Raw genomic sequence first — 72089 nt, 5'->3', positions numbered from 1 at the left:
ATACCACTTTATGTTTCTTAATGATTCCCAAATAACACTAGTACTTCAGTTTTTGAATTTTTTCCTCAGGAAAAGATTATCTCTTGACTTGCCATTTCCTAGAACTTTTTACTACTGAAAACATCCACTTCCTTGACATAATTGGATCTTAAAACCGCTCAACTGATCTTTCTTGGCATGGTTTCAAACATACATGTTTCTTCCAAACCACAACTGATTTTCTCATTCAACAAAATAGTTGTGATGCTTTGCTTAGTTTCTTCTTTCTTCAAATATACTAAAAGGAAAAGACCACATGCTATTTCCAATTTTAAATCTTACTGCCTATGGGAAGCTTCATTTGTAGTAGCCCTTTCAAAATGATAGGTTTCGATAATGTTGTAGCATATCTTAAGTAACTATGATTGCCATTTTCAACCTATACTCGAACTAGTAAAGAAACACTAGCACTGATAACTTATGGTGTAGAGCTGCATTCCAACAAATGAGTGAAATCTAACACAGTGGGAAGGACCCAAAAACAACATTGCGTAAGCTTATCAACTGTTTCCATATACAATTGTAGACTTATGATGTTGCTTTACAGATCAAAACATGAATTTGGGGTCCAATGGCGAGAAGTTTTTGACAAGGGAAACTATGTTGCAATGTTTCTGATTAGTAAGATTCTTTCACACAGAAAAAATACAGCTATGAATTGCAGGAGGGAATAACTTCCTATTTGAGAAGTTGTGATGTCCCTTCACAGGTCAAGTTATGAACTTGGTGTACGAAGGCAAAATGTTTTTGATAAGGAAGGAAAACATGTTGCAATGCTTCTGACTTTTAAGATTCTTTAATAAACATAAAATACGCAACGTGTTGATTGTAACCAATCTATGACCTTCCATTTCTTTCTCTCTTACCTTAAGGGTGTGTTTGGTATGTAGGATAACATTTTCCAAAAAAATGTTTTCCAATTTTTCCATGTTTGGTTTGATCAAAAATTTTGGAAAACATTTTCTTTAGGAAAACAATTTCCTTAAAAATAAGGAAAATGGCTTCACCAGTGGAAGTAGAGCAAACAAGTCCCATAAGGAATGGACAAATGCTTTTGGGATAATATTTTTTGCTTACTTAACAAACACAAGAAAATAAGTAAGAAATCCACTTATTTTACAACAAAACATTTCCTTCGTACCAAAACACCCTAAGTATTTTATCCCCACAAAAAGCAATCATAGCATAAGCACATGGACATATTCATAGCATCGCAAAAGAAATCTCTCAGAACCTGAGAACCCACAAAAACAAGTTTGAGGATGGTTCCAATAAAACTAAGCTCTTCAGGAGTTAGCAATTTTAGAGCAACAGGAATCTAGCAGAGACCACATAGTAAATGATGGCTGCATTACATTACTACCATCAGAGACGTTATATTCGTCAATGAATTCTCAATCCCAATTCCAAGTTAGTTACTGTCAGTATGAACCTATATCAAAATTCAGAGACTTTAGGTTCTTGAATTCTGCAATTCCTCTCCACTAGAGGACATACTATGCAACCATACCGGCTTACCCTCCAGAAACTCAAAATTAATAAGGCCAATGTTTATCAACTAAAAATGCATCTATCTGTATGGAGAAATGATTTTAGAACTCCTTTTATCCTTTTATAGTTCAGATGTTATCCTTTTATAGTTCAGAGGCGCGTCCAATATATCAGCAGTTGACATCTAAGAGATATGGTATGTACACCTTAGTTTCAGAGGCCTCAATCCCATACTTTTTCTACACACGTACATATATATATAGAATATAGATACATGTATTCACAATGTGTGCATGCATTCACTGCCTATAAATCCTCAATTAGCGTCTGCTTTGTCAGGTAACCATCTTACAGCTTGTTTGGATGGTTGTTACCTATTGTATTGTGTTGTTAGTTTAAATACAATGTTTGTTTTGATTGTTACTTACATTTTATGTATATCGTATCGTTGAATCCATCGTTACGCAACGACAAAAACTCCTATTTTATGTAACAACTGATTTGGTGTGATCGTGTCTTTACCTATTTCGTTCCCTCATTTTTTCTTTACTTATTATTTGATAATCCCATTTTATCCTTTACCCTACCTTTTTGCAGTAGCTCTACCCATCCCCTACTTTACTTATAGGTTTATCCTTCAAATTGTTGATGTGTTGCATTATGTAATGACAGGAAACGATACAATCTATCCAAACATTGTAATCATCAAAACAATACAATACAATACAGACAACACAATACAATACTCCCTCTGGTTCAAAATAAGTGTCCAAAACGCCTTAACTCCTAGAAGAAAACGCTATTCCTAGAAAGAAACTACCCTTACTAAACTACCCTTAATTAATATAGTTTCTTGATTACATAAAAACTGAACTATCTAAATATGGGTAAATATGGAAGAAAATAAAAATAACGTCAATTCCTTGTTGATTACATAAGCGGACACTTATTTCGAACCAAAATAAAGCGGCTAAGTGAACACTTATTATGAACGGGAGGGAGTACAATACAATATAATAGGATACACATTATAAAATGATACGTAACAACCATCCAAACAAGGTGTGTCAGAAATAAGGGAGACTTAGGACTTGTTTGGTACGAGGGATAAGGATTAATAGTTCCAAAATTATATTTGAGATGATATGATCCCACATTTGGTTGGATAAAATCGCGTATAACTAATTCCGGGATTAGTTATTATGGGATTGTAGTGTTATTTTATCCCTATGGGAGGATGAAATAACTAATCCCGGGATAACTTGTTACAACCAAACGACCCCTTAGGGTTTAAGAGAAATGTTACCTGAGGTTACCCGAGCATTTAACTCCTTCTGCTGAAGTAACTTTTTGCGGTAATCACCATATGCTGCACGCCGCCCAACTACATCTTCTCCTTCGCTTGTCATTACAATTTTCTCCGTAAATCCAAATGACTTTGAAAAAATATAGTACTAATCATTAGTAGTGATCTTTCTCTTTCAAGTGGAGGTAGAAACTATGTGTGCTTAAGCTAAACTTGTCACTTTATTCAAGCCCAAATTATTTTTCTATTTGGATCCTTTTTCAAAATTTAGGGGAAGAAATTGGGGCAATTCGCACGAATGTCCCTTATTCGGGGTGGTTTTTAATTTTTATCCCTCAAATTATTGGTTTTTAATTATTAAAAAGAATTTTTTATCGTGAGGTTACTTCAATCAAACTCAGATCGGATATAAAAATTTTAAAAAAATGTGCAGAGCAAAGCTTTTGGAAAAGTATGCCTTATGCGGCATAGGTTGCGCTTAATATAAAAATTTATCGGATCAAAAAAATTGCCCTTCGTTTTGGGGTGGTCTTTAAATTTTCTTTTCAAATTTGTGGTCTTTAAATTTTGCCGCCCATATTTAGTCTTTAAATTTTGCGGCAGGAAAGATGAGCGAATACATGAAGTTACGGGTTCGAACCCCGCTTGCATAAAATAAAAAAATAATTTCGCAAGGCAGATCGGGGGAGTGTATGGGATCAAAGATACAATCTTTTAAGAAAAGTTAAAGTTATGCGGATCCTTAAATGTCTGCCCTCAAACAAAGTCTGCCGGAGGGGGCATACAAAATTTAAACTTTGCCTTATAAGGCAAACTTTTTTTTTTTTTTGGTTGAAAGTCTATTTTATTCCATCCAAAAAACTTTTTTACAAGACAAAGTTAAAGCGACCTTCAATCGTACATGGTAAAATTCCTACTCACTAACTTGTATAAGTCAAACTCAAGATTATTACATTAAAAAAAAAAAACGAGCGAGTAATCAACTACACTTTAGCAATTCAAAGCCATTTGAAGTTGTTCACATCAATGTGAATATGTTGTCAATCTTCCGCATCTATCGGGGAAGAAAGCCGAGTATTTTGAAATACGAGTAGGTTCCTTTCTCTCCAAACCAAAATATTTTTAGCACTCTCAATGAACGAGATCCATTTATTTCATTTTGCCGGCCCCCTTATTCTTCTAGTGTACCACCGGCCATACCAACAACGTACAACTGTTTGTTTTACGCATTCAAAATAAAGATGGGAAAATGTTTCTTGGGTTTCAGCACTTTAATATATGTCTATCAACAATTCGCTAAACTTTAAAGTGTGAATTTGTAACTGGATGGACATTTGGTTGCGAGATAATACTTTTCCATGTAACTTTGGTTTATATGCTTGAAAAAATACATATATATCTTCGAAGGCAAAGTTTGCGTATACAAGTAAGTATGCCCCATTCGGCATAAGTTTGGTAAATCAACAAGTTTATGCCGAGGTGGGGGCATACTTTTAAAGTGTGTGCGCGTGTGTTCAAAGTATCTTGAAAAAAGTCCGCCCTACAAGGGATATGTAATTCCTTCATATGTCGCGAAATTTAAACTCATAAAATTTTGATGGATTTAGGATCATATAAAAAAAAAACCACCCAAAAGAACTGTTAGATTAGTGAATGAATACATGATAAGGCAAATTTTTAAAATTCTTCTTAAAAGTATGACTCAAGGAAAATTATTTTTATTTTTATGAAACTTAAAACCGAGTATTTTCGGAGAGGAAAAAAAAAAGAAAAAAAGTGAGGGGTAAAATTTAAAAAAAAAAAAGAAGGGAAATCCGCATTTTTTTTGCGAAATTTCATTTTTTGACCTTGATTTTTTCCCTCAAACACCCCGTTAGAACCCCCGTCAAAAATAAAAAAATCGCAAAAAATAAATTCATGCAAAAATAAGTCTCGAAGAATGAATTTAAAGACCACCATTTTGAGGGGTAAAAATTAAAGACCACCCCCAGCGAAGAGCAAAAAAATGAAGAAATTGGGGTCACTCGCACAAATGACCCAATTTATGGGTGGTTTTACTTTTTTCCCTCAAATTTGTGGTCTTTAATTTTTGTCCTTTGATATTTCTATTGCAGCCATAATTTAGATTTCGCAAGATATAGTTTATGTTTAATCACATCAGTAACATCCCTCACAAATTAGGTCTCATTTTCTACGTTCGAAATACAACATAATTTTAGAAACGACAAATATTTTTACACACTAATAATAATAATAATAAACTGTTTGTTTTAAAAAATATATGCACACTAAATTTAAATGTCAAATATGTGTGTGTATGTGTTCTTTGGATATGTAACATAATCGAGCAGTCATATAGTTATCATATACTATATATTGATAAAATTTTATTTAAAAGTACGAGTCAAAAATATGGAGAGAGGAAAACAGAGAGAACGAAAGTGAACTTGTGGGGTTTATAAAAAATAAAAAAAATAAAAAAAGTGGAATGAAATAGTAGAAAAAAAAATTGCCCACACGTTAGATTCATATCAAACAAATAAATGTAGGGATCTAATGATAAATTTTAAATGGTGCATATTTTTTTTTTAACCTATCCCTCTAATAATAATAATAAAATAAAAAAAAACAAATCAAAACCATAATCAAAAGTTATAGTACTATATATTATCACTTTTATTTTACGTAAATTGAAGTTAAAAAATACTTAATACAAATCTTATATTGCAAATGATAAATTTTAAATGGTACATATATTTTTTTTTTTTAAAACTTTCTTTGAGCTATAAAATAAAAATCAAAACATACAAAAACGTAACAACTCGTAAATTGAAGTTAAAAAATCTTGCAAACTTGATGCTAGTTTACTGACCTATTTAGTACTTTAACTTGAACAGAAATATTTATATATGCATATAATAAAATTAATTATTATGCATGAAATGAAAACCAAACTGATACATATATATTCAATCCCATCATGATCAACCCATTACTGTTAGAAAGTTATATGAATCTTGCTTCGACTCTATCAGTTGTTATGCTTCATTAAGTATCTGAAAGTAAAGATGATAGAGAAGAAGAAGTGAGTTAACAGAAGAAGAGGTTGTGAAGATTATATTGAAAAAAAAATTATAACCAAAAGGGAATTTTACAATCGTATAATTATGGCAAAATATAATTTTACAAAAATCTTCAATATATTGAACAATAAAGATATATTGTTAAGTGCAAATGACGATCAGTCAAAATTAAAAAGAAACATGAGAGATAATTGTACAAACTAATAATTATACAAACTAATGTGTTTGTAGAGAGTAGAGACTCCTAATATTCTTTTTCCAGCATTATTAGAACTATGAAAGTTTTGAATGATTATGATAGTGACTTTTAGAATTCTCATTATAAGTTTGGAAACAGTTGAAAGATTGGAGTAATTTCTTGACAAATTAATGACTTTAATTAAATAGGGACTTAAACCGGAAGGAAGAGGGAAAGAACCTAATAATTAGAGATTTTACCCAAATGAGAGGAAAAAAAGTACTTAATAACTTCTGAAGAATTGATTTCTCTAAATTTTTATGTGAACATTGGCTACACGATATATGTGTATACAAATTTTATAAACACAAATAATATGAAAAGAATTCAAGTGAATGGATCTTTTTAATGGTTGAAACTAAACGGATAAGTTTTAAAGCTCAACAAATAGTTGAAGATGTAAGAACTCTTACCTTGTATTCAAATTAGTGTAAAATACTACTCCCTCCGGATCAAAAAAAGAGTTCACTTAGTCATTTGCACACCCTTTAAGAAAATACTAACTCCTAGACAAAAATAGATAATTTGACTAAACTACCCCTTATTAAATAGGCATTGGGATTTGATCATATAACACTTAATAGGGGCAAATATGAAAAAACAAGGTTAATTCTTTCTTGATTTGCTAAGTGGATTCTTTTTTTTGAACCAAGAAAAAAAAGCTAAGTGGACTCTTTTTTTTATCCGGGAGGGAGTCTCATTTTATGAATTTAGCTGATATAGAAGAGGTAAGAATACAATACCAACACCTTCAACACAAAATGCATATGAAAACTAAAATCAAAATAAGAGAATCGTGTACCTTTCTAAAGATCTAGAGACTGTCCTATCAATTGGAGAATATAACTTAACACTCATTTTAGAAAGAATAAAAGTATCAAAAGCTCTTCTGTTCCAACTTAACTGTTGCTTATAAATAAAATTAATACTTATAAATAATAGTCCAAACCTTTTAGTAAGTGTATTCAGAGGTAAACGTTATACATAATTTTAAAAAAATTAACTCTTATGTATGTCCTCTCACCTTACATTTTATGCAATTGTTTTTCATAAATAATGAATAAATATTTATTAGTAACAGTATATTTAGAAAATTTCAAGATTTTTAAAATAAGATAAACAAAATGATGAAATAATGACCACATTTATATAAATACAAATCATACCAGCAAGTAGCTTACATACTTGAAAAATATATCTACTCATGCTTCAAATCAGAACAGCTTTAACGTCTCCATCAATTTTTTGGTTTTTAAAAGGAAACAAATGAAGGCAAAAAAAGAAGAAAGATAATTCTAAATGAAAATACTCCTTTGCAATTACTAGGCGATTACAATTAAAAGGAAGAAATTGTTTGTCACTGTTTAATCAAAGATGCGAACAATAATGTACTCCTGACTTCTCCACACAATCAGCAAAAGTTTGAAAGTTTAGAAGTTGATGTTGTGCAAAATAAAAATTCTGTTTCGGAGAAATAAGAAATTACTACAGAAGACAAATACAACGAATCATGAAAGTTATCATCATACAATTGCAGCTGCATCCCGTCTTGTGATTTTGATGCCACCAAAACTGAGAGAAATAAAAGAATAAACACAAATATAATCTAGTGAGATGATACATAGGGAAAAAAAATGATACATAGATAGGATTAAAAAAGAAGGAATCATATAAAAGTAAAGAATCTGCAATTGAAAATTGTGCGCTTTACCTTTCGTTGTGTATGTCCGATCATATCATTCAGTGTCTTAATTTATAGTTGTGCAAGACCAACCTTTTTTCTTCATTCAATAAGAGAAAATGAAGAGATAGGAATTATAAAAGTTAGTAGTTTTTGATAAATAAGGGTCTTGAAAACTGAGGTCTTTTCATCTTTTATTTTCTTTAATGTCCTCCACATTTAATTTGGGTCATATAATCCGGTAATGTATTTAAACATCTTTTAAACTTTTTAAAACAATGTTAATGCTCCATGACTCTATGTTAAATGGTTTAGTGTGACTTCTCAAACTCTCAACTTCTTAAAATAATGATTTAATTTGTAATAGCTTAATTATAGAGTGCTAACGTAAATTCTTTTTTAATTTGGTGAAGGGCAAAACATTTTGTTAACGCTTGAGGGATGTTTTCATAATTCAACTTTTCACATTGAGGCTTCCCACTTTTAATATAATATAATATAATATAATATGATATGATATGATATGATGATGATACTTATTACCATAAAATTAATGAAGTTTGCGTGAATAATTTCTCTTGAAAGAGAACAACTTAAGCAAATGATATTCTTCAAACTGGTCAAAGAATGTGTAAAAAGAGGTCGTAACTTCTAAAAAAGGCAAGTAAAAATGAAGAGTAGGGAGAAAATAACGCTAGGTGACCATTTCAACCACTAAAATATGTAAAGCTAACAAAATAAGGTAGCAGCATCAACAAAAATTGGAAGAAAGCTTGGTAAAATCTTCCACGCAAAAACATGGCGGTAATATTGGCCAAAACCAGACTGAATTGAAAACTCTTACATTCATCCCCCTTCCATTTTTTTCTCTTTAATCCCTATACTTAGGTTTTGGGAAAAATCATTAAGGGGATGGAGATGGAAAAAAAAATCATAGTACCACCCCTATCTTGTCATTATTTTCATTAGTGTCAACATATTCAACCATGGGCATTTTCTTGGTATTTTTATTTTTCTTTATCACAAATCCATATGTTATTCTTCATGTCTATGCTCAAGATGGAACAGCCACTGCAAAATCTTTTCCAGCTTTTACACCACAAGATAATTACCTAATTGATTGTGGTGCTACTTCCCCAACCACACTTCCAGGGAACAAAGTTTTTCAACCTGATCAAAATGCAGCTAAATACCTCTCTTATAGTGGTAATGATATTCAAGCTTCTGCGTCGGAAAAAATTAATGTCCCTTCAAATATATACCTTAGTGCAAAAATCTTCACAACTGAAGCTACGTACACATTTCATGCTAGTAGTCCTGGATTGCATTGGATCAGGCTGCATTTTTTACCCTTTACTTACAACGAATATGATCTCAAAAAGTCTAAATTTTCGGTCCAAACGGATGCATTAGTCCTCCTCCGCGATTTTCAAACTGGTAAAGATGAGGCCATTGTCAAGGAGTTTATTGTTAATGTCACCACGGAGCGTTTTGCTATTAAATTTGAGCCAGCTAAAGGGTCTGTGGCATTCGTTAACGCTATTGAATTTGTTACTGCCCCGGGCAATATTCTTGATTATTCTGTACCTGTTCTTTTCCCTGTGTCACAAAAATTTGATCTTTCTAAAAGTAATTTTGAGACAATGTATAGGCTTAATGTTGGGGGTCCTCTTTTGGATTCAACCAACGATACTCTTGGACGAAATTGGATGTCTGATGCACAATTTCGAAACAATGCCACAGGTCAAGAGGTATCTACACAACCCTCTGCTGTTAATTATCTAAAATCAGGAGGTTCTCCATTGATTGCTCCACCAGCAATTTATAGCTCTGCTGTAAAGATGGCAGATTCAGAAACAACACTTCCTAATTTTAACATATCTTGGACTATGGACATTGACACTGTGTATCCTCACCTGATACGCTTGCATTTCTGCGATATTATTAGCAAAGCGCTTAATGAACTCTATTTCAACGTATACATTAATGAGAAGATGGCCATTTCTGGGCTAGATTTGTCATCATTGACAAATCATTTGTCTACAGCTTTTTACAAGGATTTTGAAGTAGATTCAACCATGGTTTCAAACCCTCTCGTCGTACGTGTTTCTCCGGTGAATGATGCCCAAGGTTTTAGAAATGCAATTCTAAATGGCCTTGAGGTGTTTCGGATGAACAACTCTGTGGGTAGCTTAGATGGAGAATATGGTGTTGATGGAAAAAAACAAAATGGCCCAAGCAAAACAGTGGCTTATGTTGGATTTGCAATGATGTTTGGAGCCTTTGTGGGGTTGGGTGCAATGGCTGTTAAATGGCAAAAGAGACCTCAAGATTGGCAAAAGAGGAATAGTTTCTCATCTTGGTTGCTTCCAGTTCATGCTGGTGATACAACTTTTATGTCATCAGCTTCGCGCAAGAGTCAATTCTTCTCATCAAATATGGGATTAGGTAGATACTTTACTTTTGCTGAATTGGCAGATGCCACAATGAATTGGGAACCTAGTGAAATAATCGGCGTTGGTGGCTTTGGAAATGTTTATTATGGAGAACTTGATGATGGGACAAAAGTTGCTGTCAAGAGGGGCAATCCACAATCTGAACAAGGTATAAATGAATTTCAGACTGAAATTCAAATGTTATCTAAGCTAAGGCATCGTCATTTGGTGTCGTTGATTGGGTATTGTGATGAAAGCGCTGAGATGATATTAGTTTATGAGTTTATGCAAAATGGTCCTTTGAGAGATCATCTCTATGGAAAGAACATGCCACATTTATCTTGGAAGCAAAGATTAGAAATCTGCATTGGTGCTGCTCGCGGGCTTCATTACCTCCACACGGGTGCATCTACTGGGATTATACATAGAGATGTCAAAACCACCAACATTTTGCTCGATGAAAATTTCGTCGCCAAGATGGCTGATTTCGGACTATCAAAAGATGGACCGACCACGGAGCAAACTCACGTGAGCACTGCTGTTAAGGGAAGTTTTGGATACTTGGATCCTGAGTACTTTAGGAAGCAGCAGTTAACTGACAAATCTGATGTCTACTCATTCGGGGTTGTACTTCTTGAAGCCTTATGCGCTCGTCCTGCTATTAATCCAGCACTTCCAAGAGAGCAAGTGAATTTGGCAGAATGGGCAATGCAATGGAAGAGAAAAGGCTTATTAGACAAGGTCATTGATCCCACACTTGTAGGACAAATTGATCCAGAGTCAATGAAAAAATTCGCAGAAGCAGCAGAGAAGTGTTTAGCTGAGTATGGTGTTGATAGACCTAGTATGGGTGATGTTTTGTGGAATTTGGAGTATGCTTTGCAGCTGCAAGAAGCCTCATTACAAGGAAAGGCCGACGACGAGAACAAACCAATTTCTCCTGCTACAGTTGCTCATGCTCATGTTGTTGATTCCACCTCTAATAACCAACATATTTCTTCACCAGAGCAACATAAAAATCCTACAGAAGTTCAAGCTATTGATAATGAGTATTCAGGGACTGCTATGTTCGCTCAATTCTCTCCTCTCAATGGACGATAAAAGGAACACTTGTTTGATAGACAAATAAAAAATTTACAACGGTTATGAATACGTGTGTGTATTTGTATATAGTAAAATTCAGCTTTTTATGGATGCCATCTTGTTGAAAAAAGTTAAGAGCTGAATTCTACTTCAGAACAATATAATGTTTCACATAATTTACTTTACTACCACATTATTTCTCTTCTTTTTTTCATTGGCATCTCGTGTCCTCTCTTTATTTTTGATGGATTAAAAAGCTAAATCAACAGATCTATCAACTAGTTCTTAAGTATTTGTATCATATTTTTTTATCAATCATCATTGTTAGTAATAGAGTAATGAATGTTGCAATGTGAGTTCCCATTTATGTAGTGTACTTTTCTGTCATGAGTCCAAGGGAGTTCTTTTGCTTGATGTCATGTCCTTGTAAGAAATTCATTTAAGGATGTGTTTGTTATAGTGGAAATATTTTCTCCAAAGTTTTTTTTTTGTTGGAATAATTACTTGGCATAGCTATTTCTAAGAGGTAATTATTGATAATAACTATCTTTTAATATAGGGAAAAAAACATAAGTAGACAATGATATAATAATATTTACATTTTCTTAGCAGGTAAATTAAATGAACATTACATGGCAGGTAAAGAGTTTTATAGTAAACCAAATTGCTATATATAAGGAAACCATTTCCACATGAATAAAGTCGATCTCTATTTTTTTGTTCATGCATATACTTGTAACTATTTTTTTACCGTTTTACACTTCCTCCATATTTTGAATAAAAAATTTCCCAGCTTTTTTCTTTTTGCCTTTTCTACTTCTTCTTATTCTAGTCTCCTTTCATTGTTCATGTATCCAGGAAAAATAAAATTACAGCTTTGATTGAACATCATGGGAATGGGATATTGAACACAAGTACAATAGTTTCAGTGTTCATGGCTTGTTTTTGGATATGACTTGCTATTTTTATTAAATGTAGTATAATAAAAATATTATACATTGAATAATATTAGTATATTTTATTACACCTATTAAAATAAATTAGATATAACTCGTATAATTTGATTATACACAATATATAAAATTTTATATACTCATATAATTTTATTATATACTGTATAATAAATTATATTCTGTATATTGTAGGTATTACTTTGTATGTGGATGCTCAATGTTATTCTATGTAAAGTAGTAGCAAAGAGTCGGAACAACAAAAAATTAGTAACATTGGGAATTGAGATTCAGGAGTGTGAAATTTCATAAGTAATTACGGTGTATTAGTTAATTGAATAAGAAAGAGAATTAAAAAAAATTGAGTGTATTAGTTAAAGAAGAAAGAGAAATGAGAAAATAAAGGATAAAGATAAGAATAAGAGAATAAATGTAAACGGATGATTAGTGGGATAAAATTTAGACATGAATCCCTCGTGTATTTAATTATGCCAAAAAAGTGATAAAATTGCTATTTTTGATGAACATTAGAAGTTGTGATAATTATGTTCATAAGTCTAATACCTTGACTAATGACGTAATTTTCTCTTTAATATATTTATATTTAGTAACTACGGTGATTTTGCAAATTACCATTCATAGCTATATCAAAATACATTAGGTTTATGGCTTGTATTTATCCCTCGTTCCTCTCTTCTCCCTCACCTCTCTCTCTGTGTTCCTCTCCGGCCAAATACCATTCCCTCTTTCTGGTGCCTCTCTCCTTTTTCCCTCTCTCTTTCCCTCGGCGGCCACCGTCTCCTCCGTCTCTGTGGCCAAATACCAGATCTCTGGCCAAGTTAGCTTTCTCGATCACGTATTGTTGCTTCAATGGTGGCCACATCTCTCTCTCCGCCTCTTCCTCCTCCACGACGACACCACTAGATCTAAGAAACACTACTGCCATTACGCTTCTTAGATCTGATGGATATCAAAATTCATGGCTTCTTCTCTTTGTTTGTATCTTAGATCTGAGTGTATTGGAAATTTTGCATCTCAAATTTTATGGAAATACTGTCAGATACAGTCATTGGTCGATTGTATTTTTGGGGGCAAACTAGATGTATTTGACTGTATGTGTTGGTTAAATGATCTATGTAAATACAGTGTATTTGCAATTTTGCATCTGACATTTTGTTGAAATACATTCAAATACAGTCGTTGCTGATTGTATTTTGGGCGCAAACTAGATGTATTTAACTGTATGTGTTGTTTGAATGATCTATATATATACAATTTTTCGAGTAAATACAGTGTATTTCAAATTTTGCATCTGAAAATTTGTTGAAATACATTCAAATATAGTCGAATACATTCAACTACACATAAAACAAAAGGATACATCAATATATAAGCTCACTAAAATACACCGCCCTCGTCGTGTATTTAAATGCACTTATATATATCATTTTGAATACACATGTATTCAGAAAAATTAAGGTTGGATGTATCCAAATACAGTCAAATACATGTGACATTAGATAAAGTTGAATACGACTGAACAAAGGCATTCAAATACACTGAAATACAGTCAAATACAATGAAAATGCCTAAATGTAGTTACGAATTGTAAATAGCAAAAAGGTAGCTACTGATTGAAAGCAAGCTTTACTTTATTTAAAGTAAAGCTCCGGTAGTTTAACACATGAGGTGAAGAAATCAAATTTCATCCTACGAAAAACTATTTAAAACATTTGATATTCTAAAAAAAATCAAGCAGATTTCAAATTAATTATGCTGCATTAGATTGTCATGTTTCGTCATCTAATTAGTGACTTCAAGCGTATAACCTATTGTTTCTGACTATAAATTAAAGCTACATTTCCTCATTCTCGTTGTTTGTTTTCTTCGACAGAACTTCTTTCTATTATTTTTCTTTATTTTCCAATTTCTGTCTCTCTTTTTTTTCTCGTCTAAAATATCAAATAGGATGAAATATGAATTCCTTAGGTAATCCCTTCTCTTTATTCTTCTTTCATGGCACTTCTCCCTTCATGCATTGGTCATATTTTAAAAGGATAATTAAAAAAGTCGTCGTGCTACTGAGGTGTTGTTGGATAAGTGAATTCAAATCATCTACTGAGGTGTTGTTGGATAAGTGAATTCAAATCATGATTTAAAGTTTTGATTTCAAATTTGTATTTGTTTATCGCATTTTAAATAAAACTTTAACTTCGACTTAAAATTCTGATTTCAAATCCCAAATTTCGCCTCAAAAGTTTGAATTTCACACTTTAAATTTCCTAAAATTTTAATTTTAGAGTTTGCAAAAAAGGCTCATATTTATTAAAATTAATTACCCAACTCCTAACTCAATTCCCCCTTCCATAAAATATACCCAAAATTCAGTTGGTGCTACAGTGAGGAATCCTTTGTTAATCGTTAATTTAGGTAGATTTGCCCGTTTAGTAAAATTCTCTAAGAGTTGACAAAAGTTTTAATAGTTTATTTTATTTTTTATAAATTGTGGATTTTCATGGTAATGCGGAAAAGTATAATTTGATTTCAAATATTTATTTGAAAAATTTAATTATCATCAAACCTAATTTCAACTTCAAATCAGTTTTCACTTAAATCAATAAGTTCAAGTTTATGCCCAAACACCTACTAAATAAGTGGAGTAGAACCTATGCTTATTTTGGGTAAAAGTCTACCCGCATCAGGTGTTTACACCAAATGTTTGAATATATATACAACTATAACCTGACCATTATTAATTAATGTAATATTCACTTCATTAAATCATTTGACCATAGTAAATTACATTGATTTGGTGTAAACATGTGGGTAAGTTTTTACTCTTATTTTGTCTACCTTTGTCGAAATGATGTATACATAGTAACATAGGCTAATTAAGGGGAAAAAGAGCTAGCACTAGCACGCGTCTTTTTCTGTACGCCATTCATTTCAAATGAAAACAAAAAAGAAGAAGACTAAAAAAAATGTATAAAGAAAAGGTGAACATTTCTCTCTTTGAGAGGTAAACTGCATTAGACAAGTCCCGTGCAAGTTCGACTGAGAAAGCATGCGGTTGGGTTTCAAACTTGAGACTCCCCATTTGGCAGATCCCTGCTCAACCAACTCGACTACTCTTGCGGGTTTTTTGGCGTTTATTTAACTTATATTCAATGATTTTATACAAATAACTTTTAAACTATAATATATTTTAACCTATTTAGTTTGGTGTCATAACTGTTTCTTTTCTTTTTTTACATTATGTTTTGTTATGCTTTCTATTGTATTTTGTGATGATTTCCTTATTTCTGTTAATTCTTATATGACCTTCTTTGAAATGCCTTTTCTTGAGTCGATGATCTATCGGAAACAACCTCTCTATCTCTCCAGGTAGGGTTAAGGTCTGGGGACACTCTACCCTCCGCAGACCCTATTTTGTGAGAATATACTGGGTATGTTGTTGTAATTCACTTAATTATTAAGGATGGTAATTACCTGTAATTATCTTTTAGTTAGTCTGAAAATTATTTTGCAATATTATTAAACTCTCTTAAAATAACATCGTCCTCACTGTACACAAGCTGTTGATCACTAGCGGTATTGTAATTAATTTTCCACGCAGAGCAGTCATAATTCAATTATCAGCAGTTACACTTTAGGCATTGCTGTTTGCAACTAATATGCCTTTGTCCCTTGTCTCTGTCTTCTCATTATATTTTCACTGCTGTCAACAGTCGAATTAATTATATCTTAGTTTAGCTAGGAAACTCATTAAATATGCATAAATATTTAATTGCGAAAGTAATGACTAAAACTAGCTATAAGATTGTTTTTAATTTCAAATTCAAAACTCATACACTTCAAATCTTAGTTGAGCTCAGAAAGAAGAGTGAAGGAACATCCACACGTCGTAGTACGGGTATGTTGTACACATAGCGAAAGGAGACCTTTCGAATTCTTTTCCTATTTTTTTTTTTTTTTTTGGCCCAAGAAAAAATGGGAATAGTTGAAAAGGCACAGCCTGAGAAAAGGTTGAAAGAAGAAAAGAATCATCAAACCTATAGTACTATCTTGAGCCATGAACTCTCTTGGAAGAAGAAAGTCATGACCAAACAAACTAATACCATAATTAAACCTGCCCTTATTGAAGAAAACACCCCTAGTAAAAGAGTGGTGCACAAAGTATCCCGTGTTAGCAGGTGGTGAAATTAATTAATCATCTGATATGAGAGTTATGTTAAAGAGATGATGACAGAAGAAGGATCATCAAGTTACAGGAGGTGCCAAGACTGTGGAAATCAAGCAAAGAAAGATTGTCCATATTTAAGATGCCGAACTTGCTGTAAAAGCCGAGGGTATCAGTGTCAAACTCATGTCAAAAGCACTTGGATCCCTCTCTCTGCAAGGCGTCCAAGGCACCATCAGATTTCCAGTACTATTCAACAACAGCAACCAAACCCCAAAAGATACAGAGAAAATCAAAATCCTCCTGCACTATTAGCAGGTACTTCATACATCTCTACTGTTGTCCTCACATATAATCTTTGATTACATGGTACAAAGAGATCTAGTCAGCATTGGAATTTGCTTACCTTTAAAGTGTACTAGTATTTCACCGTGAAGACACCATCAAACCCTAGCTACTATTTACTGCTATAGCTAATGATACCTATTCTCACTTACTGTTTTCAATTATTTAACTCATGTTATATGCTCAACTTAGATGGATGAACCACACTACTTACACCCTCAACCCAGCAAAAGGCCAGAAAATAAAGTATTACTTTAATTCTTAAGATTATAATTAACTTCTATACACTTACAGTAAAAGAATTTCGTACACATCAGATTATCTAAAAGTAGTTACATGTAACGATTCATAAAAAGTGGGATTAGTAACATGAAAAATATAGCAGGTAACCTGCTACAGCAATTAAAAATACCGACCATAGTGAAAAAATTCATTACTCTATCAATTGTCAATATATAAAAGTTATATTTCCTTTTACAGTCAAATCTCGTTATAACGGCATCGTTTGTCTGGATGTATTTTGGCTGCTATAACAAGATGCTATTATAAGGAAAATATAATATAACATAATACTCCTATGGAATTCGGTTTCATAGAAAACTAGGCCTTATAGTAAAAGTTGTTCTAAAGGATGACTGATATAAAAAAGTTTGACTGCACTTATTTTTGTTACGTTATAACTGTAGGTGGAGAAGAAGAAGAACTTCCAGCAGAAGTGAGTTTACCGGCAGTATTTCGGTGTGTCCGAGTAAGTTCAGTAGACAATGTGGGGGATCAATATGCCTATCAGACTTCAGTGAACATAGCTGGACATGCTTTTAAAGGGATACTATATGATCAAGGCCTTGATCAAAGTCATTACAACAACATGGCTAACGAAAGTTCCTCAAGTGGTTTACATCACCAGCAAGTTACAACAAATTTAATACCACCCTCAAATTCTTACCCTAGTCCTTTTAGTAATTTCATGCCTGGTACGCAATTTTTTCAATACCCAAAATCATCCTGAAACAAAGATTTCTGCTAGTCTATGCTGCTCGAATTCTTCAAAAATGTCGTCGGGTATATTTAATCCTCCAAAAGTATTAATTTTGAAGGTGACACGAGTAGGATTCGAGCAACATATTGCTAGCTAATTCTTATATCTCTAGCTATCTTGTTATGTGCATTGCAAGTGTTAAAAGTAAAATAATACACATTGAACAAAGGGAAAGGAAGCAAAGTCAAAATTAATGAGATACTAAGTATATATTTTGAGAGGGAAAGGGAGTAGTTGTATTTTTTTGGAATTCCAATGAAGAATTATTTGCCTTTGGTCTGCAAATTAAATATGATGCCGTGTTTGCATATGTCTCTGCAGTTTGTCTTTTTCATGAATTTCTCTCTGCATCATTGTGTTTAGGGAATTAATTATGTCTGATTTATTGGTTGTTTATGAACTCCAAAGCCGCTTTTCTCCCCATTATCCGTTTCTTTGCCGGCTAAGTATTGTCAGAGTTAAATTACTACTTATATTTCGACAGTACAAACTTTTTTGTCACCACAAATATAATTTGCTTTTTATAGTAGGTCAATTATTAAGTTTTGCATATTACTACGTAATATATATTCGATGCAAAAAATTACCATAGTTTTTAGCGCATAACTTCAATTTAAGTTTAATAGTACATCCTAATAGAGGATAACCATTATGTTCAAAAAAATAATCAACCTGGATATTATGAAACGGATCTTGAAAAGCTTCAATATAAGCAGGAAGAGTTTGGAGATCTTCCATATGTATAGCTTGCAGGACTTTAAATCCAAATATAATCCTTACAATGCATTATTTATGATATTAATTTTTGAGTAATTTGATAGTTTAATTTTTTTTATATATTGTAAGTTTAATACTAATATGTTAGTTAAACTCAATGCCATGCGTCCATTTGAATTGACAAAAGCACTTTAGAGGATAACTCTTGGGCCATATTTTAATCGTATTTTGTGTGTGCTACTGGAAAAGCGAACGTGTTAAGCTCTCTTTCTCGAGCTTCATTCGGTTCAGAATCCAAAGACAAACAAGGAAATCATGCAAGAAAATGTAGGCAGTCATAATTAGTACTGATCACTAAACTTGTCCCCTTCTTGTACGTAGAAAGTTCAACATATTTCTAATCCATTCCTCTAACAGCCTTTCAAATCTCAGCGTTTGTTTATGTTTTTATAGCAAATGTGCAGAGTTTACAGAATTACAGAAAAAGGATTAAATATAGTTATTTTGTACAGGTGTCAAAAGTATTTTTTTCATTGTAAAATAATTGAGCAGGTGTCACTGTCCTTTTTGATATTTTAATGCATGTGCCTATCTTATTTGTTAAGGTTCACTAAGTTGTTACTTTCTTAAGCACCTCCGTGATGTATATTAGGTCCTTTAGGTTGCATCTGAATTTAGATCATTTTCCCTGTGCAAGTAGAGAAGATGAATGTCCCCATTTAATTTTATGGTTATGATCATGAGCTAAAATATTTATATCCAACATAACAACTCTTAATCACTTGTACAATGCTATCCCAGCCCAAGGTCCAGTATCCTATTATATACCCACCGATTATTTGGAATTTGCCGTATAGAAAGGATTTAACTTATACTCACTCTAGTATTTAGTGGACCATCATTTTGATTTAACCTATAGTATTGTAGGTAATTTACTTTGTTTTTCAGGTTATTTTCTTAATATCAAGATAATACGTGCAGACACATTACGGGCACGTTTCTCCAGTTATGAATTTCAATTATTATGCACAGTTACTTGTAGTAATTTTTCAAATGACTTGATAGTATAAAAATTATTTCGTGTTCAGTTGCCAGTTTATAGAAGTTACACACATATATACTGATTTAGAAAGCCTTTGCTAATAATTAGTAGGCGTTTGGCCATCAATTTTCAAACCATGGTTTCAAACCAGCGTTTGGTCATCAATTTTCAGTCATGGTTTGAAACCTAGTTTGAAACCATGGTTTTTAACCTTCATCCAAAAGCATGGTTTGGGGTTTGAAACCATGGTTGCAACTTTTTTAAATACAAAATTTAACCCATAAGTTAATATTTTGTAAAAAAAAAGACCCATAAGTTGGTAAATATTTTTAACAATTACCCCCATCAATCATTTACTAATCTCATTAACTTTCACCAACCTTTATTTATGTCTACCAACCTTTAATTTATGTGGGAAGATTATATTAACACTACAAGAAAGTATAGAAATCGCAATAAAAAAATTTATATTTGAAAACAACTTAGTTTTATCATTGGCAAATGATTTTTTTTGTTGCCAAAGAATTTAATTTTGTTGCCATAGTATTGATTATTGTTGCAAAAAGTATTTTTGGCAACAAAAAAAAGAAGTTGTTGCACATTGTTGCAATAATAGCCGTTGGGAAAAGTTCATGCAACAAAATATTTTTTTTTGTTGGCAAAAGTACTTTTTGCAACAATAATCAATTTATGGCAACGAAAAAAAATTTGTTGCCAAATATATTTTTTCTTGTAGTGTAAATAGTAGTTACATTACTATTCATGTTAAATTTTCGATTTTATTGAAGTAAAGTTTGACTAATTGATGTTGCATTTTTTAGAAAAGCTTTCTAGTAGTGTACTAATTTTGTTATAAATTATGATTTGCTCATTTGGTAAGATTGTATAAGAATTGAGAATGTTTTGATAGTTTTCACAATTTGTGGGGTTTTTATGTCTATAAGAGAAAATATAACTTAAAATATCCAAATTACATGTCCAAACATGATTTGAAACTATGGTTTGAAACCAGGTTTCAAACCATGTCCAAACGGGGCCTAATGTTGAAATTGATGATTGCAGCACTTGGGTAAATCATGGCGAAGACATGAAAAGAGAATCCTTGATTATTATAATTAAGATAATTAGACCTCAGATAAATAAATATTTTGAAGAGAAAAGATTGGGTAATGGGCATCTTCTGATTTTGTAGATTATAATGGCTAGAAGCTGAAAAGCAACTACGTGCGATCACATAACCTTTTATGCTAAAGAGCAATTCACATTAGCCAAACGAAATGATTGATACGGCAACCAATTGGAATATAATAAAAAATTTAAAACAGGTACTACTAATAAATTAAGCCAACAACTTCATGCACTAATAGTGTAAAAAAAATCTATACTTTCAGTTTTAGTTAATTAGTTATAGTAGGTTACTTATCTTGCCTTTCTTAATTAGGTTACTAATTATTTTATTATTATGGACAATTACCCTTTAGCTATTTTTTAGATGATTCGATAGTGTGTAAATTTTACTCTTTCAATGTGTAGAAGCTAACTCTATTGTATACATAACCCAAAGGTCTTGTGTAGTTGTACATAGATGAATCCTTTGAAGTTCATTCTCAGAGTGCATTTTCACTCACGCCTAGTTAGCTTTTAGATGACACTTCCATTTAGTTCTTTACCAAAAAATAAAATAAAATTATCATGATGAGCAGCAAACTTTTTTTGGAAGGGGAACCAATCTAGCTTTATTCCAAACAGATGGAGACGTTTCTTTAATTATATAAATATATAATATGGAGTCATGGACATTAGAACTTTAATTTGGTAGGTAAATAAATAAATTTATAAATTAAATATACCTTAGGCACCAGACATTGAAGTGCTGTTTTTTAAAGGAATATATAGTATAAGTATCTGAAGATAGTTTATTAAGTGATGTTTGGGCTTATTGAGGAGACGATAAAATGCTTTTCTGAGGCTACAAACAATTGAGCACAAAAGAGAATCAGTACTTGTACGGAAGTTCATGCATGTGTTTGCTCTCTAATTTTAGCAATAAAAATGACAAAATTAATTAGGCCGTTATTCTGGGCTCTGCAATTTCAATGGACCAATATAATACTACCTTACTTTATAGAGAAATCCTCACCCTAGTGGAGTTAAAGAAAATGATTTATTTGTAATTCTCATTTACTTTTTCTTGAGCATTATATATTTGAGCTCCTTTTTGTTTTTGTTGAAAATATGGTAGTTTAGTAACTTGTAATGAAGTTTACAGAATATGCTGGAATTCGTTATTGAGATTACGTACCTCTATATGCATAACTAGTAAATTTGTCCGCGCTTCGTGCGGTTATATCAAGTCTTGTTGAATTTATACACTAATTTTTTTTCCGATAAGGAAAAAAAATAACACATGATAAGAACGAAAAGTAAAACAAATTGTACTGTCATCAACTGTGCCACAATTTGTGATATTGATTAGTGTTGCTGAATATACTCCACTTACAATAATATCCCGAGAGTATTTCGTCATGAAATATAGTACAATTTCTTTTTCATTTATATGTATATATAATAGTTCATTTGTTTGCGCTTCAATGAAATTAGTAAATTGCTCAGATCATATAATATAAAAGTATTAAACCCTAATAAAATATGGATGTGTACATCTCTAAATATTAAAAAAAAAAAAAAATACATATATATTTCAGGAGCCAATGAAACTAAGTAGAGGTATTAGTATCTGCTCATATACATACGACACTCATTCATGAAATCAAACTCATTAATATTCAAAAATTAATTGGAGAACCAAATAGACATTATAAAAGTATTAGATTTAAGTAAATTCCATACGTACACATGCAATAAAATTGTGAATAAAACCTAACTCCTTTAGTTATCATATAAAAAGAATTTGTACTCAACAATTAAAATTCATGGGAGGAAGAGCAGCCAATGAGCCATACGTACAACACTAATGTGGAAATGGATATCACTCTGAGTTGATTTAGGTGTTTGACAACATGTGATCGGGCTTTAGTGCTGAAACATCTAATAAGTAGTTTAATCAATACATATGCGGGTGGATTATGATTTTTTAGAAGTGTGAGCATTTTGGCACATATTCTTTTTTTCTGTGAGTAACTTTTTATCTTCTTCTTGTAGGAAAATAAAAGTTGTCTTTTATGATGCTTAAAGCGTTCATGTGTTTCTTTCTTTGGCAATTAAACACAACTTAATATTTTAGTATCATGCAATTTGGGAATTAAACCTCAAAGCATCATAAAATCCAATTTTTATTTTTCTATAAGAAAAAGATGAAAAATTATTCACAAAAGAAAAGAATGTGCCAAAATGCTCACACTTCAAAAAAATCATAATCCACTAGCACATCATTTGCTTCTCTAAAAATCCATCATCTAAAATAGGAGGACAGAGGTTGACTGTCAAGATCGCAATGTTGTAGTCCCAACTCCCCTGAATTCATAAAATATAATTAAAGAGCATGATGCTACACAAAAAAAAAAAAAAAAAAACAAAAAAAAAAACAAAACAAAACAAAACAAAACAAAACAAAACTATGATCCTCTTTAATACAAACAAAATAAAAAATTGAATATCAGCAAGGTGAACAATACTTTCAAAGGTAAAAATACAGAAATATAGAACTTACAAAGTAATATTTTTTGTTGCACAAGATAAAATCAAGGAAACTTCCACAAATTTTCAACCAATATAGCAATAATGGCCAAAAAGCCCTTTAAGTCTCAAAAGCAAGTGAAAAGAAAAAGGAAAAAAAAAAAAAAACTAATCAACCATGAAGCTTCTTACCGTTGGGATTTCTTATAGTGATTCATTTCGCCTCCTGTGATTCCTTTACTGCCTTGGGTGCCAATTGAATTTTACGAATTGTTTGCATGAGTTATGAAATTGTTGTCTTATAATTTATAAAGACCTTTGCAATAGAACTAATAACAACCAAGTTAATGAGGCTTTTAATTTTTCAATTGAGGCATACAACGGTTAACTTTTAGTTAGTGGTGGTTTTTGGCCTTCTAAATATTAAATTGAATTGAATCAAAACAATAAGGGAAATTGCAATTAAGGGGAACGACCGTACGTTGTTTATTGATAGTGACTTTTGGAATTCTACGGATTAAATTGAGTTGAATGGAAAAAAGAAGAGAAAATGGCAAAAAAAGAATCGGAAGAGTAGGGTATTAATTATTGAGCCATTTAATTAATGTTGTTACAATAAGATACATAAAAATAGGAGGAAAAACATAAAAAATTAGGAAAAAGTTCAAAAAAGGAGAAAAAAGATAAATACCAATGGAGGCCATAGAGAGCTGCCACATCACCTTGTTTATCTTTCCTTTATTATATATATATATATATATATATATATATATATATATATATATATATATATATATATATATATATATACCGTAAATTAAGTACTGTTCTTCCATGTGTTATCTCAAAATAAATCAAAATACAAATTAATTAATGTTATCGTGTAATAATTTCATGGATGTAGATGTTTCCACATTTTCTGGTAATTCCAATAATCAAAATCTCATCTTTATCTAAGTCCCAACTGTGCTTAATAATGAGATACAACTTCGTCATGGACTCAGCAATCAGTACAGAGAGACTAAATTATAAGATTCTCTGGACTAAGTTTCTAATGTTAGTAACTGATAGGCTTCATAAATATGGTATACTAGGCGTTTAACAATTATAGTACCTTTAGCATCAACGAATGTGGTGGATAAATGTAATGTGATCTCTCCACTCTTGTTCGAGCTCTGGAAATGGAGAAATTTTTGGTAGCAAGTGCCCTTAAATGTTCCCCTACACGGACCGAATTTGGAAAAAATTTAGTTAATTTGTGGGTTATGGGTAATAGATGTTAATTTTCAAAAAGATTCACCATGCTGTTGGGGGTTAGGACTGAAACAACCTAAGAAAATGGCCTTATAAATTGGGACAACTTATAATGGCATTTGTTATTGCAGAAGAGATTTATTAATTTCTCAAGAGCTCATGAATCTGCTCTGAGATGTCCAAGAAGGTTGTATATGTATAGGGTAAAATCTGACAGTACACGTGGCAAGAGATGGTGCTTGCATGTGGCAGGCAGAGACGCTTAGGAAGCAATTTGTTCAAGAACCCAGAAGAGACCGTTCCTTGCGTATCCATAGCATTGAATCCGAAGCAATTTCCACGGAGCAGTTATGTGCTTCATGTGTTACATATCATGTCTAGATATGCAGCCAAATGTTACGTTCTTGCAATTATCAGCATTTATTGATCATTATTACCCATAATGAGGGAGCCATTCACAGACTTCTATTGGAGAATTTGTACGTATAAAAGGAGTCTAATCTCAATGTTAGAGGGCATCCAATTGTATCTTAACATTTACACTTTACGCATTCTAGCAAATCATCTTACAATTTACTATTTTTTGTACGGGATCTATATTATTCAAGACTGAGAATTCAACTGGAGTCATCTTCACTGAGAGATTCCCCCGAGCTCATACAGCGCAGGATCAATTTATATATTATCATTTTATATTTATTTGATTTCACTTCTTCTTCTTCTTCTTCTTCTTCTTCTTCTTCTTCTTCTTCTTCTTCTTCAAATTGAATTGCCTCCATTGATCATTGATTTGTGCAAAAAGTACATTTTTGAGTTTGGCATCCCAAACTTTTACATGATCATTGGAAAAGAGCCAATATAGAATTGATCTCCTAAGTAACACCAAAAATGGTCCAATTAAGAACAAGCTGCTTAGCTGGACACTAACTATGCTTAACAGTCTAGGGAGGGTCATATACAATATTGGAAGGTCTTCTAGGTTTATTTCTGAAAGAAGGCATATCCCATTTGTCCATGTTAGTGAGACCTCTGACTTGCTGTGGCATAGTAGAGAATGAGTCGAATACATGGATCCCTCCTAGTTCATGACTTAGAGATGCTAATTTATCTGCTGGTTTATTTGCCTCTCTAAAATAATGACGTATAGAATCCATGTTCTTCAACTAACTTCTGAGACTTTTGAATCATGTCTGAGATTCTCCAAGGAGGTTTTCATTCTCTGTTAATGCATGTGGCCAATAGTAAGGAGTCTGTTTCACCCTAGACCATGGAAAAATCATTGTCAACACACCATTTAAGACCATAGACAAGAGCAGCTGCTTCTGCCATGTTGCTAGAGCTAAGTACCAAGTTAATAGGGAAGGCCAAACTGGTGTTTCCTAAGCAGTTTATGACTATACCACCTCCTCCACACACCCCTTGTAAGAAACTACCATCAGTGTTGAGCTTGATAGCCAAATCCGGGGGTTTGGTCCATTTGATCATAGTGATGCTTCTATGTTGGATATCAGCTTCAAATATGTGATGTAGGCTTCTCCAGTTTTAATCTATTCTTGCTCTACCAAACTGTTTTTTGGTTATCTGCACAATAGTTGGTTATCTGCACAATAGTAAACAGAATGTTAGTCTTGACCTTGTACACAGAAGGTTTAATAGTTTCAAATTTGTTAGCACATCTTACTCTCCAGATTTCCCAACAGATGATTGGAGGGAGACCTTGAATGATAAAAGTAGCAATGGGTTTTTTGGTCCGAGTGTTCCACCAGTTAAGGATAAGAATCCTAAGGGTGTTATTAGTTAGTCTCACACCAAAAGGCTTAGCAATCTCACTTCACACCATTGTAGCAAAGTTTCCCTGACAGAAAAGATGGTCCACTGTCTTTAGAGTGGTATTATCAGTATTAACAGGACAGCAGTGGCACCCAGGGGTGATATTGATCCCGAACTTGGCAACTTTATCATCAATTGAGAGCCTGTTGTAGATGGCTCTCCAGGTAATAAATGTCATCTTGAAAGGGATATTTTTGTTTCATATCTTACTGGTGGCATAGTTAGGAGCTCTTTTGTGCCTAATGTTGTTCCAAGCAGAGTGGACAGTGAACTGCCTATTGTTAGAATTAGTCCAAATAGCTTTATCATTAATGTGGTTGCTCAAAGAAATCTCAAGATTGATGATCTTATTTTTCAAATCATTAGGAGGTTGAAAATGAAGATTGTTCCAGACCTACACTCCATTAACATACACAGAGTTGAGCTTAGTAATGATCTGATCTTCAACATTAGGACAAAACAAGTAAAGTGGTCCTAAATTGGACCAGTTATCAAACCAAAATAAAACCTCTCCTCTACCAATCTTCTAGAAAATATGATGTTCAGTATGCAATTTAGCCTCACAAATGATCTTCCAACCCTGAGAATTCCCAACAGTCCATTGCACTATGGAAGGGTACTGATTTTGAAGATACATGGCCCTCATGAATTCACTCCATAAAGAGTTATTATTTCTCAAATTCCACCACTGTTTAGCTTTGAAGGCTAAGAATATATCAGAGATTTTTCTGAAGTTTGCTCCACCTTCATCATATGGGTAGCTAAGGTTTTCCTAGGTAACCCAGTGATGCTTACTACCATTTTCATTCTTAGACTAGAAGAAGCGGCTATGATTTTTTCAATAAGTTCCAAGGTGCCTTCGGGGGGGGGGGGGGGGGGGGGGTAACAACACTAAAAAGATGAGAAGGGAGAGCAAGCAGGACATGTTTAATTAAAGTGGCCCTCCCTCCAGTGGAAGGAAATTTGGTATGCCATCCTCTAATCCTATTAGTGACTTTATTGACAATGTCAGAATAGTAGGACATGCAATGCCATCCTCCAATCCTATTAGTGACTTTATTGATAATGTCAGAATAGTAGGACAACTTCTTTTTCCCTGTGATCAAAGGTGTCACGACCCGACTAGGGCCATGACGGGTACCCGGGGCTACCCACCGAGCACCACACATTCTATTACTCATCCTGCTTTCATCCATGTTTCTTATGCTCATAATCATAGAAAACTATTTCATTTGAAACATATTCACTTGATAAACATGAGCCCTTTTGGCTATATATATATATATATATGCATATACATTTGATAAGAAATCGTGAGACCATACTACCCATAACTGCGTATCTACGAGCCTCTACTAGAGTACTAGACATTGAGACGGGACAGGACCCCGTCATGCCCAAAACATACACATACATACTATATATATATATATATATATATATACCAAAAGAATCAATCAATGGCACCTCCGGGAGAATGGAGTGCTCTCAACTCAGCTAATAGCTCCTACGAGTTTGGATTGCCTCCCTATCACCTGTGGGCATGAACACAGCGTCCAAAGAAAACGGACGTCAGTACGAACATTGTACTGAGTATGTAAGGCATGAATGAAATGAACATAATAGGGAAATCATAAGGCATAAGAGGAAGACATAACCTGCGTACTCTTTAAGAGGATACATTTTATACATATATCATACATAAGCATATCATATGAGTTACCATAGCGTATACATCATCATATCATACATACATCATCATCGTTAACCCGCGTCCGGGTAACCATCATATGCGACCCACTAGTGGTGGTTATGTCCCACTTTCTAGGCACGGTGTACTCCTACGTGACCAGGCTAGTGGTGATCGTGTCCGGCCTTCTAGGCGCGGTGGAATCATAGCAGCCCGCCTTAGCGGTGACATGTCCGGCCATTTAGGCACGGTGGAATCACAAGCAGCCCGCCTCCGCGGTGACATGTCCGGCCAATTAGGCACGGTGGAATCACATTATCGTACATATCATAGACTTATCATCATTATACATTTATCATCAAAATGTACATTAGAACTTGAAGGTAACTATAGCTATGTCGGGGTGACATAAGGTCGTAACCCCCGATTACGTTATGGAGTGATCATAGTCGTTATATCTCACCTTGGAGGGACTAATCATTTAAGGTGAATGCACATAAGGAAAACATCAATGAATCGTGGTTAACATCAATAGCTTTGCAGGAACGTCATATCATGAACTCTAGAATCTTTAGACTTAAGCTCATCGTCATCATTATCGTATTCGTAAAGTATCTCTTATCTCATATGGCTATTCATGAACATAGACTCTTAGTTTTCTTGAAGATAGGAGATTCATGAAGAAGGAGGAAATTCATGCCATGAGATTCATGCCTTAGAAAGGAAGGTTTAGCCTTACATACCTTTGTCGTTTAACTATTCTATTGCTTGCTCATTCTCCTTTAATGCACACGTTCCACCTTCAAGAGAATTCGTATCGACATTAGCTAAACAATTATAAGAACATGCTTACTAAAGCTAAAGAGAATTGGGCAGCATTTCCTTTGTTTATAATACTTTCCTCATATCACATATCAACTCCCAATCATCTATAACAACAATCACCATATCATAAACAACAATCATCATTCATTCACATTATCCACATTTCACAATTTCACTTCAATTCTCCATAACCATGATCAAAGTTCACTATCGTGTTCTTTCACATATAATACTTATTCCATGTTCTAAATGTCATTCGTAACCTACTTACAATCACAACATATCCATATTTATGATTCATTCCAACTACTACTCCACAATGACACTATTCCCACATTTATGATCCATTTTCTATAGTCTTCTATAATCCAAGTGTTTCAACTTCTCAAGACCTTAAACAACATGAGAATACCATAAAACTTACCTTAGATAGTTTAGGAACAAGCCTTGAGTGGAATACTCTCTTTGCACCCAAAACCCTAGTTCACTTCCTTTGAAATTTCTTGGCTTGGATGAACTTTGATGTGTTTCATACACTTGGTTCACTTGAATTCTTGATATTGATCTTTGATTTCCTTTTTTTTCTTGTAGATGAATAATATGGAACCTTCTAGAGGTCTTGAGAGAGATGAAGAAATGTGGAAAATGAAATTAATGAAGTGGGAACACATTTAGATAATTGGAACTTATTCAGCTCGTCGGGACTTCCACGGACACTTATACGGTCCGTGGAACATTGCACAGCCCGTATAAGTGGTCGTGGTTCACCACTGGGCAAACATCATTTCTGCTGGGTGTTATACGAACCCTTATACGGACCGTATAATGTTATACGGACCGTATAAGTCGGTCGTATAACTCCTTCTCCCTGAAATGATCTCCGTCGTTCGTTTGATCTCCAATCCGTATGGAACCTTCTTAACACTTGTTTAACACTTCATTAACAATCTAAGGGACATTATAACTCTTTCCCGAAGCATTATTAGAATGTCATGAACTCGATACCCATAAATCTTTCCCGACACGCAACATATAACTTGCTTTCCTTAACAACTTTCTTCCCTTACCTTAAATGTCTTTGAAATCTCGATTAGGGTCATCAAACGCTATTTCTTACTTATCAAAACATCGTATGCCTCATGCCCTTCGTTAGTCTATTCACTGTACGGTAACAGGAAATTTTCGAGGTGTAACAAAAGGGCATCCAAGGTATTTGATGGGGAATTCCTAATATTTCATTCTAGTGATTCGTTTCAGCCTGTTGATATTGATGAGACTAGATTTGGATTTAAGGGAGAAGATGCTCTTGTTTTTGTTGATCAGTTGTCTAGAAATTTGTTCATACCTGTTAAGAGTATCCATAATCAGTTCAATAGATCTTTTGCTATCATTGATAGTATCATCAGCAAAGGTTAAGTGATTGATTTTAGGACCATTGTTGCACATATAAAAGCCTTTGTAAGCAGGAATATCATGAAGCTTATTAAGCATTTGAGAGAGGAGTTCAGCACTTAGAATGAAAAGAGATGGGGAAAGAGGGTCTCCTTGTCTTAAACCTCTAGAAGACTTGAAGAAACCATGTCTCCCTTTATTCACAACCACAGAATACCAAATGTTAGAAATATAGTTATAAATAATATTACCCAATCCTCCGAGAAACCCAACCTCCTGAGATTAAGACGGAGAAAGGTCCAAGAGACCCTATCATAAGCTTTGGTCATGTCAAGCTTCATGATCACATTGCCTCCTCTGTTAGGTTTCTTTATGTCACTGATAATCTCTTGAATAAGTAGAATGATTTCAGTAATTTCTCTACCTTTAACAAAGCCACTCTAGTTTTGGGAGATAATTCTAGGAAGAATAGAGCTTAACCTATTATTAAGAAATTTAGCAATAATCTTAATAGAAACATTACAAAGGCTAATGGGTCTTAAATTTGAGAATGATTGGAGATGCTCAATTTTAGGAATAAGTACAAGACAAGTATGAGTATAGAATTTTGGAAGGATATCACCCGAGAAAAATGTTGTTATAGCTCTGTAAAGGTCTGGAGCAATAATATCCCAAGAACTTTGATAGAAAATCCACTAATGCCATCAGACCCTGGAGCACTGTCAGGATCAAGATCAAGTGAGAAAACACAGTCTTTGATTTCTTGAATGGAAGGTGTTGAGCTGATCCTGTCATTATCTTCTTCTATAATGCATCTTGGAAAGAGATTGATTGGGCTATAGTCAGGATTGCCATTATCTTGAGAGAAAAGGTTCTGGTAGTATCTAACAGCGCCTTCAGAATTATATCATTCCCTTCAAGCCATTGATCATGCTCATCCATAATTTTCCTTATGTTTATTTTTTTCCTTCTGTCTTTGATAATGTTGTGGAAGTAGGCAGTATTGGCATCCCCATCTTCTAGCCATTTTATTCTTGCTTTCTGTCTAAGAATGAAATCTTGGAGTTTTAGGAATCTAGTAAATTCAGCGCTGCTTTTGGAAAGTTCTCTTTTGTTCTCTTCAGTATTGTTGGTAACACTTTTTCTTCCAACACTCATCCTAGCTTCTAGTCTCTTGGGCTCTTCATAGATATCCCCAAAAGCTTCCCTAGACCAAGAACTCAGGGCTTTATAAGTTTTTTTGATCTTTTGGTGGAGGATGTACATAGGATTACCAAAAACTTCTTCATCCCAGATTTTCTGGACAGTTTCTTTGTACTCAGAGTGATTTGCCCAGATGTTCAAGAATCTAAAGTATTTGATAACTTGAGGGTTATCAATGTTCAATTTTACCAGGAGAGGGGCATTGATCTGAACAAGTTCTAGACAAATGGATAACTTGAGGGTTATCAATGTTCAAATTTATACAGGTTATATTTTTTCCTTAATTTGTCCCAACAAATTCCCCTTTCCTACCTATCATTAATAATAGAATTGATAATTTCCTTAATTTGTCCCTACAATTTCTCATTTCCTACCTATCATTAATAATATAATGAAGGAAATAATATTAAGTATACTTGACATAAACAATATACATATACCATATTACCATAAATACTAAACATGTACCTTTAAGTCGGCTTTTGAAGGTTTTTCCACCTTCCCTTTGAATTAAGCCTTTAAACATAGATAGTGTTAATATAACATATATTAAAAATAATATAGTATATACTACATATATGCATATATGTGCATCGATATACTATATTAATATAAGTTAAGCAAAGTGCATTGATATAGTATATAAGTTAAGTTAAGCATATAAATGCATCGATATACAATATTTTATGAAATACATTAATATAAAAATACCTCTATTTATATTTTAGGAATGTAAAAAGTTGTATTTATGTAATTAAAAAGTTCAAATTTTGAATAAGTTGTATTTGAGTAATTTTTTTAAAGTAGTTGTAATCTTTTTAATTACCATTTTAAAAAAGTTGTATTTGTGTGATTTTCCCTTGATAAGAGTTGGGCGAGTTGGGTTATGCACTATTGTTTAGCTCATCATGACTTAGCGCATCTAAGCTCAAATTGCCTTTAACCCCGCCCAAGCTCAAAACATATTTGAAATTAAGTTTACAAAAGAATACTCCATATTAAAGTTCTGTGAGGTCCTTACGAAGTTGTGCTAAATATAACAACTTTAGAGCCTGTTGGCCAAGTGGCTAAAATCTGTTTATTTTGATAAGTGTTTTCTTAAGGTTCTTTAAAAAAGTACTTTTGGTGAGAAGCAGTTTTTATTTAGCTAATTCATTTGAAAAGTGTTTTTTGATAAGCAAATTGTCTTTGGCTAAACTTGTTCAAAAAGTACTTTTGAGTGCCAAATTATGAAAAAGGATATGTATCAATGAATATTTACTATTAAGATTATTTTATAGAGAGAAATTATTTTAAATATCTGTCATGAAAGACTTTCATTAACAATTTTACTTTTATTTAATTAAAATGAAAAAGTACATATTAAAATTTTAAATCGATATAATACATAAATAAATGACAAAAAATATCAAATATTGGTATACTATTAACATGATGATTTAAATATGGAAATTTTACATAGTATAGAGAATATATAAGAGATATTTATATTTAGTAACTACACTTTTATATTTATATTTAGTAACTACACTTTAGTTTAATTACATCTAGTAGCTAAATGTTGTATTTCAATTACACAAGATAACTAATTCAAAACCCATATCCTCTTATTCAATTGTATCAATCTTTTCCCTCAACCCTCTCTCTCTTCTCCTTCAATTCTCTCTCCTTTTTCACTCTCTCTTCTCCAAATGTGAGGAATAGCGCCCAAGAAATTTACCATACACTACCGTAACCAAGCTTCCCCGTACAAACCTTCATTCTACCACCACTAAAACCTTTACCTGTCATTGAAGATTACAGAGAAAAGAGAACATTTTCATCAAATACAACGAGACAAAGGAGGTATGCACTCTAAGAAAACAAATGATTACTAATAATGCCGGTCATCTTCTCCGACGGCTAGCCGCCTCCGCCACCGGTCATCTTCTCCATCGTCTTCGATCGAGTGTATTTATTAGATCTGCAACCGAAATTCTTAAGACTCAAGATCAATCGCGGCGACGGTCTTCGCCGCTGACGGGTGGGAAAGAAATAGTTGACCGTGGACGACCCGGACGATGGCGCCGTTGCGGGATCTGAGTGTATTTGCTCATATCTGAGTATTTATTATTGTTGTTGCTTGAGATGTATTTTTTTTTTGTGTTGAATACATAGAAAGCAATGGTTTCTGGTTGGATCCTTATCGAATGATGGCGCCGTTGCAGGTGATAGAAAAATCTCCGACGGTGTATTTTAAGATCTGAGTGTATTTTATTTCTTGCATCTCAAATCTAAATGTATTTTTTTCTTGGATCTCAAATCTTAGTGTATTTTTTTCTTGTATTTCAGATCTGAGTGTATTTCAGTGTATTCGTTATTTTTTAGTGTAAAATAGAGTGTTTCTTTGTGCTTGTATTTCGGAGGAGATTTTTTTTTGTATTCAAATGAATATAGTGAATTTTGAATACAACTGAATATCCATATATTTTTTGCATTTATGTTGTTTGAATACAATCGAATTTAAATACAATAAGTTGAATACAGTGTAAAAGTTGTGACGAATGAATAAGACCAAATTGAATACATCCAAATTGAATACAACAAGATACATCCGAATTGAAATACAGCCGAATTTGAATACACGTTGTTGTAGCTACGAAATGTAATTAGCAAAAGTGTAGCTATGCCACAAAAAAAAAAAAAAAAGTTGTGGTCATTTGTGTAAGTTGTCCTTTAAATATACTAAAAAATCAAGAAAAAATAAATTATATGAATGCATGATTAAAGAATCAAAATGAAATGAGTTGCTATACGTAGTAACCAAACAGGTTGTTTTATAATTAAAAACTAATGAATAATGAGGAAAACACTTGGTAATATGTATTAATGGCAAGAATATTTGTCTTGACAAAAATAATTTTCTGCTTCTGCTTTTTTCAAAAAGCAAAAATTTTTAGCTTCTTCTCACACAGAAAAACTGCTTCTCCTCAAAATTTTCTTTTTTGTTGTCAAACACCTCAAATCTAAGAAAAAAACGCTTTTGGAGGGAAAAAAAAAAAAAAAGTGCTTCTAGCCTAGAAAAAGCTTGGTCAAACAGGCTCTTAATTGCAAATGTACATATTGAACTTAAATTATATATTGTTTAAACTTGGTTAAATAATAAAAATTTAAATACAAGTTTGGTATAAATATGGATAAATTTTATCTAAGTGTTATTACCTATTCCTCTCTTCTAATTACATGATTAGATGCTCAAAATGCTTCACGTTGTTCTATTTTATCTATAGCTTTCAGGGATATATTGAACTATACAAATTTTAAAGTGATACAATATCACTCAAAACTGTCTTTTAGTTATTATGTTAACTAACTTTTCCATTATAATTGATATAACATTTAAGTTAAATAATTAAACTTTGTGTTTATGCCAACACCATATAAGAAGGAACAGAGTAATTCTCTTTTAACATGGAGGGATAATTAAAGCCAAAGATGTTTTTACAGGCCGTGCCGTGAGGAAGCAACAAAAGACGCATGCAAACGAGCTTAAAGTTAATCTACAAAAATAAATACTCCTAACAACTCTCCGTTGCTAGTTTGATGCTATCATAACCTGAAAAATTAAAATAATTTATACACAAAGGATGTATATAAACTTAATGTCCATACAAATTAGAATTTGATTGTGAAGAAACAGGAAGCTACTAAAAGCACCATCCAGCAAATTAATCGAGATATGTAAAGTTAAAAGAGAGCAAAAAACTATTTCCATTTTGTCAAAAATATACAGACACAAACGCTATATGGTAGTTTGTATTGTTCTATACATTGCAGCTGAAGGTCAAGAGATCACAATAAATATGCCACAGCAACTTCCTGAAACCTTCAGGTTTACTCATTTACATCTTTTCCTCTTTCTTTCCTGCAGTTCTTTGGGCAGTCTTATTTTACAGTTTGTGAAGTAACAAGGGAAAATAATATATCATTGTAAGGTTACAACACACAGGGGTGAACTAATTAAAGAATGTTACAGAAATGGTGAGTTGACATTGAAAGCCTGCAGTAAGGAAAAGACGGAGGAAAGTAAGAAATTTCCATTAGTTCAAACTTAATTTCACATTGCGAACTGTATGATGTAACAAAATACGAGGATCAGGAATCACCTTTCTTTGCACCATAATCATGACCTTGAAAAACAATGTCAAGTAAAAGCAAAAATCCTATCCACAATCGTTGTCCGACATATGGGACACTCAAAGCAGGCAAGAGAGCAAGATTTGCACACTGCAAAATTCATCAACATTGGAACAGTTTATATAGTGAGAACTAAGATAATACAAGCCTAGAAAGAAAAAGGAATCTTACAGCAAAAATGGCGGCATGGAAGAAGCATTGCAGCAGTGGGTGATTCAAAACACACTTTACATACATGTGAATTTGCATCACCATTTCCCAAGTGCCTATGCTCCTTCTCCTTCATCTCTTGCATTCTAGCCTGGAGGCATAGGTGTAAAAGATTATAGAACTTTTGGATTCTTTAAGTAACCAAGGCACGTAAAGAAGCAATTGCATGTCTTCCACAATTTTCAAGAAGTCAGTCATTTGACTACTTAAAAATTCTATATTTGTTTGTGCTTTTCCTAATCAAACTTCCAAGTGCTACTTTCTATTTTTTTCCACTGCCACCAATACAATCTACAACTAAATGAAACGTCATGGCTATTGAAACTGTCACATAAGAGTAGCATAAAAGGGCAGAGAGGTTGCCATACAGAGGGAGTAAAGAAAATAAGCTATCATTGCGCTCCTACTTGTGATTCTATGAATCATTTCATGTCGGCGAACAAACACATAAAAGGAGAAGATTTAATTAAGATGAACGACACTAATATGTCCAAACACATACAAGTCTGTAAATATCGGTGCAGACAAGTGAAAAGAAAATGATAACAAAATTACCTTCAAGCGAGCCACAAGCGGTTCTTCCTTGGGAGCCTCAGCAATGGGAGTTGTATGATTCACGGCTAGGCTATCAACGAGGATCTGGTCCTTGTGGTTGATATCATTGATTTTTACATCATTCAGACTGTCTTCTACATTCTGCCTTTCAGCTGCCAGTTTTGTATCTTGCCTAGCACCACTCTCTTTCTTCAGCTGAGCAACAAGCACCCACATATTTGCTAAATCGTTTTCCAAGGCTGCCTCCCTTTTCTTTCCCTCTTCAACCTTTTTCCTGTACTCATCTTCCACAACTTCCTTCTCAGCCAAGACAGCCTCCAGAGCCGCCTCCCGCTGTTTTCTGGCCTGCAACTCCATCTTTAAATCTTCAGGATCTAGGTCCCATGTGTCGAAGTCATCATGAATCGCTCCTGGAATTTCACTTCCTCTGCCAGAGATCCGACCTCTACGCCCTGGCCGTAGGTTCTCACCATGCTTTCGGCTTCCAACATTACCAGTTTGTGCCATGGAACTTCGAGAATTCAACATCTCTCGAGCAGCCAACAACTCTTTCTCTAGTTTTGCATTCTGTAACGAGAGCTTTGTGACTTCTCCAGCTAAGTTTTTGAGTTCAACAGCAGCAGCAGATGCTAATTCTTTTGCATACAAAGCTTCCTCGGACAATTTCTGGTTCTGTACATGTAACCCATCATTTTCCTCTACGATCTGGACATGTTCTAGCTTTAGTTTACCATTCTCAATATCCTGCTCAAATTGAAAAACAATACATAAGATCTGTGATACAAACTCATCCACAGCAAACGCAATGTTATAATGTGCCTGTAAGGTGAAGACGGAGAAAATATGCATGACGTTATATGAAAAAGGTAGAAAGATCCAGTCTGATAATTGGATGGACATCAACTAACAGAATCAAAGAATTCTAAACATAGAAGTACATGGAAACAGAAAAATTGCAGATAGTTAATCACACCAAAGATTTGAACAAAATTCGCACCAGAAAAGCATAAAGCATTTGAAGAGAAAAGAAAGGAGAATAGCTGCACCTGATAGATCCACTAATCAGATCATTGAAATTCCTCTGATGAACATCTCTTACAATATTTTTTGGTCTCAACATGTCATCATGTTTTAGATTCTAATCTTAAAGGCATCCAAGGCATGAATAAATAAGGTTCTCCACTAGTTACATTGGCAGGACTTATGTAAAAGTGAGTTCTAATAACATTCTTATGACCTTTAGGTGTTGTTTATAAGGGTATTATGATGTAGGAATTGGTTATGCGGAATGTTATACAGAGAATAATAGTACAAGGAATATATATGTGAGATTTGTTAGTGTTCACTTGCATTCAGTTAATGAAAGGAAGTTTTTGTACATATGACATATCTAGACTCTGGACGTAGCAAGGATTCACATGATGCATCCTTTATAACTTTTCTCTAATTAGAATATTGATTTGGCTCCGAAGAGAGACCATCCATAGGGAAATAATAAGAAAAGAAAAGAAGTCTGTTCATCACATTAAAGACCGCTGCAAGCCTGCAACATATACTGTCAAGAGTTTGGTTTAAGGCTTCAGATGAACCTTCCTAAGCACTGGGAGTGGACACCATCTGTATCAAAAGTTTGTTCCAAGAGCAACTAGTCCACTAAAGTCAATAGATAAAGATGCAGACCAAGTCTACTGCTAGAAGAAATGACATAAAAATCACCTGGGACTGAATTTTCTTTCTAAGTTCATCAACATATTCGGGAGATACACGTTCCAATGATGGGTATGACTTTTCAGCCTTGACTGCAACCAGCTGCTGCTCAAGATGATAAATCTTTTCCTGCAGTTCCTTGTTCTCTGCACACTGAAAACCACAAGAAGATAACAGCCACATTAGTCTTGGGAGAAAAACTACCCGCTTGAAACTGAATACAAGGTTGGCAAAATTTAGCACTGACAAATATTTGATTTGCAATGAAGATAAATAGCACTGCTATCTGACCTTGTTTTGCAGCTCTTCCTGAAGAATCCGATTGTCCGCTGATTTTATCTGCATCAGAGGATCAAATTGTAAACAGCTCAGAATAGAGATAGCTACTAAGATTGTGAAGACAATGGCAAATTTCTTAAATTTGTCTTCTTTTTTGTCATTTATATAAAAGAAAAAGATGATAATATACTCTTATCAGCTACAAACCTCAAGCTCAAAGCCCGTCTGACTACACTCCGTCATCAATTTCATCAGTGTCTGCTAAAAGACAGTAATATGAGACACAAATTTGAAAGGAAAAATAAAAACAATGAGGCTGAAACGAATAATATGAGGTCACCTGCTGCATTTCAACTAATGATGCTTTAGAAACTGACGCTTCACCGTTTTCAACAATGCGCTGCTCCAGGATCCTCATTTGATTTCTCTTTTCTTGGATTTCGCGCTCCAAACTTTCAATCTGTCATGGGAGTTAGCATAAGTGAGTCCTGATCCTAAACACAACTACATAGACAATAAAATGAAAAAGTAACTTCCGTTCATACAGCTGCATTGCATAAGGAAGAACAGAACATTTATAAAGAACAAGACTTAACGTCCTGCAATTATGATATAAGAAGCCTAGGGACTTCAAATATTGGAGATGCTTTGTCATTTGGTAATGGCACTAGAAGTGAATAAGTTCGAAACTTAACAGAGAGATAAACACAAAACCTAGAAGTTTGTGGTAAGAATCAAACAGTATATTCATATCCCACAGCAGAATAGTAAAAAGACTGCCTTTTGGAAGAAAATCTAGAAGAGACCCTAATCACAGCAGTAGGTTATAGCAGACAAACAAATCATTGTCCCATTCAACTTAACCATCAAATTGTTTTGAAGATTGAAAAAGAATGCATACTTGACTTCTTGAACTCTCAGGATCATTTACAGATTGCTCCATCAACCGCTTCAATGTACTGCTGCTGAATGCAATCTCCCCGCTAAGCATCTTAACTTGCTCGGCTAGGAGGTCCATTTCATCTGACATTGAGATACCTTCCTGTATTCGAGCAGAACATACAAATCATCATGTTGCACCATACACGATTTGTCCAACGCATCAGACAAAGGACTAGAAATATGTTCCAGCTATACTGACTTTAGATATAAGCAAATAAGCATTTCCCAAACCCATAGGATCATTTAGTCAATTGACGGTATAAAAGTGGATTATAATATTACTAGATCATGGTGAAGGAATCATTAGCAAAGGAGACAGTGAACAGATTAGGGAGAGATGGGATTATGGAAATATCAACCAATCAATCAAAGCTAGTTGAGGTCAGCTATATGAGCCGTTTAACGAATTCTGATATATTAGGGCCTAGGGGATTGTCAATTAGATTGGGTAAATTGCACACTAGGTTTGGTATGTAGATGATGTGTCTTCATAAATTTCTTTTGAAAATGTCCGTATATGTACACATTTATTGTTAAAGTATAAGAAATAACAAACAAATTAGGTAAGCAAAACGGTGACAGCTTATGATCTATCATGGTTAAGGTGGTGAGTGAGATGGCACAAGCTGCGGTGAATGCTAAGGCCAAGGTAGAAAGGATAAAATAATACTTTTGTGTCCCATCCATGGGATTGTAATCCAAGCAGTCAAACGCCCGACATGAGTAGGGGGTTGTACCCCCGCGCAAAGCTAAACCAATTTCCTGATAAGGGAGCCATCAGTTATGAACCGTCCTTATCCAATTCTTTATCCAGAAACCAATTCCCATTAAACGAACATGATCAGCATAAAAGTAAAGTACTCCCTCCGGATAAAAAAGAGTGTCCACTTAGCCATTTGCACACCCCTTGAGAAAATACTAACTCCTAGAAAAAAAAATAGGTAATTTGACTAAACTGCCCCTAATTAAATAGGTATTGAGATTTGATCACATAGCACTTAATAGGGGCAAATTTGAAAAAAAGAAAAAAACAAAGGTTAACTCTTTCTTGATTTGACCACTGGACACTCTTTTTGATCTGGAGGGAGTATCATATAGCTATGGAACCACACAACTTCTCAATCCTGATACAAAATTGTGTAAGTGTTAAAATTTCATATCCAGGATCGATGTTTGTTTTTCATTTGAAACTTCAGCAAGATATGTAAATAGCTCATGTCAAATTCTGGACAAAGAAAATGACTTTCGCTGGCATTTATGGGTTAAATACACGGTTGAGGCACATATAAGCCCTGAAGCTAGGTGCATCAAAGATCAAGCGTTTCACCTTGCTTAGGTGGCGCTTCAGATACATGCACCAAGATGCAAAGCCATGCTTTCTAAAGTGGCAGCACTAAAGTTAAGTATAAATGGGAAATCAATATTTTGATTATTAAGGAAACTTAATGGATGATTATAGAAATGATTATGAAATTATTTAAGAGATGTGGTACTAAAAATTAAGAGAAAATCTGAATTAGGAACTTAAATTTGCTTCATTTTTAGTCTAACCAAATTTCAAAATGATTTTTGAGCTTGTTTCACATAGTTTTGCACGTATATTTCACTTAGTTACAGTATTTCTATTCATTTGCCCTTATAATGCTGTTTGTGTATAAAGTTAACTTTTGTTGCTTTACATATGTTCTTTTGATCTTTTATTCATTTGCGCTGATTCCTACTGAAATGTGTGACTGAATTGCGCTTATTTGTGCTTTTATTCAGTAGACCTCAACACTCTTTGTCTTAGAAGTTGCACATTTCAGTACAATAATTTCACCTTAATGAATGAGACCAACTGCATATGTTGAATTGCAAATCTTTCGAGTCTGTGAAAAGGATTAAGATTCACATGCACTCAATTGGCAATTGAATTAATAACAACTAAATAAGCAGCCTCCAAATAAAAGTTTTTGCATTGTGAAAGAAACAGAAGGCTGAGACGACATACTCTGGGCAGCTTTAAACCACAGGAAGAATCAGAACTATCTGACGAAGGGTCTTTCTGATTCTCGCTATCCGTGAGCATAGAATTGTCCATTTTCTGAAGGAAAAGTCGAAATTAGAAGATTTCAATACACAAAAACGGGAGTTTTATCCTAGATCAGATAAAGGCAGAGAATGTCTATCCAGATAATAACTCGAAGGAACATAAACAACAAGAGGAATAGTTTATATTTCATTCCAACATTAATGAGTTGAGCCGGTTGAATGAAGAATATAGCAATGATTAAATAAACCATCTTTGGCAGTGCATAACCAGTTGCAAAATCTTAAAGCAATCATCTAGGTTAAAATCCAGAAACTATAAACAGAGGTTGAGCAAAGAAAGATTGGCATTGAAGAATACAACTCATGATAATACGACAAAGAGAAGCGTACATCATCTTCAGAAGCAGAAAGACTCCTTTGTTGAGCAGCAGCATCACCCAAATAACCAGGAATAGAATTCTTTGAAGAAACAAGGATCAGTTTAGTTAGCCTCTGTATCCGACTAAGTAGAGCTGCCTTCTCTTCCTCTTCCTCTTCCAATCTTGATTGCATTTTCACTTGTCCCTCTTCCAACTGTAAAATGAACGAAAATAAGTAATTCAGTGCAGAACCCATTTATGTTAAAAGAAAAACACCCTAAAGCAGCTAATAGAGTACATATAGTATTAAACATGCAATTAGTTTGATACAATCACATCTACCTATAGAATCTTTAACACATCATTTAATTTTAAATCATACCTGCTGTCTCAAGTTCAAAACTTCTTCATGATTGACACCTACAAGCATCCCCCTTCTTAGCTGATCAAGCTCTTGTTTCAGAGATGATATTTCCCTCTGATATTTCTTAATCAGAGACTTCTCATCAATTATCTGAAAGAATTACATATCGAACAGTCAGCCTTCTCCATTGCAATTCTACAAAACAGAGGCAATGCTAAAAGGGCAAACCTGGTTGCGTGATGCATAAATTTCAACACGTTTAGCCCTACTTGCAAACTTTAACGTATTATGTGTTTCCTCCATATTGCTTGAAGCAGGAGTAAGAGTACATATAAGCTGCAGATAACAAAAAAGGGAGAAATTAGCCATCCTACCTACCTGTGAAGCAATTAATGTCAAAGCAAGCACCGTGTATATCAGATGGCAGAGTGTGCCTCCTTATTTACTTAGAAGAAAAAGAAAGGAGAGCTAAGAGGCTAAAGATGCACAATTACACATCATTAAAGCGGCATAAATAAAAGATATGAAGAATAGAATAGAACTCCTTGTATGCACTCATCATACTTACAGAAACATGTCCATGCCCACTCAGCGATGATTGGAGTAGGCGAGTAAGTTTAGAATCCCGATAAGGAACATGACATGCCTTCCCTTCACTTAGTTTTCCAATGACCTAATACATGAGAGCAAAATCAATGCATCAGCTTTACATTCAGATAATTACAATCTTTAAGACAGCCTGAAAAAGTAATACGTCAATCATTATGATAGGAAAGAACGAGATACTGAATTATGAAAACTATGCCATTATAACCATCATAGAAATGGTGAATGAGGGATGCTTAAAGTACGTACAGTTCCTAGAGTCAGCAGACTTTTGTTTATGTATGATCCTTCCTTTCTCCGTAATCCCGTTGTTTCAGTTTTAGAGCTCTCAGATCCTGCTAAATCAATCAGGTTCTAAGGGGCAACAAAAAAGAAAAAGAGTGAGATGCTATAATGTAAGGGTTGACACTTAAATACTGAACAGACAGTGCAAGTAGCCATACGAGCTGTGAGAAGATCACTCCATCGTACTCATCACCATGGGCACTACTTTCAATCATCTGCAAAATGTGCAAGGAAGTGGACAAGATTCAATCATCAACCATTGCAAAAGAAGACCAAAAAAGAAAGGAAGGCCAAGCTCCAATTATTCCTAGTCCAAGTTTTAAGCAGAACAAAGAATGACGAATATGTAAGTACCATCCCAGCCAGACAAGATTTTTCATAAATAGTACACTTAATAATCAGAATCCACAGGGATAATTCAGGTGCATGCCTTAACTAAGGGATTTTAACTCGCTAGAAAGTATTAATAGTTACATATTGCTCAAAAGTAACTTAGCAGCACTCAAAGTTGAACAAAGCAATTATATAACAACGAACCATCTTGAGCTACTTACCAAAGAAAATATTGTGTGACTGCGGCTACTGAACAAATTGAAATTATTTGAACCAACATGACGGTGCTCTGCAATACAAAAGATAGAAATCAACATAAATTGTCAGTAACACGGCCTTGGCAGTCAATAATGGGTTTGGAGAGACAATTGGAACATATACAATAATTACCTTCCCCAGCAGCAATGAATGAAAGAGCATGGCCGGGTGACAAAACAACTTCCTCCTTTATACCTTCAACATAAGTACCCTGCATATTTATATCATGCATGAAAGATCAAGAACTATACCTTAACACTAGAATCAACTATATACAGCAGCTTAAAAATCTGCTATGTAAGGGGAAAAAATAGAGAGAAAATCTCAGGATCTGTTGCTTAGGAGGTGGAAAGAACAATATGGAACAAACATCCTAAACCTAATATCTAGGTAGAAAAGCTAGAGGAAACCTTAGGAACTATAGCTTATGTGGTGAAAAGAACTATAAGGAGCTAACATCTTAAATGTAACATATGTTAGCTTCAGTTTGTTTCTTGACTCACTTTCAGGGTTACTAGCAACTTAAGATATTTATGAGGTGTACAACAGTACAAGCTAAATTTTGCGCACAAGCTAGTGACGACTGGTTCAGAGACATCATTATATTTGTGCAATTGTTTTTCTATTATTTTCCTAAATGATTGTCTATAGGTACAGCGCTACATCCAGATACCTCATGTGAAACAGTATTCTCATCTTCTGAAAAAAAATGTCAAAAGAACATCAAAAAGACCCGAATCATCATTCAAGAAGAACAGGCTCTTTAAAAACAAATAGAAAAGGCCTTGCCAAATGCCCCTGAAAAGCAAGTATTATTAGCACACAAACCTGTGCATCTTCCCTGACACGCAAATTCTGGCCAGTAGGGTCCAGCAAGTCATTGATAACCTGACATCATAAATATGGAGAGTACACAAATTATTAATTGTGGTAAAAATTGGAATGATAAAGCTAGAAATGTCTAGAAGTGACAAGTTTATAAAGACAGATGCTAAATGTCCACTAAACAGTATGAAGGGCATGACCTCAAATCTAAACATAGATATAGCATCGCAACAAAAGCTACTCATGTTTCTCTTTCTAATCAGTGTCACTACATTGTATGTGGAAATATCTGCTGATGTGCACAATACTTACCTCATTGTAGATTTCAATGTACGATACCCGAAGTAAGAATTCACGTCCAGGAGTCTGAGAATTTTAAAAGTTGGTCACACTTCCCGTGGAATAATCAATTAGTACTTGAAACAAGCATGGTTCCTCAATCCTCATGGAAGGATGATTGAGGAAATTGAATAATGACATATCGTTCTAAGGCGTCATGCTAGACAAAAGAATCCAGCACCAAATTTTCAGAATGAGGTAAACTTCCGAGCTTACTTACATCTTGAATCATGCTAAAAACATCCTTTATCGCCAAAGGAATTATGCCTGGACAACTGTGATCTCCCTGTTGAACAAGATTGCAAAAATCAACATGCAGATTACAATAACTTGTGCACTTGGGGTGGAGTGGGGATGGGGGAGGAGAAAAACAACTTCAACTAGCAAAGAGGAAAATGAAGCCTTTTCAATAGTTAACAACCAAAAGTTCCTAGATGGTTCATTGGCAATGTAACTGAGTCAGTGAACTTTCCTTCAATTCAAGGAAAAAAGGACATAACACAAAGGAAAATTGACTTACATGCATAGTGTGTGTCTTTCCACTACTTGTAACTCCATAAGCAAAAACCGTGCCTGCATAATCAGCAGGTCTCATGTCAAAATACAAAATAACAGATCAATGCAATTAAATCAGACACCACAATGTGTTACACTATAACAATTCAGTCCCAAAAAAAGATTACCATGTATGCCTTCCATTGCCGCCTTAACCACAGGTTGAGCAGCTACTTCGTAAACATCCTGAGTACTTGTTTCAGGTCCAAACACTCTATCTACCCAGCATCAAAGCAAACATTACCAAAATAACTATATCAACTTCAAGGAAAATCTAATTCCTAAGCAATTTTTTCCAAACTAATCTAGGAAATATTCTCACAACTAGCAGAATCAGAATGAAGATGAAAGCCAAAAGAGTCTAGAATTGTACCAAATGCATAGGCTGTGGCTGGATTATACTCGTTCCGCACAGTTTTATCACCATCTGCATACCACGCAACTTCATCACCCTTATAATATTCTCGTTCACTGTCACCATAATTACAACAATTTCAAATGCGTACGACCAAGTGCGTCTCAATAAAGTTAGTGACCTAACATCCTGTTTGGATGCTTGTTACATATTGTTTCATTATCTATCGTATTATATTGTATTGTGTTGTGTTATATCAAAATTTATCGTTTTGATGCTAGATTGTATCTTTTCCCGTTATTATATAATGTCACATATCGACTATTTGAGTACGGGGTGGAGCTACTATAAAAAGGTAGGATAAAGGATAAAATAGGATTATTAGATAATAAGTAAAGAAAAAATGACAAAAAGAAACAAGTAGGATGCAATAACACCAAATCGGTCATCACATAAAATGAGACTTTCCGCCGTTAACAATGGATTTAATGATACAATAAAATTTATGTAAAAATCAAAACAAACATTGTACTATTTAAAGTAAGAGCGCAATACAATACAATAGGTAACAACCATCCAAACGAGCTGTAAAGCCAAATTTTAATCTGAGACCTAAAGCAAGAAATACCCGTTTCAGTTGTAAAGCCCAATTTTACCAGCACATTGTCTCAAAACTCACATCCCTAAAGTTTCAGCTGTATATATATATATATATATAAATCAGTTGAAGTAGATCCAGAAATTTACCTCATTGGCCGAAATCTAACAGTGACAGAAATACTATCTCCGGATCTAGGCATATTATCAACTGGTTCATCAATCAACTCATCTTCCGACGGGTAACTCACAGGCGTACGATTTTCGTAACCTTGTGAGTATACCGAATCGGAACGACTGTGACTCGGAGTAGTCATGGATCTGGAATTGTAGCCATTTCCTGACCCATAAAACGACGTCGTTGATGACGAATATGATCGCGGCAATATCCGACCGTTCATTAGTGATGAGGAGGATGAAGATGATGAGGAGTATGGACTTCTCCCTCTCGATGATGAAGCCATTAATTAACAACTAAACCTAAGCTCAAGCAAACTTACACGCGCTTGTGGATGCGTTTGAGGTACACACATTTCAACAACAACGAAGAAGAGAGAAGAATGGAATAATGTAATGGATTTTGAAATTTCAGCTTTGAAGTGAAATGTAATGGTAGTGAGAGAGAAGCTTCACTGAGTTTGTTGACTCAGCTCAACTATAAATGATACATACTATTATTATTATTATTATTTTTGTGTATGTGTATCTGAAACTTCATTTCATTTCTTCATCTTTAAGACAAAGAAGAACTACAGAGAAGCGAGAGGGAGAGGAGTGAGAACTGAGGAACAAACAATGATTATGGAAGGGTGAGTTTGAATTAATTTTGCGCTACAGTGGATTTTTAAATTTAAATAATTGAAGGGTGAGTTTGTCTATTTCATCAAAAATAGTCCCTTAAGTTTGACGGTAGTTTATTTTTGTTCTTTCTTGTATTATCTCGAGTATAGGATAGATATTTACTCTGTCCCGTATTATTGTCCACTTTTTCCTTTACACATTTTTTAAAAATTCATAAATAATAGTATATTTTTACAACATATTGATTTTTTTACTACATATTTTTACAATTAATTTTACTCTAATTAATATTAATTACTTTAAAAAAATTAATGTTAAGGGCAAAGTAAGAAAAATTTAATTAATTCTACCTTAGTTTTGTAAATGAACAAGTATTTTGAGACGGTTATTAATAGTAATGTGGATAACTAATATGAAATGGAGTATTAAGTATTTTTGGTCCATTCCAGCTGACAGACGATCAAAATGATGTACTAAAATTAACGAAAATGTCACATGTGTTTCATGTCTTTGACTAGAGAGCACAAAATGATTTTGACAGAGATTTTCTTCTCCAATTTCATTTTTTGCCTCCAATTAAAGAATTAATTAAATAAACTCAAGAAGTTCAAACAAGAGAATCACTACAAAACTGAAAGGGAAAAATGTCCATAAATAACGAATTAAATTGCAATCGGAAGAAAAAATGAAATTGGGTAAGAAGATCCCAATCGCGATTGGAGTATTTAGCTTAGGCATGCCAAAAAAAAAAAAAAAAAAAAAAAAATCCATGAGAAATTTTTGTCCGTCCAATAAAAAATGCTCCATTTTTTAAATTTAATTATATGTGCTCAAGCCTCATTTTGTTCAATAAGGTTATCTCAATTATAATTATGGAATTACAAGTTCAGGGGCATAATCTCACCTTTTATATGGATAGATAATTCCAAATTTTTTATATAAATTTTATCCTGATATTAACCAATATCACAATTAAATCTCTAAATAATTTAATCTCAAATTTTATATTGAAATAACTCCTGATCCCAGTAATCAAACGGCCTATCAAGGCATTACAATAAGACAAATATTTAATTTAGTTTGTTCTACACTTAAAATGACTGTTGAGCAAACTCAAGTTGGAGTCGGAGGTATAAATATACTTACCTATGCATTTACCTAAATAATTAATACATAGCATGTATATAAAATTGTTAGATAAATATAAATACTATATTAATATCATTTCGTTATAACACTCCCCCGTCTCAAATTATAAGTCGATGTTACTGAAAAAAATTGTCTCAAACTATTTGTTATTTTAGAAATTCACAACACATAAATAGAAAGAAACATTTAATGTAAATATAATATAACTTAGAATAAAGTAGTCAAATATCGCTCCTAATTAATGCTTCCTCCTTTCTATTTAGTTGAACCTATTTGATTGGGCACCGAGTTTAAGAAATAAGAGAAGACTTTTAAACTTGTAATGTTAAATGAGTCACATATATTTTGTGTGGTTATAAATCATTGTGTAAAGGTAAATTCTTTCAAAATATAGAAAGAGATCATTTTTTTCACAAATTAATAAGAAAATAGATTCATATAAATTAAAAACGGATAAAGTATTTCTACATAGGCGAGTAAAACACAAAAAAAAAAAATGATAATTTGAGATGGAGAGAATAATATTAAACTCATATATATGGTTTCGTAAATGTGCCGAATGGGATAAATTTTTCCTGCCTGGGCGGTGAGTGATTGCGACCTAACTCGTTACGATGACGTGGAAACGAGAAGCGGCTTTGGCCGCGCTTTGGTTTTATTTGAAAACTCACCAATCAATGTAAAAATGAGCAGACATATTGAAACATAAGTTGGTAGCATCTGCCATCTGTCCATTGCCATTTCAATTTGGCTAACTTGTAAACTTTTCAAAAAGAAAAACTTTATTATAAATAAAAAATGAACTTGTCTTAATTTAATGTGTGTACTCACTGACCTGAACATGGAAAACCACACTCCGCGCAACACCCGACATCATTTATTTAGATTAATTTAAATACTATACGGCTTTTTTTCGAATTTGGCCTTGGAATTGCAGAATGTGGTGAACTGGTCATTGCTTCATCTACTTTTTCAGTAACTTTTTTATTCAAAAGTTTGCCCAACTAGATCTCTAAATTAAGCATAACATTTTCTTTTTTAGAAAGAATAAGCATCCCTTATAAGGACAGTTCAATAAAATTGGTGATTTAAAGTCAAATCATAATAAAAAGCTTTAAATATTTTTAAAAGCTTTGTATATACTTTTATTTAAAGTCTATTCTTTTAAGCTTTTTATATGCAAAGCTATATTGAACTTTTGTTTATAATTGATTTGCTCTAATAGAAATTATTAACATTATTTGTAAGTAATTTATGCATTTGAAAAATTATAAGTCTTTTTCTTTTGAAAAGTAAGTCTAATATCAATATTAGAGTAACATTATGTTTTAAGAACTTTCGTGATTAAGGCGATATTTTTTTTCTTCATATTCTCATTATTTAGTTTCTAAAATTTTTTGCTACAAAATAAGAAATCAAAATATTTTTCATATGCTTCGAATTGTTCGAATTTATTTTGAAACTTTATTTTATTTCTTTAATAATAAAAAAAATATACCTTTACCCTTAAAGTACTTATTTTTTAAAAAAAATATATATAAATCAACTTTTAGCGAACAATGAATACCCAAAAAACCCTTGGTTTACTTGCTTCATCCGAGAGCCGGCACTAATTTCTTGTTTGACATAAAATTGACCAAACAAGCTAGAAACCTCGTCAATAACATGTCAAAAGAAAGATCACAAAACAAAACATAAACGATTCATTCCCTCTTACATGAAAATATGAAACTAAATATATTAAAAGTTCTAGAAATGGAGGGAAAGATACTCTTCATGTGAATGAATGACGGTGTGTTTATTTGTGTGTGCTGTGGATATTGATCTAGTAGACAAAGACAAATAACCAACACATGACCACCCATAGCAAGTCATTTTGCTTTTGTGGTAAAGGGGCCTTTCTTGATTCATTTTTTTTCTTTTTCAGAATTTTGAATTGTAACATAATTATTGATAAAAATGATTCCTAAGTTCACAATAGTATTAATATAATTTATTTTTCTCTTTTAGTTACATTTAAACGTATGCTTGGATAAAATACTCAGAGAAGTGTACAAACATATTACACAGGAAAAAAAAAGACTAGAATTAGGATTAATGCCACGTACTTTATATGCATGTTTTAGCTTTACCTCTGACTTTATTTCGTAAGTTTGAGCACGTAGTGTGTAACTTCTGAGAGATTCTTTGCTTACCACGATGATAATAAAAGAGTTTGCTTACCACAAAGCAAAAAGTGTGATTTTCATAAATAACTTTAGTTATGAAATTCTAAATATGTGAACGATTTCGGAAGAAATGAGATAATGATGTATCGAAATTTCATCTCTGTGAGATTGTTAATTTTGTATCGTGGGTGTCTCCGAATCAGTGTAATTATCCTTTTTCTGACACAACAACACAATTTTCCTGAGCAATTACAATAATTGAGCTTATTGATATTCCTGATATATTAGATGTTATCACACACAATTCTCAATCCTATTCTCTCAAGGACATAGTAGTTACCCATTTGTAATCATGTAGTGATGATTTCGACGCTGATTTAATCATATAATAAAGTGAATTTAAAAATAGTTATAAGACACCATGATAAAAGAATTATTTAACTTGACAAACGATAATAAAAATTATCATATATTCTTTTGTAGAATGATATGGGTAGGCGCGTGAAAATCATGTTGCACTATGTGACTGATTTTGTATGTTGGTGCGTGACATTAAATTCACTTTTGATATGTGTATAGGGGTAGTAAATCGTCCGATTAGTTGGAATGTGTATTCGAATTATCCGGATAACTTTAAGATGCATTTGATGTAATTTCCTATTACTCATTGCTAGTTCACAATACATTATATTGCTCCAATCCCAAAGACGGGCTAAAAGTTAAATATAGAAACTACATATTTAGATTGAGTTTAAGTTAAAAAAAAAAAAAAAAAAAAAAGTGTATTTAAAAAATAAAAAAAAAATCTGATCAATTAATCAAATTAAAGTTGAGTACATCATGAATCAAAGATGGGGGATCTAGTATCCACTCCATAGCATCAGACATGGGAACCGAAGCCCGAGCTAACAGATGGGCACACTAGTTCGCTGATCTTTTGACAAAAGACAAAGAAATAGAAGTAAAGTCACAAATGAGTGTTTTACAATCATGAATAATAACATCAAAATAAAAGTTGCTGCAAGATTTCTCCAACACTTGTTTAAACAAAAGGCTATCAACTTCCACAATAATAGGTGTTGATGTAAAGTGATTCTTTAGCCAGCTTAGTGTTTCTCGAACACCCAAAGCCTCGGCCACGAGTGAGTCATGTGGCTATCTAACCGACTAGAGCGACCTCTTATGAAGTTTCCATGAGAATTCCGGACTAGCATACTGTCACGACCTAAACCGTAGGGCCATGACTGACACCCGGTGACCTACTCAACCGAGCGCCAACATACATTAATGCTTCCCTTACCATAAGGCTCGTCGTGGGCCGATATGGCCATACTAATGTTCGCCCGCAAAATGAGAACATAAAAGCTTAACTTATAAACGCAATCCAAAAGATATACATAAGTATATATATATATGCCGACAAGGCCATCATACCAAACTGACATGATACTACTAAAACTGTACACAAGACACTGTCTTCAAGCATCTAAAAGAAACATGGTCACCGAACATAAATCGGGACGAGGCCCCTGACATACCCATAAGAAAAAGACATATATATAACCCTGACTCGGCAATACTCCTGGAGGAAATGGAGCTCACCAACCAAAGTTTGATATCTGGAGGCAGCCTACAGTGGATGGTCCTCGCCTAGTCTATCTACACCTGCGTGACATGAAACACAGCGCCCCAAGCAGAGGGACGTCAGTACGAAGAATGTACCAAGTATGTAAGGCAGAAATGAAACATAACATAACAATAAGAAAATATCAATGAGAGGGATAAGAATCAACCTGTAATCTCTGACTTGCCGCTGAGGGCCATAACGTGTATAGTAAGTACAATCTCGTATACATATATCTACAATGCCCTAGCTCTGACTACATCATTATCGTGACGTTAACTGCCCAACTGATCAATGATAACTGCCCAACCGATCGTAGCACGGTGGTAAATGCATAACTGCCCAACCGACCGTGGCTCGGTGGTAAATACATGACTGCTCGACAGGCCGTAGCTCGGTGGTAAATGCGTATAACATAACTGTCGAATCAGCCGTAGCGCGATGGTAAATGAAGATGTAATAGTCAAGCTTGTATAGGTACTCTCTCTCTCTCTCTCTCTCTCTCTATATATATATATATATATATAATATATATTTGTGTGTGTGTATAACATCATGTCTTACTCTTACGAAAGTACATAAGGATTAGGGAACCCCTTTAGGGTCTTTAGAACTTTTTCCGGAGTGACGTAAGGTCGTTGCACCTCCGATTACATTATGAATACTAGAATCATTACCATGAAATTCAACAAGACTTAGAATCCTATACATAACATACTTGAACAACATCGATAGGAAATGCATGACTTGGATGCCCTTGCTTACTAAGAGTGAAGTCACTTTGAAATAACGTTCGTTCAAAATCCGTTTCAACTTAAAACATGCCAAGAGAAGGAAAGATTAGCCTTAACATACCTGGTCTTAACCCATGGTTCAAGAGCTTAACTCGTATCCACTTTATGACTTATACGATAACAAGAATGACACTATCGTTAACTATACAAACGACTCTTATGATCGTATACGAAAGTAACCTGTCCTCTAACAAAACGGACAACATTTCCCCTGTTCTTATCTCTTCCTCAAGCCCACAATAGGTAGAACAATACAACAATACAACCAACAACCCTACAACAACAATCTAACGAGCGACAAGCTCGATTTAAAGTTACTAATCAACAGATTCCAACTTCTATAATTCTTCAAAACACAAGATAACCATTTTAACAACCTCATTAAGCATTCCTTAACAATAATTAACCATAAATACCAAGAGTAAAACCTTTATCACAGCCCCAACAAGGCACAACATCAACAACATAACAACTCTTTCAAAACCAACAAGTTCTAGCCTCTATGACAAGATTACAACCTCTAAAAGATTTGATAAGGGAAATAGAAGCACAAACTTACCTCAAAATACTTAGGACAGTTCAAACTTGAGATTACTTCACCTTGAAGTCTTCTCCAACACAGCCACAACACACAAGGAAGGTAACTAGCAACCACCACGGGACTTTCGGCACCTAGACCACACTTTATCTCTTGCTATTACTTAGGGTTAGTACGAAAACCCTTAGGAGAGCATTTGGGGTGTTTCTAATCTGTGGGAGAGTGAAAAATGAGGTCCCCAATGAGCTAAGGCCAATATATAAGTCTAATAAATTTTTGGCAGCCTCAAAGTACGTTTTCATGTACGGGCGGTACATGAAACCATACATTTATGTATGGGCCGTACATGGCATCCTACTTCTCTGATTTGCAATTTGTCAGTAGCATTGGAAAGAAGAGTCTCTGAACATGGATTTAGATAGGTTATGCATTCCATAATTTCTTATACACTAGAAGATATACCTCCCGAAATTTGGGCCAAAATCCTGTCCAGAATTCTGCCTAATTTTCCCCGAGTTTCGACGAACTTAATTTCTTCGATTCGCTTGATCCCGAACCCTTTAGATACATGCTTAACACTTGTTAAAAGTATTTCTTAACCTTATAGGGGTTCCATGGCCTCTCCGGACTTACGTTAGTTTACTTACGACACAAATAACGCGAAAATTTACGAGGTTTAACACATACCGACTCTTGCTACTCCTAAAGCAAGATCAAAAGAAGCATCAATGTTGCATTTAGGAATATTCTCATCAGGAGGAAACCATTTAGTTGCAAAGTCAGTTCTCGTCTCTATACGATTGGAAGTTGTCGTTCTTGCCTTAGTCTAATCCTGCCAAAATCGGGCTGCCTTTTGGATAACAACTTCAGGTTGCAGAGATTTTTCCTGGCACATAAGACTATTTCTAGCATTCCAAAGTTCCCAAAAATCATAATGGCTTCATGTAATTGATCGAGAGTCACAATTTCCATCAGCGAATTAAGCCAATCCAAAAGCGATGGACTAAATTGCCGCCAACCCAAAGATGATTTAAGCCATACCTGTTTCGCCGCGTTGCACTCGACTAGGCAGTGCAATATTGTTTCTGTCCGTTGGAGGCATATAGGAAATAAGCCGGATTGAAGAATTTTCTTACTCATTAAATTATTGCCAGTTGGACGGACACCATTCGAAGCTCTCCAAACAAAATTCAACACCTTAGAAGGCATCTTCAATTTCCAGAGTTTTCGCCAAAATTGACCATTTGGGATTGGTGCAGTAACATTATGCAAAGACTGAATAACCACTCTTGACGGTGTAGCATCCTTGCCTATCATGTTTCCACATCCATGGATCATCCCGTAGTGTAAATCCTAGCGGAATTCGCTTAATGCAGTCTATAGAATCAGTGGAGAAGAGTGTCTCTAACATGTGAGTATTCCAAGTTCTTGTGTCCCAGTCAATAATATCTGCCACACGCAAGTCCAACAAGTCCTCATCGGGGATACTGCGAATAAACATCGATTGTCCGGTGGGTAACCATGGATCATTAAAAATCTTAGTAACCATGTGCAAAGAAATTTAATTTCATGGCTTAAATGATCACTTAACTATTGAAAATTATCTAGTAAGTCAATGTTTATTATTTTGCCACAAAAAGGTTTCCTTTTTGATAGTCATTTCACACCAAAAATTATTCAGGTCCATTTTGTGAATTTTCTATAAACCTAGATAACACCAAAAAATAAAAACGACACGCTCCAAGCCCTACAACTCTGATGCAGTACTCTTTAAGGGTTTATGAAAATGATGGCGTATAATATGGCAAAATCATATTCACCAAGTTTCATTTTTAGTTGTTGGGATTAATAAAATTGATATAATGTCAAATCAAGAGTTGCGTGTTAGCAGTTTCACAAAATCAGCCAAAATAATTTTGGTGTAAAATGACTACAGAAAAGTGACTTTTTATACGACAAAATAACGAAAAAAGACTTATAGTACATAATTTTTAATAGTTGAGTGACTATTCAAGCAATAAATTGACTCACAGATTTTCTTTACACTATATAGAGGCCCACCAAAGAATATTTATAGGGGCATCACCAAAGAATATTTATAGGTATACTTTCATAAAAAATCAATTTGTAATTTTGAAAATAAAATAATTATAAATTGCCAATTGCAAGAGGTAAAAGTGATATAATAGTATAGAAATTCTACACTAACACATGTTTATGACTACAAATTATGACTACAAACTCATCTAAATTTTGTTCCTATATATGAGACACGGGTGGCTTATATTATATGTCTTAAGTAATACCCCATCTATCCCAAAATAAGTGTTACTTTAGCTCTTTTCACGTTCACTAAGAAAATAATAAATATAAGATATAATTTATTAAGTTATAATCTCTATTTATTAGATATTTCTTGAGAATTGAACTCTTTAAAAAGAAATGATTGATATAGTTGAAAGTAATTACTACTCACTTTTGTCTTGAATTCCTATAGGATAGAGTATTATAAGTTCGAATTCAGTGGTTTCCAAGCTGGACCTGTCTTTTTTCCCATGGTAATTATGCTATTAAAAATCTTACTTCCAACAAAAAATTGCATCTACGCTTAAAACACCCAAACTTCTAACATCATTTGATCATCTAAACAGAACAAAGTACTCTACTAGTTAATTATACTTTATTCTCACTGGTCCTTAGTCTGGGGTGGATATATTTAGCTAGCATTCATCTTCTGATTTCATTAGAACTCATTAACTTTTACTCATGTATATATTATTAAATTAAAAAAACACTAAACAAGTACAATCGATAGATTTAGGAATATCATCGATGACCCTTCAAACTTGCCAGCAAATTTCATTTAGACGCTCGAACTGTGACTTGTTCTAATTAAGCACCTGAACACATGATAAAATGTTCTTATAAGACACTTTGACCTCAAATTTGAAAAAACTTTTGTGTCATCTCAAATGTCAATGCGGTAGATAAATTAACCACTTAATCATGTACCATGTTGGAATCTCAAATTTAAACTCATAGTATTCAAATTCTAATCAGCATTTTGTCACTAACCTGAATAGATGAACAGTAAATCAAAGAAAGCACGTGGCTAAGTTGCACCAATAATTTAGGGGTGAGTAGTGGGTACTGGTGACATGATCATCATGTGCGGGGCATTGCTGCTGCCTAAGAATTAAGATGATGTACTGATTCCGAGCATGTGGTATAGTAGTTGGCAGAATATTTCCTGAAATAGTTTGGTAGAGATAAGTGTTACTTCCTCCGTCTCAAATTATCTGTCATGGTTATTAAAATTGTTTCTCAAATTATTTATTATTTTAGAAGTTCAAGGCACAATTTTTTTTTTCATTTTATCTTTAGTAGAATTTTATCATTAATGTAGATGACACATAAACAGAGTAAACATTTAATGAAGAAATATTATTAAACATAAATAAGGGTAAAGTTTAGTCAAATATTCTTCCGAATTAATATTTCTTAAGGAGCGTGTAAAACAAAAAAACAACAAATAATTTGAGACGCAGGGAGTATACTATTTGTATATCGACTGCATAGTTTTTGGAGAACCTAAAAATCTAAAACAAGAAAAGATTTTTTTTATCCTAAGGGTGCGTTTTGTATGAAGGAAAATATTTTTCTAGAAAATGTGTTTCTAGAAAATAAGTAAATTTCTTATTTATTTTCTAGTGTTTGGTAAGTAAGTAAAAAATTATTATCCTATGAGCATTCATGTGGAATCTAGAAAAACACCATGTGGTGGGATAGCCTGGTGGGGATCAAGCCTGCTAAATACTTGTCACTCCCCGAACCATGGCCTGGGAGTAGCACGACACTCGATGCCTGACTGCATGTGACCGAGTAAACTACATGGCTTGCTGACTCAACATGGGCATGAACTGATACGAAATAAACTATGAACATGCATAATTTAAGTAAAGCGTGGGACCATAATTCATAAGTCTGAAAATATCATAGTATCATACTGCAGAATAGTCTGAATAAACATAATAATAATGAGCCAAAATGGCTAGACGACTCTAAATATCTGACATAACATAACCGACTAGTCTATGAAACCTCGACATGAATCGACTACTAAGCCGTTTTACGGGACAAAACCCCCAGCATACCTTAACTGCATGACTGAAATAAACATAAGTAAAGCTAAAACCCCGAATAGAATGGGGCTCACCAAAAGCTGATACGTGCTGAGTCCTAACGTGCTGATCTGTCGTCCTGTAAATCTGCATCGTGAAATACAGGCCCCCAGGCAAATAAAGGGGACGTCAGTACACTTGAATTGTACTGGAATGTAAAGCAACTAAATGAAATAAACATGGCACATGAAATAATAGAACTGAAACTGAAACTAAAACTGTAAGCTGAACATGAACATGAGCATCATCTGACATGAGTAAATGTATAACGTGAGTAAAACGTTTCATATATATATGGAATCACCACAAGGGTACGTGGAGTCTGGTACCTAGCTCGACCAGCAGAGAAGCCCCACACCTTGCCAGCTATGAGACATAAGCATGACATGAAAATGGATCCAATTCAACTGTCTGAAGGTGTCGTCCTAATCTGGGTGGATCGACCCTTCCCTACGTTGGTATACGTATTTTCATTCTATCTAAGCCTTCTCGGTAAACCTATGCTACTCCCAAAACATGAATCATGGTTATGGTTGGCATCTGGGCCAATGGTCTGTATAACATGGCTTGTAATCATGACTCGTAGACTTGATTCATAAACATGGCTTGCAAACATGATTTCATGAGTATAGTATAGCATGGATATAAGTACATAGTATAACTTGTATAAACATGGATGCATGTAGAGGATAACTTGTATAAACATGGATGCATGTAGAATTTCATGAAAATATACGTAAAAGTTCATATCAAGCATTTTAGAACCCATAGAATGCAAAGTATGGGTTTTTCATGGATTACAAACAGTTTCTCAATAACCAGAATGGAATATTAAGAATACAATAACGAATTAATCATACAAACACAGTGAATCATGGTACATATACCTAGGGTTATCATGAACATGTTTAGCACCCTAGGTTTGGTAAACTTTCGTATAATCATGAAAGAACGTGGCGTGAGGAGGAACAATGATGTTCCCACACGTAGATTGGAACCCTACATACCTCTAAACGCTCCAACATTTGTAATAGAATTCCACAAGCTTGAACTTTGAACTTTGAGATGGGTTTTCTTGAAAACCCCAGGTTAGGAATGATGAACCCTTGTTAGATTACATGAATACATGTTAGAATTGACTTGGAAGGCTTAGAATGGCCTACCTTGATGTTTTGGAATGATGGGAGAAAAAAACCTTCGTGCTAGGGCTTGAGAATTGTGAAAACTGATTTTCTAGAATGAAGTGTCATATTTATACTGCTTGCTGTCGGGGAGGATTGATGGTGCACTTGATGGTCCGTCGGGTTGCTTTAACGGTCCGAGTCTGATTTTTGATGGTGCATCATTGACGGTTCGTCGACGTGTCGACGGTCCGTTGATTCGACCGTACTGCCAGTAGTCTGAGAAAGTCCAGAGAGTTTACAAAACGAGACTCCTAGGGACGGTGCATTGGCCGTCGAATGCCACCTGTAGAACTGAGTCTGATTTTTTGACTTAAACTCCCTCTTTTGGCTGCCGGGATCCCTAAGTCATAGACGCGGCTTAGTGTAAAGGTATGAGGTGTTAAAATATCTCCCTCTTAGGATCATTCGTCTTCGAATGATAGGTCATGGTTAAGATTAGGACTGGACAGGCTTAAATACATGAACGTCAAGGAAACATGACATGAAACATGAAGACTGAATTAACATGACATGGTTACATGGAAACATAAATACTGAGACATAGAACATGGGCACTAGATACATGACATGAGCGTGAAACATGAGACATGGCATGGATTATAGAAGGGTTACCTTGAGCGTTCTCTTTTTGCTCTTCGAACAAATGGGGATATCTGGAGTTTATGTCCTCTTCGGCTTTCCATGTAGCCTCTCCGACTTTCTGACTCCTCCATAAAACCTTTACTGAGGCAACCTCTTTAGTTCTCAACTTGTGAACCTGACGATCAAGGATAGCTACGAGGATCTCTTCATAAGTCAAACCATCCTTAACCGTTATCATATCAGCAGGAACAACCAGCGATGGGTCTCCCTCACACTTCCTCAATATAGACACATGGAATTCTGGATGAACAGCAGCCAACTCTCGTGGCAACTCAAGTTCATAAGCCACTTGACCAACCCTTCGTAAGATTTCGTAAGGTCCAATATATCTGGGACTAAGTTTCCCTTTCTTACCGAATCTCATCACATCTTTCATAGGTGAGACCTTTAGAAACACCTAATCATCAACTTGAAACTCTAAATCCCTTCTCCTCATATCTGAATAGGACTTCTGGCGACTTTGAGCCATTTTTCAAATGCTTCTGAATTAACTTGACTTTCTCCATAGCCTGGTAGACCAAATCTGGTCCTAGCAATTCTTCTTCACTAACTTCAAACCAACCAATAGGTGATCTACACCTTCGCCCATACAAAGCTTTAAACGGTGCCATCTTGATACAAGCATGATAACTGTTATTATAAGCAAATTCAATGAGAGGCAAGTGATTATCCCAATTACCTTTAAAATCTAGGACGCATGCTCTCAACATGTCCTCAAGAGTCTGAACGGTACGCTCCGCCTGGCCGTCTGTTTGAGGGTGGAAAGCTGTGTTGAGGTTCACCTTGGCACCCAATTCCTTCTGAAAGGATTTCCAGAAGTTCGCTGTGAACTGAGCACCACGATCTGAAATAATAGACACTGGGGTCCCATGCAATCTGACAATCTCAGGAATATACAACTTGGTATAATCTTCTACTGAATCGGTGGTCTTAACTGGCAAAAAAGTGTGCTGACTTAGTAAGTCGGTCCACAATCACCCAAATCGAGTCATGTCTGTGGGATGAGCGAGGTAGACCTGTTATGAAGTCCATGTTTATCATCTCCTATTTCTAAACAGAAATACCAATATTCTGGGCCAAACCACCAGGCCTCTGGTGTTCGGCTTTCACTTGCTGACAATTCGGATATTTAGCCACAAAATCTGCTACATTTTTCTCCATATCATTTGACTAATAAATCTCTTTAAGATGATGATACATCTTAGTGGAACCTGGGTGAATGGAATACCTCGAGTTGTGAGCTTCTGACATGATTTGCTCTCTGAGCCTATCTACATATGGAACACATAATCTGCCTCGGTACCTTAAGGTACCATCATCTCCCCCTTGTTCAAAAGCCGTTGTTTTACGCTTGTGAATCCTCTCTTTCAGTTGTAACAAGTAGGGATCACTAAACTGCTTTTCTTTAACTTCTACCGCTAAAGAGGAATGAGCTCTGTTCTGAACAACAACACTACCATCCTCGGAGTCTAAGAGTCAAACTCCTAGATTAGCTAAACGGTGAACTTCATTGGTCATAGTTCTTTTATCTGCCTTCACGTGAGTTAAACTTCCCATGGAACACCGACTAAGAGCATCGACTACCACATTTGCTTTCCTTGGATGATAGAGAATATCGAGATCATAGTCCTTAAGCAATTCAAGCCATCTTCTCTGCCTAAGATTCAGCTCCCTTTGCTTGAAGATATACAACAGGCTTTTATGATTGGTGAAAGTATTAGCATGCGCTCCATATAAATAATGACGTTATATCTTAAGTGCAAAAACCACGGCTGCCAACTCTAAGTCTTGAGTCGGATAATTCTTTTCATGAGTCTTAAGCTGACGAGATGCATAAGCTACAACCTTACTATGCTGCACTAAGACACATCCAAGACCAATTCCTAAAGCATCATAAAGAAACCACGAACCCTTCGGTTCCCTCTGGCAACGTCAGAACTGGAGTAGAAATCAACCTCTTCTTCAACTCTTCAAATCTTTGCTCGCATGCATCTGACCACTGAAACTTAATCTTTTTCTGAGTCAACTTAGTCAACGGAGCTGAAATAGAGGAAAACCCCTCCACAAAGCGTCTATAATAACCCGCCATACCCAAGAAACTTCTTATATCAGAAACTGAAGTGGGTCTGGGCCAATTCTTTACGGCATTAATTTTCTGAGAATCAACCTCCACACCTTCACCTGAAATTTCGTGGCTTAGAAACGCCACTGACTTGAGCCAAAATTCATACTTTGAGAATTTAGGATAAAGCTCACGATCCTGAAGTGTCTGCAACATTATTCTGAGATATTCTGCGTGTTCAGTCTCACTACGAGAATATACCAAAATATTATCAATGAAAACAATGACGAAGAGATTGAGATATGGCTTGAAGACCCTGTTCATAAGATCCATGAAAGCAGCTGGTGTATTTGTCAACCCAAACGACATGAAAAGAAATTCGAAATGATCATAAAGGGTTCTGAAAGCGGTCTTCGGAATATCAACTTCCTTAACTTTTAACTGATGGTATCCTGATCTGAGGTCAATTTTGGAATAGCACTAGGCACTCTAAAATTAGTCAAACAAATCATCTATTCTGGGAAGAGGGTATCTGTTCTTAATAGTGACCTTGTTCAACTGACAGTAATCAATGCACATGCGTAAGGAACCATCTTTCTTTCGAACAAATAAGACTGGCGCGCCCCAAGGTGAGACACTTGGCCTAATAAATCTCTTATCTTTCAACTGGGCTTTTAACTCTTTTAACTCTGCTAGAGCCCTTATATATGGCAGAATAGATATTGCTTGAGTATCAGGAAGCAGATCAATTCCAAAGTCAATCTCCCTGTCAGGAGAAACTCCGGGAAGATCTTCTGGGAAGACCTCTGGAAACTCATTAACGATTGGTACGAACTAAAGGGCTGGAGTCTAGGCATCTATATCCCTAACTTGAACTAAGTGATAAATATACCTTTTGGAAATCATCTTTCTGGGTGTTAGGTAGGAAATAAACCTACCCCTGGGTACTACTGAATTGCCCTTCCACTCTATAACTGATTCATTAGAAAACTCAAATCTCACTATCTTGGTTCTACAACCTACGGTGGCATAACATGAAGATAACCAACCCATACTCATGATTACATCAAAGCCTACCATCTCCAACTCTGCTAAGTCGGCTATGGTTCTGCGGTGATAGACTAAAACTGGACAACCCCTATAAATACATCTAGCTATAACTGATTCCCCAACTAGGGTAGACACCTCAAAGGGTTCATGCAACTTTTCTAGTTCAATCCCAAATTTCTTAGCAACAAATGGGTTTACATAAGATAAGGTGGATCCTGGGTCAATAAGGGCATAGACGAGAGTAGTGAAAACTGTTAGTATACCTGTGACAACATCTGCACGTGCCTCTGTATCCTGATGACCTGATAAAGCATACAAACTGTTTTGACCTCCGCCTGCATTTCCAGACTTAGCTGCACTATGACCTTACTGGGCTCGAGAATTTTGAGGTGCTGCTGAATTTATGGACTGGGTCTCATTACCTCCGGTACCCTATCTCGCTGAGGGACAGTCCCTATGAAAATGGCCCTGCTGGCCACACCCATAGCAAATATCCATACCCATGCGTAGGGGTGTACATGGACCGGGTTGGTTCGGATTTTTTAAACACCAAACCAAACCAATTGCTCTAAGCTTTTTAAATTTATACACCAAACCAACCAATAAAATTCGGATTTTTCAATCTCGGGTTATTTGGTTTTCTCAGATTTTTCGGATTTTTTTTTCCGGAATAGTCTTGATACAATACATATAACCTTTACTTCAAATATTTCTGTCCTAGTATGATACAACTATATAATTAAGGTGTTTCTTAAAAAAATAACACAAAATGTGAGAAGAGTGATAACATTGTATTAAAATATTCAACAAAAACTAATAAAATCGGTTAAAATAAATATTGCTAATTGACAAGCCATAAAGAAAATGACCATAATCTAAAAATACTAAGTCATGCTAAAATAAGCACAAGCCTAATAAGTATTAGTTATATGAAAAAAAAAAAAAAACTTAAGTTATGTATTTTCACTCTCTAAACTAATTATGCAAAACTAAAGAATAGATATCCAACATTATTGTCATTCCTAGTGGTAAATTGAATTTCTTTTGTTAGCGTTAGTGTTGAGAGTTTGGTTTTGGTTTGAATTTTATTTGAGTTACAAATATCCATAGGATATAAAACTTATTGACATTCAAAATTCTAAGTTCAATCTTGAATAATATGATAATAGATAAAAAAAAAAAAAAACTACGAAAAAATAAAAGAAATATCTATAAATTCCATTACAAATAAATATTTTTATGTATAAAATATTTTAAAAATTGAATACATGTAATGTCGGGTTGGTTTGGTTCGGTTTGACTTTTTTTAGTTAAAACCAAACCAAACCAATTATGATCGGTTTTTTTTTTCTCAACACCAAACCACTAGTCTGGTTTTTTTCTCGGTTTGACTCCGTTTATCAGTTTGGTGCGGTTTGTCGGTTTACTTTGTACACCCCTACCCATGCGACACACCCTTGGGTGTCTCTTACCACACTTGCTGCAAACCAGAATGTCATAAGTCTTCTGACTCACACTAGCCTGAGAATAGGAGTAAGTCGGCCTGGAATTCTGTCTCTTCTGATCATTCCTGAACTTTGGGGCTGGGACGGCGCTGCAAATGGAGTAGGTCCTGATGATCTGTTCTTGAAGAATTTCCTGCCTCCACCTCCCCCATGACTGAAGTTATCTGCAGACTTAGCTCTTTTATTGAATTTCTTGTCCTTCTCTTTCTGAAGAGCTTCCTCTTCCTTTAGTCTTTCCTCATTACCTTGCACAAAAGTAACTATCTTAGTGATGGTCATCTTGTCAGTCTGAGCGGCAATATTAGCGACACCATGCAAATCTGGTATAAGACTCAACATAAAATGCCTAACTATGGCTCTCATATCAGGTAGGATATAATGAGCATACCTAGCTAAGGAAACAAACTTGAGATAATATTCATTCACACTCATACCATTTTGCATGAGTCTCTCAAATTCGTAAGCCTTCGCCTCTCTGACCTCAATTGGCTGGAAGTGGTCTATGAAAGCATCTAAAAACTCGTCCCAAGTTGCCGGAGATGTATCTTCCCCGCGGGACTGCTCCCACGTCTCATACCAAATATGGGCAACATCCTGCAATGGATAAGGTCCCAACTCTACTGCCTTTGTGTCGGTAGCATGCATAACCCGAAACACTTTCTGAAGTCCATCAATGAAGTTCTACGGATCTTCCTCCTTTAGACCCTGTGAACACTGGAGGCTTTAGGTTCAAGAATTCCTTAGTCCTTGAACTGTCCAATCCACCACTAGCACTAGCGCTAGGAACCCTTTCTAGGCGTTGGGCTTAATTAGCAACAATCTAGGTGAGCAGCTGGATAGCTCCCCTGACGTCTACGTCTGAAGCATTGGGTTGTGGAGTAGTGGTGGGACTGACCTCCGCAGGCCTCTCTGTATCTGGGGTTTCAGTATCTGATGCAACCCTTTGAGTTTGAGGCTCTACTTCTGGAGTAACGTTAGCGGTAGCTCTTTGACTGGTAGCTATAGTCCTCTTGGTGTACTTTTTTTTTTTGCAAGTATTGTCTGAAATATGTAATACGCACGAGTTAGAAGAATTCTTGAAAGCATAGCTCTAACTGCACGAACTAGAGTATGAAACAAGTGAGACAATCCTAGATGTATTGGTGGATAACTTTTTATATGAGTAGGCGCCACACACATGTAAAAGGGATCCCACTCGAACGATTTCATAGACTCCCTAAGACACTTAAACCTAGGCTCTGATACCAATCTTTGTCAAGGCCCGAACCATGGCCTGGGCGTAATACGACACTTGATGCCTGATTGCATGTGATCGAGCGAACTACCTGGCTTACTGACTCAACATGGGCATGAACTGATGCGAAATAAACTATGAACATGCATAATTTAAATAAAGCATGGGACCATAAATCATAAGTCTGAAAATATCATAATATCATAATGCAGAATAGTATGAATAAACATAATAATAATGAGCCAAAATGGCTAGACGACTCTGAATATCTGACATAACATAACTGACTAGTCTATGAAACCTCTGATATGAATCTGACTACTAAACTGTTTATCGGGACAAAGCCCCCGGCATACCTTAACTACATGATTGAAATAAACATAAGTAAAGCTAAAACCCCAAATAGAATGGGGCTCACCAAAAGCTGATACATGCTGAGTCCTAACATGCTGATCCGTCATCCTGTAAATCTGTATCATGAAATGCAGGCCCCCAGGCAAATAAAGGGGACGTCAATACACTTGAATTGTACTGGTATGTAAAGCAACCGAATGAAATAAACATGGCACACGAAAATACTAGAACTGAGACCGAAAACTGAAACTGTAAGCTGAACATGAACATGAGCATTATCTAACATGAGTAAATGTATAACGTGAGTAAAACATTTCATGTATATATATATATATATATATATCTGGTGGGAGAGCCGTAGTATAACCGATAATATGGAATCACCACGTGGGTACGTGGAGTCTGGTACCTGGCCCGAATAGCAGAGCATCCCCATACCTTGCTAGGGTCTGAGACATAAGCATGACATGAAAATGGATCCAATTCAATTGTCTGAAGGTATCGTCCTAATTTGGGCGGATCGACTCTTCCCTACGTTGGCATACGAAGTTTCAGGCTATCTGAGCCTTCTCGTTAAACCTATGCTACTCCCAAAACATGAATCATGGATATGGTTCGCATCTGGGCCAATGGTCTGTATAACATGGCTTGTAATCATGACTTGTAAACTTGATTCATAAACATGGCTTGCAAACATGATTTCATGAGTATAGTATAGCATGGATATAAATACATAGTATAACTTGTATAAAACATGGATGCATGTAGAATTTCATGAAAATATACGTAAAAGTTCATATCTTGCATTTTAGAACCCATAGAATGCAAAGTATGGGTTTTTCATGGATTACGAACAGATTTTCAATAACCATAATGGAATATTAAGAACACTATAATGAATTAATCATACAAACATAGTGAATCATGGTACATATACCTAGGGTTATCATGAACATGTTTAGGATCCTAGTTTTGGTAAACTTTCATATAATCATGGAAGAACGTGGCGTGGGGAGGAACAATGATCTTCCCATATGTAAATAGCAACCCTACATACAAGTAAACTCTCCAACACTTGTAATAGAATTCCACAAGCTTGAACTTTGAACCTTGAGATGGGCCTAGGTTAGGAATAATGAACTTTTGTTAGATTACATGAATACATGTTAGAATTGACTTGGAAGGCTTGGAATGGCTTACCTTGATGTTTTGGATTGATGAAAGAAGAAAACCTTCGTGCTAGGGCTTTTGAATTGTGAAAACTGATTTTCTAGAATGAAGAGTTGTATTTATAATGTTTGTTGTCGGGAAGGATTGACAGTGCACTTGATGGTCCGTCGAGTTACTTTGATAGTCCGAGACTGATTTTTGACGGTGCATCATGATGGTCCGTCGATTCGACTGTACTATCAGTAGTCTGAGAAAGTCCAGAGAGTTTGCAAAATGAGGCTCCGAGGGACGGTGCATTTTGATGGGCCGTTGAATGCCACCTGTAGAACTGAGTCTGGTTTTTCGACTTAAACTCCCCCTTTTGGCTGCGGGGATCCCTGAGTCATAGACGTGGCTTAGTTTAAAGGTATAAGGTATTACAATACTGACTGACTGTAACTCTAGTCTCTAAAGCCTACATAGAATATTGCCGGGACAAGGCCCCCGGCATACCTGACTGTCTGATATAAATAACTGAAAGATAGATAACACCCCGAAGGAAACTGGGCTCACCAAGCAGCTGATACGAGAATCCTAGCGAGCAGATCCGTCGTTCTATAAATCAGTACCTGCATCGTGAATTGCAGGCCCCGGAAAAAGGGAAGTAAGTACATCTGAATTATACTTGTATGTAAAACCAACTTAAAGATATAACAGCTGTGTGGTGCTTGGGGAAAGGGCAATCCAAACCAATCAACATGAACATGCTGAAACTGAAACTGAAACACACTGATAGCTGAACTGAACAAGAGAAGAATAGAAATAAGTACTCCTTGTTCTAAATATGAAATCACCTATTTTAAACTGATTTTATATTCTATGGCCTCGGCCAAGAATAAGTGCACAATCGGTGGCCTCGGCCCAAGTAACTGCATCCAGCTATGACCTCGCCAAGTATACATAAACATAAAGTTGCGACCCTCGGGCCCAAATACAAGTGTTCTACGTTCAAGAATTTATATTAAGGAACTGGGAATCATATTGTAATGCATAACATTGAAATACTAAACATTACTATGCTGAGACATGTATTCATGAAATGATTATAGAGTTTAAAGCATTAACTGTTCATAAGCATACTGAGTGTTCATGACTAAGACTTATGGGATATCAAACACGAGTCTATACTGATTACATATTGAGTTCACGACATTCGGAATGGCAATCATGAATGAATTACGAAATTATATCGTTTAGAGAATAGAAGTTCTGAAGCTTTCCATGAAACCAAGGCTTAACTCTATTTCTGAGGCAATTCATAATAGTCATAAAAGAACGTGGCGTGGGGAGAATCATTAACATTCCCACACGTAGAGAGTTAGCCTTATATACCTCAATTCCGGCCTTTAAGCGTAATACAACGTTTGTCACCCCTTTTGGCTTTAATCTACAGCAATGTACGTCAAAGGGAATCAATATTAGTAATAATACTCATGATTTGGTCACCTAGACATTTTATCAAACACCTTGTGGGCATAAAGCTCCACAACGTTCATTAATGGTGTTTCTTTATCCCACAACCTATCCTCTTGCTTTTGGATGATTATGCTTTCTCATATAGGTACTATTAACATCATCCTTCATCACCCAATAGGTAAACAACACCCTTATCTAACAATCAACAACTAACAACCCAAACCTATAATTGTTCATGCTTTTCTAGCAAACCCAACAACTCATATCTCATGAACTTAGAGTATATAATCATCTCTACAAAACTATAATCGATTAAAGGATAAAGGTATTACCTTTTTGGCGTTTGATTCCTTTGAATTCGGATTCTAGGGTTATTTCCTCTAAAACGAGGTCTCAATTGATTATCTATGGATTTGAAGGGTTTAATCGTGTTAATAAGGTATTGGGAATTGAAATCAACTTAGAATCATCATTAAAACTTACCTTGAAGTGTTCTTGAGGCTTGGGACGAGTTCTATCTCTTTCTAGGTCGTTTTTTGTGTTTGGGGAAGTTCGGGAAATAAATCCCGATCTTAAATAAATAATAAAATACCTAACCTGGAAATTTACGACTCCCGCGCCACCTTTGCATCTCAAGGGTGCCGCACAAGACAAAAGAGAGAGGTCAGAGAGAGAGAGAGAGAGAGAGAGAGAGAGAGAGAGAGAGAGAGAGAGAGAGAGAGCACTTCCTTCCGTGAAAAAGGGGCATAACTCTTTGTACAGAGCTCCGTTTGGGCTCCACTATATATCGTTAGAAAGGTATTTCAAAGGGCTACAAACTTTCGGTGTTTTAAGTATTCTCAAATTCCCAACGAATTTTCAGGAAATTAGACTGGAAGACAGACCTATCGCAAACTTAGTCGATTCTATCGAATCTTATGCACCTCATTATCAGTCTTGATTTCAAAACAACTATTTCCAGCCATACTCATCTCGATAGGACTTCACATGTCTAAAATATCACATTAATACTCATTAACACATTCACTCCTAATCCGGATTTACGGAGTGTTACAGTGCGATGGTAAAGGGATGGGCCGGGGTTGGGGACGTTGGGGGTAGGGAGGGGAGAATGAGCTTCATATGCCACTTATGAAACTTTTTTCCCTGCTTCCATTAAGGAAGTGAATTTTTTCATTTTTAAGGAACTTATTTTCCTAAAGAAAACGTTTTACAAAATATTCCTCTATATATACCAAACACACCCTAAGTTTGCACTCATCGTCACAAGTCATAACACACGAGCTAATGTACTAATGAATGCATCTATACTCTATTACTTCACTGATTTAAAATGATTAATCCTCCTATGATGATATTACACTAGTTCAAAATCGTGCCCAATTGAACAAGCGGCGAAAACACCATTTAGAAAAGTGTCATCTGAAACGGCTTTACAGAAAATATTCCTTACTTATGTGTATTGTAGATAATTTCTTCTACAAAAGGTTTACATTGTTTAGAAATAATACCAAAATTAATATCACTTTGAGATATGAATTAGTAAACTCTCAAAACCAACATAATTCTAGAGGTGGAACCACTTAAAATTGAATTACGACATCTAATTACATACGTCCTAATTATATTGAAACTTTTCTGCAGCGCCCTAATTAATTATTAAGTGACAAAGAAAATTATAGAAAAGGAAAAAAAGTCCTTGTCTTCCTATCACAATAAAGAATGACAACCATCTTTGCACCTTCCAAGTACTCGACCATTAAACAACAAAAAAAAAGAATGAAAGAAGAGGTGGGATAAAAAGGTGGTGGCGTAAGTTTTAGTTAATCACTCGACAAGGCATTCAAGAAAAGAAAGTCTCAACTAAATCTTGACCCCAAAAGGATGGATTAATAAAATATTCTATATCAAGAAATGTCTATATATAATGACAAAAAAATAATAATAATGGATATAGTTTATCTTCATTGATTAAATCAAACCTACACCACACCCAAAAATTTGAGGGGTCGAGTGGGTATAAAAAAGAAGGGACGACGACAACAACAACATACCTTAATGGAAATCACAATGGTGGGCCCTGGAGAAGGTAAAATGTACGCAGACCTTACCTCCATCTCGGAAGATAGAAAGGCTGTTTTCGGACGACCCTCGGCTCAAGAGGTATAAAAAAAAAAAAAAGGAAGGGAATCTTTTTTTTATTTTTATTTTTTTATTTTTAAAAGAAGGGAATCTTCTCAAAACTCAATGCTCTATGTGAAGGAGTAGAAGCAAAGAAATGATATGTTGAGCTTTTCTCTTTCTTTCTTTTTTGTTTTTATAATAATAGTGCTGTTCAGATTAGTTTGCGGAGTGAGAATTTTTACAAAGAGAATTCAAAATATAAAGAATTAAACAAACGAAGAAGTCAATAGAGTCCAACTCTATTATATATACATAAATAATTGACTTTATATGTACATTATATTGTACGCAATTTTTGGTAAAGTAGATTTGGACCCTTGCGCTCAGTGGCGGATCCAGGATTTTCATTCAGGGTGTTCGAAAAAAAAACGAAGCTAAATATAATTTATTCAGGGTGTTCAAAAGTTAATATATGCACATAAACACAAAAAATTTACCCTATATATACGCTGCAATTATTTGTCTAGAGTGTTCGGGTGAACACCCTCGACAACATGTAGATCCGCCCCTACTTGCGCTCTCCCAACTCGCCCGCTCATAAATTTCGTATGCACCTCAATTATTTCATTACATACTTGCTATCTTTTATCAGTATTAATACCAAATAACTCTATTCACCAAAATTCAGATCGATAAAAGAATCATCCAAGGATTTTTATTTATATGGTGAGCTTCTATCATTGACCGTTTCTAGAGTTTGATTGCACATGGTTCTCTTTTTCTTCTCCTAACGTGTGGTCCTTCAAAGCAATTCATAATTATGCAGGTTATAATTTATAGTCGTGAGCTGGTACTTCCCACTAAATTTTCTCAATTTTCTCTCAAAGTGTGGTTCACAACTTCACATGCAACCTTCCATTCATGACTCAAATCTCCTATACTTGCCAATTCCCATTTGTCATATGATTCATGGAAAAGTAATCATTGCAGTGGTTATATGTCAGTAGTACCGTACTATTCACTTCCCATTTTACGTGACTTGCTAAATGGTCATATATTTTGAACTTTTCATTAGACAATATACCGTCCAACCTCTCTATAACGACATTCTTATATAACATCTCTATAACAATCAAGTTTTTCCCAGAATCGATTTTTTATGTTATACTTTACCTTTCTATAATAGATTTTACCTATAACAAAGAACAACCACCTTTTTAGCAACACGCTGTTTGTAAAATTACCATCTATAAAAGCGATCTTCTTTTTTGGTAATATATTGATTAATCATCTTTATAGATATAGAATCAATAAGATTATCAATAATAGGTCTAGAGAGTTTGACCAAATATTTCGATACTTTAATAAACAATTTATGACAAAGAGTATTACTACATGAATATATATTTCCATCATTAAAAGATTTTCCTTTGATATATAAAGTGTAATTAAGCTTAGGATTTTGACAATTACATATGCTAAGTCAGAAGGAATAATCCAATGGAGTACATGGATTTGCCAAGGTCAGTTTATGGGCTAATCAATAAAGAATTTTGATCTTCGAAACCCATTGGAAAGGGTGCAAGAGAAATCATACAAAAATGATTGAATCTTCAGATGCATTTTTTTTTACCGATAACAGTGAAATATTATTTAAATGTCAATGTTATTATAGAGAGGTTTGACTGTATTTGTTAATTCCAGTTTTCATCATCAGGTATTGGAATTTGGAAATATATAGGTATTGGGTCGGATCCATTCATAAAGAATGTTAGTTAGCTTGTTCTCATCTTAAATTCTACCTATAACATACAAATAT

At 34.6% G+C, this 72089-nt stretch overlaps 4 protein-coding genes across 5 annotated transcripts in view; 2 read left to right on the top strand and 2 right to left on the bottom strand.

The window, feature by feature from the left end:
* The window catches only part of LOC132049923 (26S proteasome regulatory subunit S10B homolog B-like), a 7432-nt gene extending 4409 nt beyond the window's left edge, over window positions 1–3023 (bottom strand). The window contains exon 1 of the mRNA XM_059440903.1: window positions 2837–3023. Within this exon, the coding sequence (XP_059296886.1) occupies window positions 2837–2939 (103 nt within the window). The 5' untranslated portion in view covers window positions 2940–3023. The remainder of the gene's footprint in view (window positions 1–2836) is intronic.
* A 5600-nt stretch (window positions 3024–8623) lies between these two features.
* LOC132049921 (probable receptor-like protein kinase At4g39110) lies at window positions 8624–11630 on the top strand. Its single transcript, XM_059440901.1, has one exon. It carries the CDS (start codon window positions 8825–8827, stop codon window positions 11372–11374), a length of 2550 nt encoding a protein of 849 aa, XP_059296884.1. The 5' UTR covers window positions 8624–8824; the 3' UTR covers window positions 11375–11630.
* A 4484-nt stretch (window positions 11631–16114) lies between these two features.
* LOC132049922 (protein SHI RELATED SEQUENCE 3-like) lies at window positions 16115–18043 on the top strand. Its single transcript, XM_059440902.1, has 2 exons — window positions 16115–16804; window positions 17518–18043. The coding sequence occupies exons 1-2, from the start codon at window positions 16546–16548 to the stop codon at window positions 17838–17840; spliced, it is 582 nt and encodes a 193-aa protein (XP_059296885.1). The 5' UTR covers window positions 16115–16545; the 3' UTR covers window positions 17841–18043.
* Window positions 18044–35212: 17169 nt separating this feature from the next.
* On the bottom strand, window positions 35213–47048 carry LOC132049920 (kinesin-like protein KIN-7D, mitochondrial). Of its 2 annotated transcripts, XM_059440899.1 has the most exons (25): window positions 46386–47048; window positions 45657–45754; window positions 45412–45501; window positions 45249–45301; window positions 44949–45014; window positions 44702–44755; window positions 44393–44452; window positions 43697–43775; window positions 43528–43595; window positions 43132–43188; window positions 42938–43042; window positions 42651–42755; window positions 42311–42418; window positions 42101–42232; window positions 41750–41932; window positions 41319–41411; window positions 39288–39428; window positions 38727–38846; window positions 38594–38644; window positions 38399–38446; window positions 38117–38260; window positions 36401–37144; window positions 35807–35936; window positions 35605–35725; window positions 35213–35498 (listed from the first exon to the last, which is right to left on the bottom strand). In XM_059440899.1, the coding sequence occupies exons 1-24, from the start codon at window positions 46697–46699 to the stop codon at window positions 35643–35645; spliced, it is 3126 nt and encodes a 1041-aa protein (XP_059296882.1). In that variant the 5' UTR covers window positions 46700–47048; the 3' UTR covers window positions 35213–35498; window positions 35605–35642. The 2 variants fall into 2 exon arrangements, with proteins under 2 accessions (XP_059296882.1, XP_059296883.1); XM_059440900.1 differs by lacking the exon at window positions 46386–47048 and having other exon boundaries at window positions 45412–45497; window positions 45657–45734.
* Between the last annotated feature and the right edge of the window lie 25041 nt (window positions 47049–72089).

The sequence above is a fragment of the Lycium ferocissimum genome, chromosome 3, assembly GCF_029784015.1.
Source record: "Lycium ferocissimum isolate CSIRO_LF1 chromosome 3, AGI_CSIRO_Lferr_CH_V1, whole genome shotgun sequence".
NCBI classification, from domain to species: Eukaryota; Viridiplantae; Streptophyta; class Magnoliopsida; order Solanales; family Solanaceae; genus Lycium; species Lycium ferocissimum.
This window is presented reverse-complemented; position numbering and strand designations above follow the sequence as displayed.

Coding starts and splice junctions, on each gene's coding strand:
- LOC132049921 (XM_059440901.1), top strand. CDS start 8,825: ATGGGCATTTTCTTGGTATTTTTATTTTTCTTTATCACAAATCCATAT.
- LOC132049922 (XM_059440902.1), top strand. CDS start 16,546: ATGATGACAGAAGAAGGATCATCAAGTTACAGGAGGTGCCAAGACTGT. Junction 16,805..17,517: donor TCCTCCTGCACTATTAGCAG/GTACTTCATACA, acceptor TTATAACTGTAG/GTGGAGAAGAAGAAGAACTT.
- LOC132049920 (XM_059440899.1), bottom strand. CDS start 46,699: ATGGCTTCATCATCGAGAGGGAGAAGTCCATACTCCTCATCATCTTCA. Junction 37,145..38,116: donor GAAAGAAAATTCAGTCCCAG/GTGATTTTTATG, acceptor CAATTTGAGCAG/GATATTGAGAATGGTAAACT. Junction 35,937..36,400: donor CGCTTGTGGCTCGCTTGAAG/GTAATTTTGTTA, acceptor CTATGCCTCCAG/GCTAGAATGCAAGAGATGAA.